The following is a 51,417-nucleotide window of genomic DNA, read 5'->3' as shown; positions in this document are numbered from 1 at the left end:
GGTCTAATTGATTTCCTGGCCAGCCATTTTGCGAAGCAGAGTTTGACACCTTTTGACGCCTATTTGTTGATGAAATATATGTTAGAAAGGTTTGTTGTGACTCATTTTTATTGCAAGATAAAACTCAGTACAGCTCACTTTATGTTTTCACTACAAGACCAGCAGATTATGAGCTGCGTGAAGGATTTTTCTTTTCTAATATTTTTATCGTGTTGCCAAGCCAGGCTGTTTGATTTGCAGCAATGTAATGCCACTGTAATGTGTCGCTTCCTTCGACGCGTGTTCTATTTTCTTGACTCAGCTGCGCCAAATATTCATGTGTCTTCTACGAAGCTATTTACTTTTTCGTTTAATTCGTAGAAAACAAGTAACAAGTTTAACGGCTTATGCAAACCTTCGACTATCAATTTGTTAGACCGGTCAGTTCTGGCACGATACCAACTGTAAATGTTTTCATGTCAGTTTGCGACATCGCATTTAATTTTTGAATTCGAGACGCCGCAAAGCTAATGCCCGGGATAATTGTGAGAGTATCTTATCTGAAAATCGGAGTTCATAGCTCCTGTTAATTTACCAAACCAAGTGCTTAGTGTGTCACTGATATGTACATAGCGCGCTCTCGCGCTCTAGCGCGCTCTCTTACTCACTCTCGGCCAAGAGAGATAAACGGCATATTTTTTTTCTTTCTGCAAGCCGTGAATAAAGTTAGGCCTAGGATGCTTAAATACTTGCATGATGTGGCGTAAACTGCGAGAGTATCTTATTTTAAAAGCGGAGTTCATAGCTAAGTTCTTTTAATTTATCAAAACCAAGTGCATAGTGTGGGCATAGCGCGCGACAGAAAAGCATTTAAAATGCAAGCGCTCGTCTCCGCTTTACTTATTCCTGTCCAAGAGAGGTCAATGGCATATTTTCTTCTTTCTGTAAGCTGTGAATTTCCGCTTAGTTAATAGAACCAAGCTTGTTTCATTCGAATTCGAGTTCTGTACACTTCGCTGTTCTAGATTTCGATCGACAGAGCAGGAATATTTTATGTCAACAGACCTCGCATCATGTGACTCCAAATTCGAGTAATGATTGGATAACTGTTTGTTTTGATCTGCGGTGTTAGGAAAGAAATTACGATGATTTTGTTTTATTTGTTTACAAGCTTAGCTGTTAAAAAACATAGAAAAGCCAACGTAGAAATATTGTTTTGGCAGGATAACGCTTTAGCTCATTAGCCAAACTAGTAGCTGCTCTTATTTTTATTGTCCGTGTAATCCTAACTATAGAAAAGTGTTTAATTACAACTTGTAGAAAACTGTAATCCACCTGCGCGGTTTTGTAAGTAATGAATGTTTCAAAGCTAGGATTAACGACAGCCAATAGATCTAAGGAAAGTTTGTTTATGTTTTCAAAAATAGCCTTCCTAGTTACTATATAAATAGAAGTGCCTTGTAAAATATTCTTTGGTTATGTTCTTTGAAGTAAAGTCTACTGTTGGAGCAAGTTTTGTCTGTTACGTCTCTGGATATTCCAAATACGGCAATAGATTCCGGCCTTCCCGTAGCAAGCGTGGTCCCCCAGAAGTTGAGTTTTCCCTCAGGTTTTTAAAAGGGCTTTCCCAGGCCAAAAACCTATTATCACAGTGGTTGGAGAAGCGTGGTAATTGCAGTGGAAATTATCTGGAGACATTTTGAAAAGTTCTGAACGGAATGTAACCCCTTGGTGCGTATAACAAAAGGACGCCCAAGTAAGTTAAATGAAAATATTGTCGAAAATTTATGCCGAAGTTATTTCGTAAAAAGAAGAAACCGTATAATTCAAGAAGCCAGAAGAAATTGTACGGAACCAGTAGGCCCAAGTTGAAGATTGACGTCAGTGTAGAGGGCGATTTACCCTTCGACGAAGAAGACATAGCCCCAGAATTGAGACGCGAACAGATCACAAGAGAAGAAGCCCGCCCCGATGACGCTGATCCAATAAACAAAACGAGCTTAGAGCCCGTGGATATTAGCGTTGAGCCCAGCCCAGAAGAAAACTGTACAAGTTTAAGCGACCCGCCCATACATTTCCAGAGAGACCATTGTTCGCGTGCAGAAGATAACATTGGTTTAGAAAATCAGGACACAAGCGAATCAGAAAGTGAACCTGACGAACCAAATACAAGAAAACCAGAAAAAGAAAACGAGAAGAGAGAAGAAAACACTGCTGAAAACGGTTTGGAAGCAGGTGGAAAACAAATACCTGTGACCACAACGCCTGGCAAAAGTTATACCAGTAACACTTTTTCAGCTGGTGGACAGCAGGTGCCAGTAATTACTTCACCTGCCGATTTTTATACATATTTTCCACAGAGGTTGAATTACAACGAAGATTTACCAGAGGAATTGAACTCTGAGGAACATTTAAATTTATCAGACAAGCCGGATACAAGCAGCGACACAGACTCGGACGATTTTCCACGAACGTTTGACAAAAAGAAATTCAGGGAGAGTGCAAATACAACAACAGGTACCATGCAGGCAGAGGCGTTAACACAGTTACAGAAGCAAATGGATTTGCTTCAGCAAGAATTAGTAAAACAGGAAGAAAGAAGCCGCGAGTTTCGTCAACAAACTATGAACGCTTTTGAACAAACTCCAATCCCGGATACAACCAGTTCCCACCGACCTCCTGCTTTTCATGGCTTTGACTCCGAAGATATTAATCGTTGGCTTGATAAAGTGGAAAACTATTTAAAGTTACGCCGGATAAATACAACCACTCCTACTGCTTTGGCAGAGCTTGTACTAAACCTTGCTGGACCAGCTGAAGATTTCTATTACTCACTGGCTGAAGATCGCAAGAATACTTTTAATAAGCTACGTGATGCCTTACGCGAAAGATACGCCAACGAGAACCAAAATTGGATTATCTGGCAGGCGATAACCACCCGCCAACAAGGACCTGTCGAATCCCTCGACACCTACTTGAATGATTTAACAAGCAAGTTTCGACGAATAAACATTTCAGATGCTGACAAGATGCGATACTTTGTTCAAGGATTAAGAGCTGACTTAAGAGAAACAGTTTTACTCAAGCAACCGAAAAGCTTTCAAGAAGCAGAGGACATGGCACGGTTTGCATCTGCAGTTAAAACTACGATGAATAATTCCAGTGAAACGATGGCTACACAGTTGACTAATCTGGCAAAAAGCCTGAACACTATGGCAACAGATACCAACAGCCCCACAAACACAAGTGAACTACAAGCTCTACAAACACAAATGGATGTTTTGACCAACAAATTGGATAGTCTTACGACCTTGTCACCAAAGAAAGAAACTGTTGCTGCCTATTCTACCCCGGAAAACGAAGAATTGCGGTCATTAAGAAAAATGGTACAAGAACTCACTGAAGCTATGACGACTCTAGATCGACGTGTAGATGCGCGAATTAATGGTGTGGTTCAACGTGAACGGGAGTACAGAGTGAATCCGCAAAGAACAAGGGATGGAAGACCTGTTTGTTTTAATTGTGGGACAACTGGCCACGTTCAATCTGCCTGTCCACAGCGCCGCCTACGTGAACAAAGGCCAGTACCAAGAAATGCACTTTCGCCTCCACCAAATATGGAACGTGATCGTTATCAACCCGATTTTCTGCCAAGACGCCCAGCCTTCGGCCCACCTGGTAACCAAAGTCGGATTGCTGCTTTGACTGAGAACTGGTACCACCAAGACAACTATATGGCCCCTACAGAGATGGGTGACGATTACGATGGCGAGTGGGATTATTACTACGACTATAAGTCAGATGACGAGTGGTATGAGCAGCCAAGAGACTGGGAATCACTGAATCAGGTTGAATTTGAATACTTTGATAACCAGCCGTGCATGGGTAGCTACCGCTACGTTAATAAGGACCAATCTGCTGTTATGACCCACCATTGGGAGGGGACGACACGTCCAACTGGAGATACACCGCTGAAACAAAAGCAGGCAAATCCCGTGAAAGAAGTCCGCGCTAAAGAGATTGTGCCCTTATTCAAAAAGAAAGTAGTGCCTGGTCGAGGACGCGGTCGAGGTCGTGACCAAGAACCAACAAATGCACGGAACAGAGAATTTCATCCAAAGATAGGCGCGGTTGTAAGACCAAGAAATGGCCGTCCGAAGAACAGAAGTTCTATGCCACAAAATAATCCTGTCGTCAATTTTGTACCGCCCCAAAATAATGCTCCAGCCCAAGAGAACCTAAGCCAATCAGCATGCATGCCAAAACCTGTTGTTGCCAACCAGTCAGATGTCAAATGCCCACAGCCAAACGAAGTTTTCTCGCAAAACCCGAGAGCAACGAGCAACTATGGTTCCGGTTTAGCTGTACGTACTAATCCACCTGGTTCTTTTGCGCCACGAGAGGAACCTTACGTGAATGCCTCTACGGACTGTGCAGAAAACAAACCGAAGCATAAGGTCCGTGATGTACATCGCCACGCACGAAAACAAAGAAAAAAGCACCAAGAGAGAACAAATTTACCAGGTCTAATAACGGAAGCGAGAAACGAGAAAATTACAGTCAGTGCTACTAAACCAAAAGAAGATCAGAAGCAGAAAGTTAATCGTCAAGAGAGGATCAGCCGCCAAGAGCAGTCTCAGCCAAAACACGTACCTGGAAAACATAATCGTGGCATCAAGAGCGATGTACACAAACCAACAGTGATGTCTGCCCCGTCAAAAAAGACGACTGCAAAACTGAACATCAGCGACTTTACATTAGTTGGTGATATCAAAGGTCAGTCAATTGAATTTCTTGTGGACACTGGAGCATGTGTCTCAGCAATAGATGAGCAAATTGTGAAGAAGATATATGGCCGACAGCCAGCAAAGATGACTGATGGGATCGTTCCGTCCGTCAAGACAATCGCTGGATCAAGAATGCCGGTCTTAGGCAAGATTGAAGTCCCAGTGAAGTTAAATGGTATCCTGTGCCAAACTCAGTTCCATGTGATGCAAAGCCTTACTAACGAAACCATACTTGGACTAGATTTCTTACAAGAAAACGGGGCTGTGATAGATTTGGAAAACAGCTGCTTGACATTAAGCCAAAGGCCCTTGAAACTAAAGAGAGCGCCTTCCTCAAGAAGTGATTGTGTGATGGGAGCCTTCGTCTTAGCCTCTTCAAAGAAAGCCACATTAGACGAGGACAGCTTGTTAAATGATGGCACGGAAAGTAAACTCAAAATTCATGCAAATAAAGAGAAGCACCACAAGGGCAAATATCCGTTTATGCCGTCACTTTGGAAGCCACCAGAACGGCATAGCAAAGGCGGATTGACCTGCCATACAACACAAAATCAAGTTCAAAGACAAGAGAAAGCTTCTGTGTCATCCCGTGTACATCACATGCATTGGTTTCCCAAGACATTCGCCCACAAATGGCACGACCCTTATAAAGTTGATGGCTATAAGCCTTATTTTGTGCATCTGGCGGACAATCCAAACCGTGCAGATGATCCGTGTGGCCACATTACAAGTGATGAATACAGACAAGCTTATTTGAAAAACTGGCAAGGACCATGTAAACGAAGATTTGAGCAACAAAAGGAACAAAAGTTGGCCCTCCAAGATATTTAGAATTATTATATTTAAAGGCAGCTATATTAAAGATGTTACTACGTTAAATTGTGAAGAAATGAACATGAGTAGTTCATGAGGTCATAAGTAAGTCAAGACAGATCAAAAAAGGATCTATGAAAGTAATTTTAGATTAAGCATTGAAGCTACCGAGAATTTGTTTTGCCGTATTACCCAAAAGAAAGACGAATTGTCAATTACCGAGAATTAATCAAAAGTTACTAAGACGAGAGAGGATTTAATGATAAAGCGTTCAGTTTATGGACCCCCGAGACCGCTATATTAGGTAGCTCGGTTTATGCCGCGGTCCAGGCACAGAAACCAAATACAAAAAATTAAAATTTCATAAAACAACAAAAACAATTTTTTTTTCTCTTGATAGCATTGCTTTTTACCATGGTTTTAAATGGAAGATTTTGATTACTTTTTAATTGCTTGACTCAGGAGAGTTTCAAGCTAAGGTCGGAGGAATGTTAGGAAAGAAATTACGATGATTTTGTTTTATTTGTTTACAAGCTTAGCTGTTAAAAAACATAGAAAAGCCAACGTAGAAATATTGTTTTGGCAGGATAACGTTTTAGCTCATTAGCCAAACTAGTAGCTGCTCTTATGTTTATTGTCCGTGTAATCCTAACTATAGAAAAGTGTTTAATTACAACTTGTAGAAAACTGTAATCCACCTGCGCGGTTTTGTAAGTAATGAATGTTTCAAAGCTAGGATTAACGACAGCCAATAGATCTAAGGAAAGTTTGTTTATGTTTTCAAAAATAGCCTTCCTAGTTACTATATAAATAGAAGTGCCTTGTAAAATATTCTTTGGTTATGTTCTTTTGAAGTAAAGTCTACTGTTGGAGCAAGTTTTGTCTGTTACGTCTCTGGATATTCCAAATACGGCAATAGATTCCGGCCTTCCCGTAGCAAGCGTGGTCCCCCAGAAGTTGAGTTTTCCCTCAGGTTTTTAAAAGGGCTTTCCCAGGCCAAAAACCTATTATCACAGCGGATCAAAACATTTCCAAAACTGGACATTCAACTGAACTGTTTACCAGATAGTGCCGGACTTGGGACTGGATAGCTGCAGAAGTGTAAAGGCGTCGAAGAAATGCTTAAGCTTGAAAGACAGCGGCCGAAACGGAGTTTAACATTTGCTTTTACAACACATCAGGTAACAGAAGCGAAGGATTCTTACGCGAACTGGGCCGAAATGAGATGCAGGGCTCTTTTTTATACTCGCTCTTGTAAGGGACTGGCGCGAATAGAGCCGCCTTTATCGAACCGCCATCTTGGATTTAACATTTTCTTAGAAAGTCACAAAATAACGGAAATTTGGAAAAAACCAAGCCAGAAATCTTATGCTCAACTTGTTTCAAACAACTGGAAAAAAATAAAGAAAAATGTTAAATATGACGATTTTTGGCAAGACCTGCTTGTATTTATGACGTTGCCATGGCAACATCAAATATCAGGGACACATGGTTGACATATCAAAATTTTTGCAATGGATGGATGACGACTACTTAAAGTTTTAGTATTGTAGAGTAAATCGTTTTTTAAATAGAAATGTTTTCATCATGGAAAGGTTGTCGTTAGTTGCCTTTAGTGGAAGTCAGGCCGGGTTTAACGTCTGTCGGATTCTTAACGTACACATCTCTTCTAAAATGTGAACGTCCTTGTTAGTGTACAGCTAATTCGAGAAAGGTTGTCGAAAAAAAAAACACATAAGTGCACGCGAAAAGACCGAAAGGTAGTATGGATATTAACTTGAATTTAGCATATTGGCCTAGAGGAAATGTACAAGTTTGTATTTTTGTACGTAAGATTTCTGTTTTCTGAGGAGGCCTTTTTCTTTAGCTTTACTTTAACTTTCGCATGTCTTTGAGTTTGGAAAATTCTTCTTAAATTCAGCGTGGCTTAAAGTACCTTGTTTCCACATGTCTGAAGAGAAAGAAACGTGCAAATTCGCGTTTGTCATGTCGCCATCTTCTTATTTTTTCAGCACGTGCAGTAGCTCTCTACTTCTACCCATGCTACCTTTCGGTCTTTTCACGTGCATTTTTGTGCTTTTTTCCGACAACCTTTCTCGAATTAGCTGTTTATTCGATTTGACACGAGTTTCTTCGTTAATGCATAAACACGATTTCATATTTCACTAGCTCTTCTAATTGGCATAGAAACATCACGCTTAGCTTGCTTACCTCACATTGTAAAATAAGATCAAACCTTAATCGATTGTGATTGGTAAAATGTGCGGGGTTGAGGGAAGACGTGTTTTTTGAGCAGCGTAACCTTCCCCGTCCTCAACGACCGAAAACGGGTCAGAAACAAAAACTTTAAATGTTAGAAAAGGTTTAAATGTCAGACAAAGCAAAAAAGAACAAGCGAGGCGACCGAGGATCCCTAGACGACGAAAACATCGAGCCAAAGCGCCAACAAACCGAAGAAGCGCTTAACGACATGGCGGCCAACACTGAGGCGACATGGGCAAGCGATAAAGAGCCAACTTTGACGGAAATCAAAGATATACTGGTGGGCCTTCAAAAATCAGTCTCCAAAATACTGATAGAAAACCAGTCCCTCAAAGAAGAACTGTCGCATCTAAGGGCATCAGTTAATTCACAGGGACGCGACTTCGATAAAGTTAAAGTCACCTTAGACCGCGTAACGAAAGAAAATCAATCGCTTAAAGTCCAGCTACACCACACTACGGAAAAATTAAACAAACAAGTGGAGGAAACAGATAAACTGTGGTTTTCTCTCGATGATCTCGAACAGTATTCGAGAAAAAATTCATTGGAAATCGACGGTATACCTGAAGAATGCTACACGTCCACGGAAGAAGTGGTTTTAAAAGTGGGAAATGCGCTCAACGTCGAAATATCACCTCAAGACATTGAGATTTCGCATAGAATAAATCGCCGTGGCAGCAAGCCGATCATAGTGAAGTTCATAAGCCACAAAGTGAAGACACGTTTGTTTTTCAGTTTAAAAACTGAAAAACGTTAACTTGAAAGATCTATTCCCGAGCTATGCCAGTGCGGCGAGAGGCGAGAGCACTAGAATCTTCATAAATGAAAATTTGACCAACTATAGACGATTCCTCGTCGGAACGGCGAACAAGATGAAACGTGATGGAATCTTTGTGAGTGTATGGACAATCGATGGTAAGATTTTTGCAAAAACTTCGCCGGATGGTAGCCCTATCAAAATCCGCTGCGAGGAGGACCTTGAGGCAATTTAATCTGTCTTCGTCATGGAAAACTTTCAAAATTAACTTGTGTTTACGAGTTTTTGAACTATTTAATATCAGTCAATTAGACACTGAACTTACTCGTTGTACATTCTAAAAAGGATGGGGACAGGCTTAGGTGAAGGAGGTAAGAGGCTCACAGTAGACTTTTTTTTATTACTCCATTTTCTATATAAGGTATATAGAAATAATTATTATTATTTTCCCCGTGTTTTTTATTGTCCTTGTGATCGGTTTTTGTTATTGTCGTTTTTGTAAACATGTGTAGCAAGCCAGTATGCAGAATCACTCCTTCAGTTAGTAAAAAAGCCACCTTTAAAAGGAAAACCAAAAAAGTGTTTGTACCAAGGTTTCAAAGGTTTAAAAAAAAATATATTGCGTTGCGAAAAAGATCTCGGCTGGAACTGTCAACAAAGATTGGGATGTCAGCCAGAAATTTGCAATGGAAATTTAAAACACAGAAATGTCACGTAAATTTAAAATCATTTCTCTAAATGTGAGAGGATTACGAAATCAGAACAAAAGAGGAGCGATATTTTCCTATTTGAAATCACAAAAGGCAACCTTGTATTGTCTTCAGGAAACTTACTCTCAATCTAATGATGAACAGGTGTGGTCCCTGGAGTGGGGTGGACAAATGATTTTTTCTCACGGGACTGCACACTCAAAAGGTGTGTGCATGTTACTAAATCCCAATTCAACCTTTCAGCTTTGCAATATCCAAACCGATCCTCAGGGGCGATATATAATTGCAAAAATTACAATCGACGAGCTGCCCTTTTTTGTCGTTAATATTTATGCTCCGAATGACTACCGCGAACAAGAAATGTTCATTCAAAATTTAACCGAATACATTATATCAAAGTCAGATACCTCTAGACTTATTGCCTCCGGCGATTGGAATGTTGCTCTTAATCAAACAGATAAACACGGTGGCCTACCATGGAAAGCAACAGCTTACAGAAATGCCGTTGTTGATCTTATGGACGAACTTAACCTAATTGACATATATCGACATTTACATCCGAATGCTAAAACATTTACATATGAATCAAAACCTTTAAAGTTAAAATAAAGAATCGATTTTTTCCTTGTCTCTCATGCGTTATCTCTCGATGTGCTCAAATCCGAAACCCGCACGTCCATTGCTCCCGACCATAAATCAATATTTCTATGCTTAGAAATCAAAAGTGATTTCAAAAGAGGACCCGGTTTGTGGAAATTTAACAACACTCTGTTAGAAGACGAAAGCTATAAAGTACTTATCGAATTTAAATATCCGCTGATACAAGCAAAATACTCTGAGCTTTCAGACAAGCAATTATTATGGGAACTAATAAAAATGGAGCTCCGCTCCACAACCATTAAATATTCAAAACAAAAAAGAAGTGAACTGAAGACCAAAGAGCAATCTCTTCAGAAAGAATTACAAGAACTTGACTTTAAAATTTGCAACGGCGATGTGCTAGATGAGGTCATACTTGACAGATACGAAACCGCTAAAGAAGAATTGAAAAAAATTCACGAATCCAGAGGAAAAGAGGCTATGTTTAGATCAAAAACAAAATGGTTGGAACATGGTGAAAAACCAACCAAATATTTTTATAATTTAGAGAAGACTAATTATGATAAAAAATGTATCCGCGAGATTAAATTAGAAAATGAGGAGATCACTTCGAATTTCACGATGATAAACAAGGAAATCGAAAACTTCTATAAAAATATGTATACTTCAAAGGTTGATAATATACAAACATCGCAGCCAAGTAAAGGTTTCAGTGATTACATCAAGGACATCAATACACCCCGACTGAGCAAGGAAGAACAAGAGTATCTGGATCAAAGTTTATCATGTCAAGAACTAAAAGATGCACTGAACTGTTTTGCTGAAAACAAAACTCCAGGTGAAGATGGCTTCACAAAAGAATTTTACGTCGCTTTCTTTGACCTTCTATGGGGCGACCTTCTTAATTCGTATAACGAAGCTTTCAGCAAAGGCATACTATCCATCTCCCAGAGAAGAGGGACAATAACACTCCTTCCTAAAGGTGATACTTACCTGACAGATCTGACAAACTGGCGACCTATATCTCTTCTAAACATCGACTACAAAATTCTGACTAAGATTCTGGCATTGAGACTAGAAAAATATTTACCCAAGTTGATTCATGGCGACCAAACGGGATTCGTTAAAGGGAGATACATAGGTCAAAATATAAGACTCATGAGTGACTTAATGGAAGACCTAGATCAAAAGAATCTATCTGGAATTTTTCTATTTATCGATTTTGAAAAGGCTTTCGACACTTTAGAATGGAGTTTTATTCTGGATACTCTTAAAGTTTTTAACTTCGGTTCAAACTTCATCAAATGGTTCTCTACTATTTATAATGGCTCTCAAAGCGCCGTATTGAATGGTGGCTACCTGACAAATTACTTTGAAATATCTAGGGGGGGTAAGACAGGGCTGTCCTCTTAGTCCTTTTCTTTTTATTCTTGCGGTTGAGTTACTAGGTTTAAAGATCCGTCAAGACCCAACTTGCACAGGCATACTACTTCCAAATAATACGGTTGCAAAAATTTCACAGTTTGCGGATGACACAACTATTATTGCCGACAATACGACTTCTCTTAAGTCTTGCTTACAAATTTTAAATTGGTTCGGGTCCCTCTCTGGACTTAAATTAAATAAAAAGAAAACTCAAGCAATGTGGCTAGGATCTATGAAACAAAGTAACTTAAAGATTCTTGATTTTAGAACTACCAAGGATCCGATTAAAGTTCTCGGAGCCTTTTTATCTTACAATCAAGGAAAGAACATTGAAGCTAATTTTTTCGCAAAAATCCGGAAAATGAAAACCAAATTGAACTTGTGGCTATCAAGAGATCTTACCCTTTATGGAAAGTCGCTTCTAGCTAAATCGCTAGGTGTCTCTCAACTTATATATGCAGCATCTATGCTTTCTGTCCCAGGGAACGTCATCAAAATGGTTCAGTCTCAGTTATTCTCTTTTTTGTGGAACAACAAAAAAGATAAAATCAAGAGAGCTGTCATGTACCAACCGCTTAAGCATGGAGGTGTAAATTTTGTCAACTTTGAAACTGTTGTTAAATCTTTACGCCTGGCCTGGATTAGCAGACTATTGAGTAACTCTGAAGATGTATGGAAAGCAATCCCAAATCACTACCTTTCACAATATGGGGGTTTGTCATTTCTTCTCCGGTGTAATTTTAATCCTGTCTCCATAGACAAAAAAATGCCTCTCTTTTACAGAGAACTTCTGTTTTACTTTCAGGAATTAAAACAAGGTAAAGGCCTTTTCCCGTATGGCGAATATATACTTTGGAATAACGAGACTATAACTATAGAAAATAAACCTTTATTTTGGAAAACCTGGTTTGACCAAGGGATTTACTTTGTACAAGACCTCTTAGACTCAAGCGGAAACTTCCTGTCTTTTAGCGAATTTCAAAATAAATTTCAGATTAAGACAAACTATTTACACTACTTTCAGTTAATTGCAGCAATTCCTTCAAATTTAAAAAAGAAAGCTAAAGACTATAAGCCATCCTCAGATAGTCTGTACTCGACCATCATAGCTCTTTCTCCAGCTGGGTCGGAAATAACTTTAGATTTAGCAAACATGCGCTGCAAACACTACTATAAACTCTTCAATGAAAACTGCAACATTGTACCTACCGGTATCAAAAAATGGAAAGATAAGTTCCCTGAAGACTTTTCTGAATGGAAGAACAAATTTTCCTTCATCTATAGATCTTCACGAGATAACAAGCTAAGGCAGTTTTCCTTCAAACTACTACATAGAATAATCGTTACAAAGAAAGAACTTAAAAACTATGGTCTAGCCGATAACGCAACATGCATTTTTTGTCAAAATCCCGATTCGATTGAACACGCTTTTTTAGATTGTAACATTACAACATCCTTTTTGTCGGACGCTTTTGCTTGGTTTAATCAAGCTCATAGCTCTGCTTTCTTTTTTTCGAGTAAACAGATAACTTTCAATGATATTACCGTTACTGCCGCATATCAGGTGTCTGATCCCCCAACAAAACACAGATTACACCTGTTCGTCATTTACCTTAAACAGTATTTATATAACTGTAAAAGGCTTGAAAGAAAACCCCATCTTCAAGAGTTCAGAAGAAAAATGTTGCTGCAATGGAAAATAGAAAAATGCGCTCCTCCTTAACGTCTTTCCAGTGTGTCTGTTAACATGTACTGAATAATCAATATCCGTCAGAAAACTTAAATGTAAAGTCAAATTGTAATTAACGTCCCTTTCTTTTCAACTGTAACTTTTATCTTGACCTAGCCTGTAAACCTTGCTGTAATTTCTTTTTATTTAAGTAAGTAGTATTAGTTTCTTGTTAATCATCAGTGGTCACTACTGACGGCTTTTGTTTCATATGACTTGTAACCTCACTAGTTATAAACAGTGTGTTATTATTAGTTTAATTTTTTTCTGTTTTCCCTTTTGCATGTAACCTTCTTTTCATTTTGTATTACATTGTTTGAATAAATGAATTAAAATTAAAAAAAAAAAAAAAAAAAAAAATCAAACCTTAATCATGTATTGAAAACTTAAATTTAGGAATTTGAACTGCCAAAAAAAAAACTGTGTTGTGATATATACTTAGGACAAGGCATCCCATTTTCTTTAAAAAATTAATGATATGCTATGTCTCTTTTGTAAAAATAAGTAAAAGCATTGTTTATGTTAAAGCGCTACTGCCATCTTATAAGTTGATGTTTTCTGTTTACACGTCACGTTTGCTCATCATGGCTCAGTTTTGAAAGTTCTTCACTTCTATGGGTAATATCCTAAAATAGACAGAAAAGGCAATCTCCACGAAGGACTCAATCTCAAAGACAAAGTGTATTGCATAACAGTCCATACTCTGTTTATGCCAAGGCCTTGCCACTTTGGCGTTTCTTCATACCAGTGATAATACATTTCCCCCACGCATAGATTATATGGAGATAAGTAAAGTCAACAGTGGAAATTGATCCAGCATCTCTGCGCAGTGTAATTTAGTGGGCAAATATCGCGGCGGACAGTTTTCAAGTAACTGAAATCGTTTAAACGTGGCATTTTTTTATACACTTTTGATGTTAAATTCTTGCTAGTAACTTGTTTTGTTTTGGCCTGTTCTTTTGTGGCAAAAAATGCATCTACCCGAGTCTGGCGTATAGCCGTATATTTATATACACAACTGAAACTACTAATTACAGTAGTCGCGTATTTGCCATACATTTATTTCGTTTATTTGGTCAGGTGCGCAGTTAGTGTTTTGTTTTTTATTTGCTGGCGGAAAGAAATAATTTCGCAAACTTAATATCTGTGTATTTCGTCGAGCACCTTATTGCTACAACACTAATGTAAACTGTCCGAAATAAGATGCCACAAATTTCGTATTCCGGCATATTTTTTGTGAAATATATCTTTATTATTATTTCACTGTTGAATCGATGTTTTCCAGAGGAGGTCGATCCGGTACCACCTAATAACATCTTTATAAATGGGGCGTTCATACATCTTCACGGATATGCCTCTAAAGGCCCGAAGCTTGGACGCCAAACTTGTTGGAGTTTGCTACGATGCGCACATCTCTGCTTGAAATATCCTAAATGCTCCTCCGTTAATTATCAAGTTTCAGAAGCTCGAAACGGATTATGTGAACTAAGTGAAGAGGGCATCGCTTCAAACGAGGAACGCATCAAGCTGAACAAGATGCCTGGTTTTGTCTTTGTGCAAATAATGAGAAAAGATCTGGTAAGGTTTCGTTTTGCTCCATTCACTCTTTCGTTTCCATAAATTTGCCTTTTTTAATCTTCTAATCTTACCTCTTTGGTATGCTTCAGCGGTATCTCAGGTGACATTGGTCGAGCAGCATAAACGAGCCTGATATGCCGCCGAAGCGTACAAAAAATAAGTTCGATAAGTTATTTACTATAACCAAATTCTGCCAAAAATCCGCAGTAAATCATGAAATTCCATAAGGCTTCTGATTGGCTAATGGGCACGGTAAAAGAGGTGAATCAAGCAAGGCGATCTGTAACGATCGACAGACACAATGATGAAAAAAGCTCACGATTTATGCTTTTAGCGCTTTTGAGAAAAATTGCAAGGAAAAGTTTACTTTATGCTAAATAATAAATAATAATAAAAACCAGAATCGGACAATGGAAACGCAAAGCGAAAAGGGTCGGTTTTTGAAAAGAAAATGTGACGACTTGTCAAGAATATTGACATAAGATTTCAATATTGCGAACAGCTGTTCCATTGCACGGACAATGACTTCCATGGATTGGTGTTTGACTCATGAAGAATGAATTAAATTACAGAAAACGACGACAAATACGAAAAAATAGACAATAATGGTTAAAAGCGAACATTACATATTCGGTAAAAATACAGAACAAAATGGCTTATCGCATACCGTTTTCATTAAAAAGGCTACAGGTCGGCCAAGTGCTGTGCCAGAATTAAACTATTAATAAAAACATTGTTTCAATAATGCTAAATAATACTAATTTTGGAAATCAAGCTCATATTGGTTCAAAAATCTCTTACCTATTCTAATACTTTATTCACAGAAGCCAAAAAGTTGTCTTGAGCAGTTGTGGACAGGAGCACGGTACTCGGGATATTACAGGATTTTTAACGACGAAGGACATTCATTTCCAGTGTATTGTGATCTAACATCCGATGCCAACGCAGCATGGACTCTTTTCATGTCTGAGAGAACACCGGGGTTAAACGTCTTTAAAGCGCTACCACTCTATGTTGACAAACCCACGAACGAAGATAATCCAAACTGGGATCTTTTCAGGGTGTCCCTCAACAACATGAAACAATTGCGCTCCCGTTCATCTCATTGGAGGGTGACCTGCAGCTTCCAAACAGATGGTGTCGTGTTCAGAGATTACGTTCGGGCAAAGATTGCTGATTTTGATCCCATCGATTTTGAAGGATTGAAAAGCTGCAAAAGGGTCGAGTATATAAATGTTCGAGGGCATACTTGCACTGACTGTGACGTGCCATGGTGGCAGGATAACCGACAAATGTTACATCATGATAGTTCTTCTGCAGGATGCGGATTTGACGCGAGTTCTGGAGCAGTAGGGTCTGAAGACAACTTTGGCTTTTATAATTCATTCAACACAAACTTTCGATGTACTCAGATGCCTGGCTCGACTACAAACTACTGGTTTGGTTCTTACTTGAAATAATCCATTGTGAACACGGACTTAGAGGCAAGAAAGACAAACTTATGAGAAAGAAACAAAACTACAAGGAAACCGTAGTCTGGAAAGACTGTAGTTCTCCGAAGGAGAAACATGTCGCCTTCGTACAAAGTCTACAAACTGTCCATCAAGTGAAAAGTAAATGCTAGTCATTTCAGTTCAGTCAAGTTTACTCGTTTACTCGTCCATGAGATATTTATACTGGTAGTTTCTGACTAGCTAGCTAGCTCTGTAACCAACCAACTTAATTCATGCAATGATCATTTATTTGTTTTAATTTATTTATCATTTAACGAAGGCTTTGTTAAATGATAAATAAATTAAAACAAAACAAATGAATGATCATTCCACGAATTAATACAAATACTTCAAGTACCTAATATACCTATAACGTAACTCAATGGTAACACGATTTCGAACATGCAAATTGCTTTCATCAAGTGACAAGTACATGCAATAAAGCAACCCTAACGATGGACACATGGAGGCAACTGTCACACCAAAAAGAACCTTAAGGAATAATCCACTATTACAATTCACATTTCGACCCAAGGTAATAAATTGTTGTTCTAATGCAAGACGATGCTGACTTCTCCGGGAAGCTTCCAGACGAATATATAATAACGACACATTCCGCAGACAGACCAAACCCATTTATTTTATCAGCAAAATCATTTACCTGATACCGTATAGTTTCGAGACTCCACGACGCGTCTGAATATTACAGATATGTCCAGGATTGAACGCTAATGAGATGCACGTTCCTCATGACAGGCATCACAAAGTGTCCTTATTAATAAAAATTCACCAAAACACACCAAATTTTGTCAAATATGAAGTAATATAGAAATGTCAAATAACACAGTCAAACATGAGGTACTCATTAAACAATACCTGCGTTCGTTGGCAACGAAAACTAATTCATTACATGTAATTGAAAAGTAGAAGGTTCCGTTTAAATGATGCAAAGATTCTAACACAAGACTGCAGTGAAACTAATTGTTTCAGACACATGGAGCTTCTTGCTTCACTGTCACAAGTTCTATCGCTTCGTCCTTCACTGTTGTTATTTTTCTTACAATATAGAAACCCCTTATAATGTTCATTAAACCTCGACGATATTTATCATTTTAAATAAAATAAAATAAATACATCGGTTTACTGAGCGTTTGAATATAGAATAAAATGGGCCGCAAAGACAACATTTTCAATGCCACAAGCATTTTTTAACTTTGTTTTTTAATAATGTTTACTGACATAACATTACATACGTTCTTTACATTTACATTCCTTTAGCTATTGACACAAAATTGTTAGTATATTTACTAAATTAAAGCAATTAACAATATATTTTTCTTATATTTTGAAAAGGAAATCACACAAGATAATATATCGGCAAAAAAAGAACACACCATGAAAAAAGTATTAAACTAGTAATACGTGACTCGCAGGGCCTCACGAAGCTCTGGTTTATTGTTGCCTAGTAACGGACAAAATACAGCAGACAGAATACAAACAGAAACTGAACAACAACGAACTGCACTACTACAGAGTACAAACCGCGGACAGAATACAAACAGAAACTGAACAGCAACGAACTGCACGATTACCAGTTCAGTTGAATGTCCAGTTTTGGAAATGTTTTGATCCGCAGATCAAAACAAACAATTATCCAATCATTGCTCGAATTTGGAGTCACATGATGCGAGGTCTGTTGACATAAAATATTCCTGCTCTGTCGATCGAAATCTAGAACAGCGAAGTGTACAGAACTCAAATTCGAATGAAACAAGCTTCGTTCTATTAACTAAGCGGAAATTCACAGCTTACAGAAAGAAGAAAATATGCCATTGACCTCTCTTGGACAGGAATAAGTAAAGCGGAGACGAGCGCTTGCATTTTAAATGTTTTTCTGTCGCGCGCTATGCACTTGGGTTTGGTAAATAAAAAAGAACTGAGCTATGAACTCCGCTTTTAAAATAAGATACTCTCGCAGTTTACGCCACATCATGCAAGTATTTAAGCATCCTGGGCCTAACTTTATTCACGGCTTGCAGAAAGAAAAAAATATGCCGTTTATCTCTCTTGGCCGAGAGTGAGTAAAGCGGAAACGAACGTTTTCCGTCGCGCGCTATGTACATATCAGTGACACACTTAGCACTTGGTTTGGTAAATTAACAGGAGCTATGAACTCCGATTTTCAAATAAGATACTCTTGGCGGCGTCTCGAATTCAAAAATTAAATGCGATGTCGCAAACTAACATGAAAACATTTACAGTTGGTATCGTGCCAGAACTGATCGGTCTAACAAACTGATAGTCGAAGGTTTGCATTAGCCGTTAAACTTATTACTTGTTTTCTACGAATTAAACGAAAAAGTAAATAGCTTCGTAGAAGCCACATGAATATTTGGCGCAACTGAGTCAAGAAAATAGAACACGCGTGGAAGGAAGCGACACATTACAGTGGCATTACATTGCTGCAAATTATTTACATAACGCTCCACACTGAGACGGGAGTAAAGACGCTGACAACGTTTGGGCCAGAAACGAAACAAAATTTATTGACAAGATAAATTGTCCCCTGGGAAGGGAGGGAGGGGACACGATTCGACTAACAGCGAACACGAGGAATATGACATCCGAGCCTACGGGGAATGAAATGATGCAACGCGACTAACAATAATTAACTAGTTTTAGCTAACGCCAACAACATTCAAATTATTTACATAACGCTCCACACTGAGACGGGAGTAAAGACGCTGACAACGTTTGGGCCAGAAACGAAACAAAATTTATTGACAAGATAAATTGTCCCCGAAAAGAGATTGAGGAGGCCCAAACGTTGTAAAAAAAAAATAAGTAGGAAATGAATTGAAAAAATGTAGAAATGAAAATATATATAAATATATATAAAAGGGATTAGCAAATTAAATAGAAACGCGACTCTATGGTAGAATGCTAGTAAATGATCAAAAAAGTCATGAAACCATAAGGCCAGCGGCCATTAAGTCCGCAACCACAGTTCGTTGGGTGAGGGAGAGTGACAAATAACGCCGATAGGCGTCTGAACGCCAGTCACCATGTCGCTGAATAAGGCGCTCTGGAACTCCCGCCTGAAATGCGAAGGTGGCGCCGCCCCGACGGAAGCTGTGAGGCGAGAAATTGGAGGGGGACAAACCAATTGACGATATGTGAGACTTGATTGCTTTGGAGAAGACATCGTGGGTTAAGGGACGCAAGGAGCCATGAGAAGGAATGCTGAAAAACGGCGCAGAATCTGGGGCCGGAACCAGGGTGAAATACTGCACGCTGGCGGAGACGGGGCAGAGAGCTGAGCCGGGGATACGTGGCAACGGAACAAGTAGGAGGCGGTCTTTGTGCTGTAGAGTCTTTGTCCACTTAATGCGGAGGACCGCGCCGTGTGACGTAAACTTGATGTCGTCGCGACAGAGATGGCGAGTAGGATCGAAACTGGAGGGTGAGGACACTGTGAGATTAGACTTCCGAAGAAAAGAGAAAAAGGCTACCGTGAAGAGGCACCAAATGGCTGCGTCAGCTGGAGTAGTGAGGTCGAGGTGTGACTTGAATTGAAGGAGAAGCGCGGGAGTGATGGGAGACTTCTGATGTGTTGCAAGGCCAAGAACACGTTTGAGCTCCTTTTTAGTTAATGAGACCTCGAAGGAGTCTAACGCAGTGCAAGGAGTGTTCTGTAGCAGGTGGAACAAGCGCACACCGTTTAACTTGTTGAGAATGGTTTGGTAAGATGAGGTAAAACATGCCAAGAAGACGGCGTAGGACGAGATTGTCTGAGGAGAGGCCGGCAGGGGAAGGAGCCCAAAGGTGGAACAAAAGGAGAGGTACGATTTCCATTGAGACCGCAGGTTTCGTAGCGTGCCAGGAGCGTACGCGTGAGCCTGGACGGAGGCGGTGAGGTCCGATAATGCTGGTAAAGAAACTGGAACGGCACTGGGGCTGAGTGAAAGCTGAGGAGGATCTGTAGAGAGTTGAAAACGAGTTAATAAGAGAAGAAAAGGTCACATCTGAATGTCAAATTTAAAAAGCTCTGGTGGGCAGTCCACTTGAGAAGTAACGATGTCAGCGGTCAAGGAAAGGAATTGGGCCTCGTGAGAAGGGGCGACATGCCAGCGGCTGAGGTGATCGGCGATGGTGTTGGCGCGACCGGGAATGTGCTCGGCACGGAATTCAAAATCGAAGAGAGCGGACAAAAACCAGATCTCCCGAAGACAAGCCTGCATGCCAGGTACTCGGGAGCGGCCAGAGTTGAGAGCCAGGACGCTGTTTGCGTTGTCACAATGTAGGAGGAAACGCTTTCCCCTAAGGCGATCTCCCCAGAGCTTGAGAGCTACCATGATAGCGAGGAGCTCGAGGATGTTAATGTCATGTCCAAAGGACGACAGGACAAAGTCAGGGAATGGTGTGTGGAAAAAATATCCCTCGAAGAAACCGCCGGCTCCGGTTAGGCAAGCGTCGGTGGACAAGAATAGAGGGTCAGTGATCCATGGGTCTATCTTGATGATTGAGACGCCGTTATACTGTGAAAGAAAAGTGCACCACCAGTGCAAGTCCGATTTGAGATCGTCAGAGATGTGGCAAGGGCGCGAGGTGTAGGAGCTACGCAAGGCGTTGAGAAGACCGTTCATGAAAATGCGGGCGGGCCGGACGCAGGCCGTGACGAAAGACATCACCCCAAGAAGAGATCGCAGGTTGGCTATGGTGATGGTCTGTTGAAGGAGGGTGGCTTGGCACTGAGAGAGCAAGTCCGAGAGGCGATCAGGGGTGACGCGCATGGACATGTCCAGTGTGTCGAAAAGAACACCAAGAAAGACCATTGAGGTGGCGGGAGGGCTGTCTTTGTCCGGGGAGGACTGGAGGCCAAGGTCGGACAACAAGGTGCCGAGGGTGTCGAAAGCGGCGGCGGATTTGGCGGAAATTTCTGCGCCCCCGAAAACATCGATGTAGTTGGTGCAGTTGAAGCCGAGAGCGCCGAACATGTAAGTGACCGCAGAGGTGGTGCGTTGGCACATCATCGCGGCGGAGCGGAGGCCGAAGGGGGGCGCGATGTCGAAGTAGAGAAAGCCATTGTGACGGAAACCAAGGTAGTTGTAGTCGCGGGGATCGACGCGAAGCTGTCTGTAGGCGCGGCTGAGGTCCCTTTTGAAGAGGTGACACCCGGGGCCTTTATCGTGGATAAGGGCTTGAAGAGCGTCGGTACCAGGGAGGCGAAGAGAAAATGGCGCGTCAAGGTAGGTGTCTTTTGGAATGCCACTATTGACTGACAGAAAAGGTGGGAAACTAAGGTCGACGACAACGCGCGGTTTCCCGGATCGGCTACTGGCGATCTGAAGTGGGGACACAACGAGTGGAAGCTGCAGGGGGTTGACTTCAAACGGGCCGCATGTAGCCCCCAGAGAACATTCCTTTTTAAGGAAAGAGTCAATGATGACAGGTTGAGCGAGGGCAGATCCGTGATTTTTGCTGGAGGACTGGGGCTAAGTAGATTTCGTGTACCCGATCGGCCAACCGAACTCCAAGAATTCGCAGAGTTCCTGATCGTGATACGAGGTGAGGCGTCGTCGCCACTCGGGAATGTTCAAACCAGAGGGCACGGGAAGGCGAAGTGAAAAGGCGTTGGGACGGGCGGATTGCTGGAGCAGGGCGTTGAGCTTAACGACTGTGCTGAGGAGGTCGGACTTGGATGGGAGGGGCCGAGTTCCGGCATGGTTGGACGGGTTGACGACAGGGAGGTGCGAAGATGCGTTGACTGAGGGCGGGGTTAGGACGGAAGCGGGAACAGTTTTCGGCTCAGTTAGTCAGCTTGATGGCGGCGAGGGGTCCTGGCGACGAGTAGGGATGTCGAACTTACGCTTAGGACAGTGTCTGGCTTGATGGTCGGGCCGCTTGCAGACGATGCAGATGTGTAGTTTAGCGCACGCCTCGTTGCTGCAGTCGTCATACCACGACCAGTCGTCGCAGATCTGGTGGCGTGAGGGCTGCTGGGAGGCAGGAGGGCGTTGGCTGGTTACACGGCGCGCTTTCTCGGACGCTTTCTCGGTGCTTGGCGAACCCACAGACGGAAGAAGGTTAGTGGGGAGAAAAAAGGGCTGTTTGAAACCGTCGAAGGAGTCGCCCCACTTCGCGAGACCCAGCTCCAAAGTGCGCAGAACTTTATAATGGAACGCGCGGACCGCTGACCATTGATAAGTACACGCGAGGCTCATTAAATCATGTAGGTGATGTAAAAAGAGAGATTTTTTCGTTGCGTCTGGGCATTTCTCGACGATGGCGAGGTAGCTGGCGGTGAACTCTGCGAGAGTTAATTCGTTATAAAGCTTGGGCTCACCTGGTGCCAGAATGTGCGGCCATTGTTGCGGGTAGAATTGTTCGCTGCGCGGCGCGAAGGTCTCCCAAAGATTTTGCTTGTTCGTGCGGTTTGCCTGGAGTGGATTCGTCAGGAGTCGTGGAAATCGATGAGGCCTGAATCCTGGCCAGCTCCAGTTGTAGCTTGAGCTTTTCGACCTAATCATCTGCGTCTCTTTGGCAAGCAAAAGACGACGAAAGTCTAGATCTTGCGGTGGATTTGGTGAGGCGGCTTGTGCTGCTTGTGCGAGGTTTTGCAACTCGACGTCGGGCACGGAATTTGTGTGCCGAGGCGGCGGCGGCGGAGAAGCTCCGTATTGGGGAACTGAGTCTTTAGAAGGCACCGACGAAGGAGAGGAACGACGACCTAACTCAGCCATATCGGCGGACATTCCGGCCAAATCGGCGCCAAGAGCGCCTAAAGATTCCCAAGTGTAGTCGTCGTCCAAAGGCCTGCGAGGAGGTCGGCTAATCCTGCTTGACTTTTTGTGTGACATAACGAAGACTTAGCTCCCGAGAAGGAAATCAAACTCAGACGAGAAGCGAGAGGATTTGACACGATTCGACTAACAGCGAGCACGAGGAATATGACATCCGAGCCTACGGGGAATGAAATGATGCAACGCGACTAACAATAATTAACCAGTTTTAGCTAACGCCAACAACATTCAAATCAAACAGCCTGGCTTGGCAACACAATAAAAATATGAGAAAAGAAAAATCCTTCACGCAGCTCATAATCTGCTGGTCTTGTAGTGAAAACATAAAGTGAGCTGTACTGAGTTTTATCTTGCAATAAAAATGAGTCACAACAAACCTTTCTAACATATATTTCATCAACAAATAGGCGTCAAAAGGTGTCAAACTCTGCTTCGCAAAATAGCTGGCCAGGAAATCAATTAGACCGATGACCTCAACTCGAAGGCTAGCTCAATCATTTGAAAACATCATGGCATTTGGAGTTCCTTATAAACATAACAACAAGACCGTCAGAACTCCTAGCTGGTTAGAATTAAGTTGACTACACTGAAATTAACGAACATACATTGACTGAAGTCTCCTTCGTCTTCCCTGGCATGGCGCAAACACGCAGCTCGCCAGGGTTCTCAGTCATTCCATGTTTTTCTAACTCCAGGTTATCAAGAAATTGAATCTAATCGAGAAAATAATTTCCTTTGCTTCAGGCGAGTCCGTGCTTGGTTCCTTTTGCCAGATACCCTTCCTTTTAATACATTTCAATGTGCTTTTGCGCTTTTCAGCCGCGCGTCGACCTTCGGTCCAAAGAAACCAGAAAGAAAACAAAGCTCGTTGTTGTGTCTTTAAACACGTCCAGTAGATAATCTGTGGCGATCCTGGATATATTTAAGATGTTCTTTGACGTCAATTATCCATCAAGTCATCGACTGAAGCGAACGAAAAGAAGCCCAAACAGATTAGTTGTAAGCAGTCCCACTTTGCGTAGAGGATGGCTTCCAGCAAAAATCGCGGCCCATCCATCCAAATTGCGGCCCATCGCTCAGATTTCGCACAGAGCAACTAGAATAACTGTAGAACATCCCTGAATTTTTTCAAGGCTCAGAAAATTTTTTCATAAGAGATACACTGAATTAAAGCTGAAGAAACGACCCGAAAGACAACCAAAACAAACATCGAAAGTAAATTCTAACCTACGCGCACAATCCGCCGTGATTTTACACAATTGTCACGCATAGCGCTTCTTCAATGCTTTCTTTGTGTTGTATTACCATCTGGCAGGAAACGCACCACGGGAGAACTTGAAAAACGGGAAATATAAAATTCGAGTCCACTCGGGAAGAATTGACAACCGCCATGTTGTTACGTCACGCTATTGTTTTCCACATTTCCAAAAGTGGACATTCTCCTGGAGTGATTACAGAGACTTCAACAAAATGCCGCGGATAGAATACAAACAGAAGCTGAAGACACAAGAATACAGAGATTACATTTACTGGAGATTACTGAGACAAAATTATACAGACAGACTTTTAATAGAATCAACTGAACAGCTACAGGATAGATTACAATGAAGAAGGGAAAGTGATGCAGCGCGCTTACAATACCCGATTCCCTCTATAGCGCGCGCCTGCAGGGAATCACGGTAGTTGTATTCATCAAACCATGCGCGAGACTCAGCAAAGTGCATCGTTGCTGAGTCTCGCGCATGGTTTGATGAATACAACTACCGTGATTCCCTGCAGGCGCGCGCTATAGAGGGAATCGGGTATTAGAATCGGAGAAGGAGAGAAATATTCGATTACAGTCTGCTCGAGAAAATAGTGCCACGCGTAGACAACAACAACAATTACAGCAACAGCAACAGGAACTAAACAGAGATGATTATCTTTCCAATGGATGGAGAAATCCCGATCAGCCTTTACATCAGCAACAATGGGTTCAGAACGAAATGGCAAATTTTCATACAACAATGAACAGTTTTCAACATCAGCAGTTTATAGCCTAAGTAGGCGTTGAGGGAGTATTATGTGGAAATCAGTGTTATTTTAATCCGAAAAGAAAAACGATAAAAATGAAAGGCTCAGGATTCGAACCCACAACAAAAAAAAAAAGGAAAAAAAAAAACCCTAGCCGGATTCGAACCCCCGCCCTCAGTCCCGAAGATCTGATTTTAAGTTCGACGCCTTACCACTTGGCCACCAGCGCGCGGCGGCCGTGTGACGTCATTTCCGCCACACACCAAGCTTACAAATAAATATATATGACCGTAAACTCCACACGAGATTTCATCCCGCCTGAGCCCTTTGAAGGACAAAATTATACACCCCGCTACGCTCGGCTTTCGGCCTCGCTTCGCGAGGAATTAAGGTAAAATTAAGATAATACAAAAAAAAGTGTACACTAATCGAACAGCAAACCATAATATATAAAATGTAGTGCGTTATTACAAAAACGAAAGCACTAACAAGACGTGTTAAAGGGCAGTTCTTAGCATTTTCGCACAAGAAGTTTTCTTTTAAGACTACTCTCAATAAATAGCTTTTGTTCCAATTTCGACGCAAATTCATTAACATCGCAGGCCTTATAGTACATTTTCTGGTGGTATAGGTGATGCCACAAGGCATGATCCAATCCGAAACGAAATAAAACAAAATTGCAAAAACGGACAAGCAGACAACGTTAACTTTGAAAACTGTTCCGCCGGACCATATTTCAAAAACCCATATCGCAATCCATTTCAATTCGACACTTTTGGCCATTCGTACCTTCTTCAAGCCCTCGCTTTCACTTAAGGCTAATAAACAGCGACTCTTCCATGACGAAAATATTGAATATTAAAGAGGCTGTGACAGTCTATTTTTCACGTTGCTTGAAAACTTTAATTTATGCAAAGGCAGGCGATCAACGATTTAAAAACAAAGAACGAGAGTAGATTAAAGTAAAGAAACATACAAGGGAAATAAAGAAGAAATTAGCATTCTCTTCCATTATTTTCTGTCAACAACACGCGATAATTTTAGATTTTATATCTATTGTCGTTATTTACTTGTCGACACCGCACTCAACTTAAAAATATATAACTGTCGGGATCTGCCTTTAGACTTGGCTAAATCTATATATTATTTTAATACTTCTTGTTCTTCATATTTCTTTTTGTTTTATCATTTAAGTCCGTCGCTCATTATACTTTTAAAACACCAACAAGGTGGATAAACTACGATTGCCTTTTTATGACACTTAAAGCGGCTTTTTTCCACACAAATGGTATGTAAATATACATAGTGTTCATAAAGCACTCTTTCAATGTTTGTCGCTGATTGGCTAAAAAAACAAAACTAAACAAACTAAAGCTTTGCAGCTCAATTACTCGATTTATTTTCAACATATCTGCCAAGAAAAATGCACTCCTCACCATGGTAGCATGCTAAACAGCCACACTTGCCTTTCATTTATCGCCATTCTTGTTTGTTTAACCAGACTTCGCTCCCTTTGAAGTGAAAGTGCATCAAACGATAAAAGTTTTCAAGCTCACCAGTGTTACAGGTTGTGACAAATTTCTCTTCCGTTTCTTCCAAGGGACAGCAAGCTTCAATATATCTAACATCCCTTGACGATATTTATCATTAAAAGCAAAATAAATGCACGGGTTGACAGACGCGTTGAAATAAAGCATAAAATGGGCTGCCGAACCGAACTTTTCAGTGTTGCAAGGTATTTGCCAGTCCCAAACAAAAAAGAATAAAATTGCATACACATTGATGGGGGCGATACAGACTACGAACGCAATCATTATGGCAATCAAGTTCTTGACAACCTTGCTGTCTTCCTTCAACCTACGCGCTGTCATAGTTTCTTGTTGGCTGGAATAAGCGTTGCATCGTGCAATTCCTCGTTTAATATTTATGACTATAACAGAATAGAGAACGGTTACAACACACACTGGAATAACAGTAACAAATACAAGTACAACCAGGTACTGAGTTTCGGTCGACTTTCTGTCATCGAACCTGGGAGCCCAGCTTGATACGCAATAAGTTCTACCATCCATTTCAGTAGTTCGAAACGTATAGAAATAAGAACCGTGCATAATCATTGACACGATCCATATCGATGGGATGATACATTTAAAGAGTTTCGTCTTCTTGATTTGTTTATGAAATGGGAATACTATTCCCCTGTACCTGTCAATGGCAATGACCAGAAGACTTAGAACTGACACAGCCGTTGAAATGTCTTGAAGAAAGGAGAAGCTCTTGCAGAGAGCTGAACCTAGTATTCCACCAACGAGCCATCGCCGAGGACCAACTAATATTTCTGTTATCCGCCGCGGTACAGCCAGCACTGTGATCAAGATATCTGAAACCGCCATGTTGACGATGAGGTAGTTAGTGATAGATTGCATACGCTTGTTTCTGGTAACAATAGCCAGCAACAAAGAGTTTCCCGAGATAGAAGACAACATCAGGAAAATGTAAAATGATATCTTCACGCCTTTGATTATTGCCGTATCGCTCCCGAATGGTTTACAACTGAATGCTTCAAGCACGGTAGAATTTGAATTATTCATGTTCCAAGATATGTGTTTAATTTTTTGGTGCTCGTTTTTCTTCTATTAGTTCACGACGCCAGCTGCCTTTTCCAAGGTTACCTTCTCTATCTTCGCTGCAGCACTTCTTTGAGGGCCTTGAGCTAATTGATCCTAAGACGATTTTGAGGCCAAGTTCATATTAAGAACAGCTATCTCGGATATTTGTGAATCTCGCGCGTAGCTATGAACTCGTGCACTTTTCCAAAAGGAGAATTTCTACTGTCGGGTAATTTACCATACTTACATAAATAAGCAAAATGCATTAAACTAAGGAGACTGCGCTAAACGTTCAACCACCTGCAACTTTTAGTTTTTTATAAGCGACAGTTGTATATACATGTCCGTGATTGTATTTACAGAGGTATATTTTGCGCACGTAAATAACACATCCCACCTTTCATTGTTTTTTTTATGAGTCACGTAACCAAAATTATAACTCTGCCCCAACGTTTATTCAATACTACTGTTAAAGTAAATGGTGTAAAAAATCAACGAGTTCTCTGTAGATTTTAGATACAGTTTATTCATAGGATATACCACAGGAGCAAAAAAACAAACATTAATGATGTGACCAAAATGTCTACTGGAAATCGCAAAAACGTGATGGTTGTCTGTCACAAAATGACAATTATAATAAGACAGGTTGCATAAATCATGCTTTTAAAGCACTCAAATATCTTGAATATAAATAAATGGAATATTACTAAGCTGTCTACCCGGAACCCCATTCGCTCTTATCTTTTATGGTTAATGCTTTTCTCAGGGTCAACATTTCTTTTATTTATTGTGGCACAAGGGCTTTTAAATGTTTTTTTCGAATAATAAACCTGCCTATCTACCTGTCTTCTTCGTGCCATGTGGCACATAAGGCCTCAATACAATTTCGCCAACCATCTCTGTCAGCCGCTGCAATTTGTACCTCGCTCCAGTTCTTCCATCCAGCTTTATCCCTTTCTCTCTCTGCTGTTTTCCTCCATGTTGTCTTTGGTCTGCCCCGTTTTGGCCGCCCTTCTGGGGTGCAGGTTAATGCAGTTCTGCAGTCGTTATTTGGTGCTTTCCTCATTATGTGGCCGATGAATTTCCATCTACTCTTGCGCACGTCCCAACTGAGGTTTTCCATCTCAGCCATCTTCAGGACTTCATTGTTTGTAATTCTCTCCTGCCAGCGTATTTTAATCCTTTGACTCCCAATTTTTCCCCCTAAAACGCGTTTTTTAGAATTTTGGTGCTATGGTCTTGAATTTATCTCAACTTTGCTTAAGAAGCACTTTTTACACTTCAGCAACATTTTGATAAAGATCCTGTGTAAAAATGTACAATATGTTACTTTGCTGCATGCGCATAAGCCAAAATTTGGACTTGTTTTTTTTTTTTTTTTTTGCTGAACCGTTCCAAACTTTTTTTTTGCCCCTTTTGCTTCCTTTTATCGGTTTTCTTATTCTCGTTAGTTTCTACTCTTCATATCCTATCTTTTGACGTTATCATTGGAAAACCCTGAAAAGGAGACCTTGACCAATTATAGCGGAGCTCCTCAGCGCGCGCCAGCGCGCGGAGCGGAGCACCATGGGTAATGCGGGTACGAGAGAATTTTTGTAAACCCAGGAGGCCGAAAAAATTTGGTGCGTACGCCCGACGACCGCGCGCGCGTACAGACTCTCGGGGAGGGGGAGGGGAGTCCCAAGGCAACCCAAGCAGAGGGGGGAGGGGAGACAATCTTCTGCCTCCTTCGTTAACCAGAAATGAGTGAGGTAATCGACTAAGATCTTTGATATTGGACATCCATTTTATGGTCAATTGACAGCTGTCAAAACAACGTATCCGCTGACCAGTATCACATGACCATATCGCGGGCTCAGGTTTAGAACTAGTCAAGGACGCGTGTTTTTTTGAAGTTGACCGCTGACCAAGTTATAGCATTGCTATTGGTCCGCGGGCGCAAGTACTTTTCCATGGTCAGTCCATTTAGATTTACATGAAGGACAAAGTGAACAACCCGGTCAGTTTGAAAGCTGAACGAAGCACAAGGAGAAACCGAGCAGGAAAAAGAAATGTCTACGTAAATATTTCTCGGTCTACCCCGTCTAAAGGCTTTACACATCATGGAAGTTATGACAAACGATAAGGGCTTACGGGGAGATCCGAAAAAATGGCACAGGTGGAGAGCGAGCGAGTTTCTACCGTTTCGGCGGCTGACCAGCTCTAGTAATTGAGCTAAACGCAATTAACTGAAGTGAAGGAAAAAAGAAGTGTCAATAGCTACACGGATGGAAAAGGCTGAAATAGACCTTCGCAGATAATTCAAAGGTCGGTGGTGCTGGAGTAAGTTATAATTTATAGCTTACACATATCATGTACTACGCGGTTGGATAATAATACGAAAAACTGCGGCCGCTTCGCCTCCGATTAATTCATGAGCTGGTTGAAAGCTTTGCCCTGCTGAATTGCTGTGAATTGACAAGCATTCTCCGACTTCAAATATGAGGTAACAAACTTTGACTTTACTGAATACACTAAGTCCATGTTTTTTGTGAAAATCTGTAATTATATGCTTACACATGTACTACGCGGTTGGATAATACGAAAAACTGCGGCCGCTTCGCCTCCGATTAATTCATGAGCTGTTAATGACTTAATGTTTTTATTTAAACTCCCAGCTAAACTTAGTGTTTTAGTTTTTTTAATTCATCTATTTATTCTTATTTACTCGCTGTTGGAATTCGTTTGAACGAACTATTTTAGGGTCGTGGACGAATACGCTAAGAGATCGTTACGTTGCGAATTTCTTGCGTTGACACGTTTTTACCACACCTTAGCAGAAACAAAAAAAAAACTCAGTTTATTTCGACATAAAACTATCTTAGTTAATTATTTTGAGTAATTTTATAAAACACAATTGTTCGCTCTACTTGTAATTCATGCCATTTTAGACACTGTATGCAGCTGTGTATGCAAACTTACATTGACTATCACCATGACAGTGTTGAATGTGTATCTTTGCAATGGCAATGTTTTTTCTATACAAGTAAGTTAACAAGAAATCTCCAAGTAGAAAAGCTAAATATCCCATTGTAGGAAGGAAGGGTCACTACACTGAGTGTATAAACGAAAGAGGCTAATATTATTATATTTGATGAGATCCATTAAATAAGACAGAATTTTTTATAAATTCTTTTTATAAACAGGGCCATTAATTAGAGCTAGTGTGGTGGTTTTTAATAGATTATTATGTCAATCCTTCTTTTAGGTAGTGTTATATTCTGCCATTAAGCCGCAATGAATGAAGAATACCTACTGGCTACAGTCAAGTTTTGTTGAACTTGGTATAGAATGCTCTGTGCAAAGTGGACAACAGCAAAGTAAATCAGGTATCTAGTTTATATTAGTTATAATTGAAATATGTTTTTATTCAGTTTCGTTCTTTTTTTACCCAGCTGCTTTAATCTGCATTTGGTTGCTGCTGATCTTCTTACTTTGTGAAATATTTGCATTCATTATTCAACTCCTCAATGGAGGTTGCCTATTCACCGAGTTAGGATTTCAAATTGGATTTCGAGTTAGGATTTTGAGTTGGATTTACAAGTTCGATTTTCCAGTTGGATTTCTAGTTGGATTTCGAGTTAAGATTTCGAGTTGGATTTTGGAGTTGGATTTCGAGTTAGATTTCGAGTTAGGATTTCGAGTTGGATTTTCAAGTTGCTTACCGTACTAAGCACTCCGGTTAGCCTACTATACACGCCAGTTAGCTTACTATGCACTCCGGTTAGCCTACTACACACTCCTGTTAGCCTACTATTCACTTTGGTTAGCCTACTATGCACTCCAGTTAGCCTGTTTATGGTTAGCTTTCAATAATTGTAATGGGTTTTGCTTTGTCAAAAAAAATCCAACTCGAAATCCTAACTCGAAAATCCAACTCGAAATCCTAACTCGAAAATCCAACTCGAAAATCCAACTCAAAATCCTTACTCGAAATCCAACTCGAAAATCCAACTAGTAATCCTAACTCAAAAATCCAACTCGAAAATCCAACTCGAAAATCCAACTTGTAATCCTAACTCAAAAATCCAACTCGAAAATCCAACTCAAAAATCCAACTTGAAATCCTAACTCGAAATCCTAACTCGGGAGTTAGTTTGTCTCTCTTCAATGACATTCAAAACAACTATACAATGTATTAGTAGACAATTTAAATAATTAATATTTCACTAAAAGTATGTTTTCATGAAATGCCTAGATCTTGTACCAGAAAATATCTATACCCTATCCTCACTGTGGAAGGTTAAATGGTTTGAATGTCACCTCCCCTCACAAACTCCTCACAAATTCCAATGTGTGGTTATGGCAGAAATCCATGGCCAGCTCATCCTCAGTGTATGAACCAGTGAAACAAGGCATCAAAGAGCCTCAAAACAACATGGAGCAGGAAAACAATAGCTTCAAAACAGACATTTTTCACAGGTTCTTATACCAAGGAAAACCCAAATATTCAGATCCATCCCATGTAAGGTCAATGGAAGTTCCAAAAGGGCTAGCGGGAGGGGGAGGGGGTTGATTAAAGGCCAAACCTTTTAATTACCGGTAAGAGGGGGTGTTAGGGTTTGCAGTGATGCTTTGAGTTTATTAAAATATTTAGTTGACTTTGCAGTTATCAGTAAAAAAAATAGTCTGTGCTGATCCATCTCTGTTAAATATCTAATGGATCCTTTTGCATCCAGTGGTTTGGCTTCAGTTAAACAAGCTCAAGTTAAGTGTTTTGTTTTATAAATTATTGATATTGATGACAATTAATCAATTTTAATTTAATATGTGGCATTTGACTTTTTTCAGGGTTAACATGAGTTGCAGAGTTTGCAGTGCCACAGACACAAAAACAGACAAGGACAAGGACATAAATAGAAAACAGGAAAGATTAAATCCAGCTCGATGTTTGGGTGTCGTCATGATGCTATTTTTAAGAGACTAGTAAATTACATGTAAATTAAAATCAAGAAAAGCTGCAAATAAGCAAAATTTAGATTTTAAATGTTAACCTATTTACAGTGTACTTCAGAAAACGACTTCTTGATTGACCTGTCACTTTCACATCTTGTTAGATGTAACAAGGGCATTATGAAGTGATCTTTTCAAAAATATGCAGCGAAAACAGTAACAGCAGAAGTGGTGGTAGTTTAAAATTGCTATTTTCAATGTTTTGACTGGTAAGAAACCACATGTGACCAAGCTAAAATCTGTTTGGCAAGTTAACATGACCTGCAAGTGTCCAAATGTTTTGAGCCCTCAACTACACAGGACTTACATGTAGTTGTCTAATTATATGATAAGATCTTTGGTTGACTTTGGGGGAGGTAGTGGAGTTACAAAGCAATGTAATTATTTGAATTTGGATTAGTTATGCTGAAACTGGTGGTACTGTAATTCTAAAGTATAGGTGAGTTTAAAACCGTTATTGCAAGCAATATACATTACCAATTTCATTCTTATGTATTGTATGCTGTGTACAATTTATAAGAACAGCTATATTTTTAAAATAAGTGAAATATTCTAAAGCCAGATAAAATTTGCAGTATCCATAAGGTACCATGTAGCAACCAAATTGTGACTCACTTGCTTACTTTGTGAACTCCATGACAAATGGGCAACATGACTCCATAAAGATGTGGACAATAATACAAACTTAAAAGAGTAGTCAAAGTATTGATGTTATATTTTTTCTTGCATAGTTTTATACACAAGCAGACATGATTCTATTTTTTTTCTGGGTAATCAAATAACAAAACTGAGTTTGAGACTCACAAACAATATTCTAGCTTCCCAGAATTTTTGCTTTTTTTCTGTAAGTGAAGTGGAACCCCTTAAGAGGAAGGGGAGTCAAAAGACATGTAAAAGTGAACAAGGTGCTATCTTCTTCTTTTCTTTTTTTTTTTTTTTTTTTTTTGGGGGGGGGGGGGGGTTGGGGATGGGGTGACCCTGTTCGGTGGAATGACAGAATGTCACTTCTTTGTTTCCGGAGTTAGGTTCACCCCTGTTTGCTCGCAGTTAGCTTTATTCATCTGGTTTGCTTGCGGTTAGCTTTCACTCTAGTTTGCTTGTGGTTAGCTTTCACTCCGGTTTGCTTGGAGTTAGCTTGGTTTGGGCAACATGCTGTAAACCATTAGCTATAACCTCTGCCATTTCCATTCAAAATTAAAATATAGGCAAATAGTGAAAATGAAAATGAATAAATGAGTGAATGAAAAAAATTAAAATCAACCTTATTATAAATGTAGATGTTTGTTATTTCCTTTATACTCTAAATGTAAAGTGATTTTTTCTTTCTTTTAAAGCTGGTAAAGCAACAACAAAAATGCCTAATTTGCCATGTGATATGCCTATCTACCCCGACATGCAGCCCTACTCCTCCCTCCTTTTTTGTACATGAAGGTAACATAATTGCCCGTTTTGCAACATAATTTCCCATCCAGACTTCTTTATGATAATGCTTTCGGTGGAATTATAACATTTTGATTGATTTTGTTTGTTCTCTTATTTGGTGTTGCTGTACACGGTACCCGGAGGGGGGGATGGTACTCCCATATAAGAGCTATACGGGTATGTGCCGCTCAACATGGTATGCTTTTTGTCTCTCTGACTCTGAAACAGGGTATACAAATCACCCTTTTGACTCTGGAACAGGGTTGATTGTTTTCCCAGAATCCTGATTAAACACTATCAAGTATATAGCTATGAAACTCCGCTCCTTTCATCGCTTTATCTCCAAGCCACAGACGAAGTCAAGTGAGAGCTTTGTGATGTACGGTAGTGTTTAATCTATCTTCATATATTTCCATTGTGGATATTGCTGGAACAGGGTACCTACTTTGCAGTGTTTGTCTGGAACAGGGTCGCAAATTGAACCTTTTGTCTCTGGAACAGGTCCAGAGTCTCAGCAACGCAACGGCACACCCCCATAGTAAATTTTAGGGAGTACCCACCCCCCACCCCGGACACGGTAAAAAAGAAATAAGGAAAAATATTAATTACCGTATTTTCTCGATTAAACGCCCCCGGCGTTTATTTCAAACTTGGCCCGATAGGGCCGGCGTTTATTTGAAATTAGGAGTTTTGTTAAGCCCTATGTTTCTAAGAAATGATTTTTATTCATTCTTTTTGACAGCTATATAATTAGACATTATTTTTAAAGCATATTAAACCGTTAATAATTGTGTAAGGGGTTTATTTTCAAATACAACTTGGAGACCCGGCGTTTATTCGGGGCCCGGCGTTTAATCGAGAAAATACGGTATTATTTATTAAAAAAATAAAACGAATATAAAATTCTTAGCCTTAAAGTTTTACAATGGCCAGAATTCAGAGTTCAATAAAGTGCAAAATAATTAACTGGGGAGCTCCGCTTTTAGGCTTGCCTAAATTTATATATTAGGTGTACTGGCCTGTTTAAGCAACGATTTTGCACCAAAAATGGATTTTGTTTTTCTTTGATTAGCTCTGTCAGAATTCAACTGATATTCAAATTGCCGTTCGTTTAGATTCTTAAATCAAAGTCAAAACAAAGGAAAGAAGAAAAACGAAAAACAATGTTTTGGACATAGCGGGCAATAAAGTTATTGGACAATTTTCAGGCAGACCAGTCATTACGTGCCCAATCTCACATAATGTTGTCCTTAAGACACTTAAATATCAGCAAGCCAGTTTCAGACGTGTTTTAAATATTGATTTACCACTTAACTTTATCGAAACTCGAGAGACATGTACAGTGCTCATTTGAAGCGACCGAATGACAACTGATCCAGTTTCGAACCGAGAGCTTTTTGTTGGTGACTGTCGATGAAGGAAGTTTATTTTTGACAAAATAAGCATATCAAATTAATATCCGCGGAAGATACGAAAACGCACTTTTCTCGGCTTTCCTTTTGTCAAGTGTTTGGTCGAAGCTAAATAAAATGCAATCAGTTTATGCTAAGTGAAAACCAACATTTTTAACATTCATCTTTAAAAGGTAGACCGTGAAAAGAAAGACTTCCCAAGAGCCAACACCCGACCGTATGGTAATTAAAATGTCTGAAACCGCGCGCCATGTTGGCCAAAAGGAAGTTGGTGGTAGTTTGTATTTCTGGTGATAATAGCAAGCAGAAAAGAATTTCCTGCGATATATAGAAAATAACACAGGAAAACTAAAATTAATCGCCCCCCAAATGTTTACAGCTAAACGCCCCAAGCAACGTAGAATTTACATTAGCCATTATTCAAGACATGTTTTTTTGGTAATATTTCTTTGTGGGCCTTGTGCTACTTGGTCTAAAGACGATTTGAAGCTTCTTTTTGAGAACTATCATGGATATTTCTCAATTTCGTGCAAAGCTTTTGATTTATGCACTTTCTTTAAAAGAGGAGTTTTCACTGTGTGGCATTAGTTTTACTTACAGAAATAAAAAAAGGGAACGTCTCGGCATGAAATACTGGCTTCTGCGTAAAAAAATTAACCAAACGCATTTTTTTTCAGAAGCGGCAGCTGTATATACATGATCTTTTAATGCTATTAGGTACATAAATTTTTGGGCACGTAAATTACTAAAAAGTGGCAATCCATTTAATATTCGCTCTTAATGAGTCACGTAGCCAGAATTTTAATTAATCGCGACGTAACGTTTATACTATACTTAGCATTCGTTCTTAATGAGTCACGAAGCCAATATCTAAATTAATCGTACTTCAGCGTTTATACAATACAACATTCCTAAAAAAATACAAACAGACTCGGTTCTTGTTTCAGCGTTTTTTATTCGTTTACTATTTAACAGTAACTACGAGCCCGATTTTTGTATGAGCAAATAGCCGACGGGGCATATTTGCGTGTTCATATTCGTCAGAAATAGCAATACTTGCCATTTGAAGAATGAGCATGAAAATGATTTATTTAGCGTCCACACTTTTTACAATAAAGCCATTTAGCATGTTTTCACCATACATTTTTATGTCAGCTTTAAACGATCTTTTAATTGCTTGACCACGTCAGTATCTCACTAAATCGTAATAATTATGTTTTGATAAATATACAATTTGACGTAAACACCTGCTCGGTCATTCAACATTCTCATCGAAATTTGAATGTCCTGTTGATTTGCTAACTGACAATTACCACTCTATTTATCTAAGATGATGTTTACATTGGCCAACAAACCCTGACGAGTGCTCGTCATTCAAATTTAAAAAAAACTGACTACACAAAGCATTTGAGTATTAAAATGAAATTGGATACGACACCTAATTCATTAAAGCCGAGGTTTTCGTTTCATGAAATAACGCACAGATCCCTTCGCAAAACAAGATTTCATGTTGTTTCGAGATTTCAGATACACGGAGCTTCTTGCTTCACTGTCACAAGTTCTGTTCCTTCATCATTCACAGATGACCTGTTTCTGACAATATGGAATTCTTTTAAAATATCCATTAAACCTCGACGATATTTCTCATTTAAAGTAAAATATATACATGGGTTCGCTGACGCGTTTGAATATAAAATGAAATGGGCTGCAAAGACAACGTTTTCAATGCCACAAGGCATGATCCAATCCCAGACGAAATAAAACAAAATACCAAAAACATTGATTGGGATCACACAGACCATGAAAGTAATAAGTATTGCGATAATGATTCTCACAACTTTCGTGTCCTCTCTTAACCTTCGGGATGTGACACAACTTGAAGGACCCTTGCGTCTTACAACTCCGCTCCTTTTCAGATTCAGGATAATTGCAGAGTACAATACTGTAACTACACACGCTGGAAGAGCGACCTCACAAACCAACACTATAATATAGTAGGTCTCCTGAGAACTTCTTTTATCAAACTCAGGGGCCCAGCTTAGTGTGCAGTATGTTTTGCCATCATGTGTTATTGTCCGGAAGATATAAAAGTACACTAAATGTAAACCCATTGAAATTATCCATATTAGGGGTATGATAATTTTGCAAACTTTAGTCGGCTTCATGACGTCTTTACGCAAAGGGAACACAATTGCTCTGTACCTGTCAATGGCTATGACTACAAGACTTATGATGGACACCGCAGTTGAGATGTCTTGAAAGAAGGAAAGGCTTTTGCAGAGAACAGAGCCCAACAGCCCATCAACTAACCACCTACGAGGTCCAAGCAATGTTTCCGTAATCTGTCGCGGTACAGCCAGCACTGTTATTAGTATATCTGAAACCGCCATGTTGATGATAAGATAGTTGGTAATTGTTTGCATTCGCTTGTTCTTCTTAATGATAGCAATGAGGAAAGAGTTTCCCAAGACTGCAAGCAGAAACAGGACACAGTAACAGAATATTTTCACTCCTTTGATTAGGTCTGTATCGCTTTCGTACGGTTTACAGCTGTATTCCTTGAGCCGCGGTGTAGCACTTGTACTACTCATATTTCCAAATGATTGCGCTGTCGATGATTGTGTAGTAGTATCCATAAGTTCTCTATTAAAATCGCAAACTGGACGGTTGTTTACCTTGTCTTGTGAGAGAAAAGACCGTTCTCCAAAGCGAATTACTGCTCGTCGTTGTTTAGTTTATAATGATGTTTTGTGAAGTCTTCAAATTGCAAGGAAACATTTTGCAATATCTGCGGTTTATACAGTTGAGTTCAGGCTTCCGTTAGTTAATTCGGGTATCTACAAAGATGTTATAAGAAACTCGGGAAAAATGCACAGAACGTATCTGCAGCAACCAATTTCAGTTTCCATCCGAGCGGGTTTTGTTTGTGTCTTGCTCCTTCTGATATCTCTATCCAAATGCAAATTTATTCCCGCATTGCACAATATCAATTTCAATTTGGTAATTTTATGTGACATCTCAACTACTATTCATACTCCCAAATAATTCCTGTAGCAGTATTCATTATTTATTATTTCTCAAGTCATAAGACAAACTTTGTGGCGGTTAACCTTGTGTTGGTCCGTACTCCAAACTAACAAGGTACTGTTCGTCGTTCTTATTTTACAATGATATCGGTTAAGTCTTGCAAGTGAAAGGCAACATCAACGGCTTACACAGTTGTACCTCTTCTCTTCCGTTTTGCTTAAAATTCGAGTATCGAAGAGGAAGTTAAGAAACTCAATAGAAATGTACAGAGCTTATCTGAAGCGAATGAATGACGACTGAACCTGTTTCCATCCGAGAGTGGTTTGATCGTGACTCCTTTTAAAATGTCTTTTCCAGCTGTAAATTTAACTGTCGACTCCCGTTGACTTTGGCGTTCAAGTTTCTCTTTGGACAAAAGAGGTATATAACACACCTGTAAAATCTATCAAATTAATATCCGTGGAAGATACGAAAACGCACTTTTCTCGGATTTTCTTTTGTCAAATGCTTGGCAAAAGCTAAATGAAAAGCAATCAGCCTATGCTAACTGCACGGAACCATTCATTTTAAACATTATTTTTGTTTTTTAATTTAACCGCGCAAAAGAAAGACCCCCCACAGCCAACTCCGTAATTACGATGTCTTAAGCCGCCATGTTGGTCATAAGGTAGTAAGTGATATATTGCATTTCTGGTAATAATAGCTAGCAGCAAAGAGTTTCCCAAAATAGAAAAGAACATCAGGAAAATGTACACGAATCTCCCGTGAATTGTTTGCAGCTAAATGGTCTAGCCACCGTGGAATTTGAATTAGCATTATTGAAAATATGTTTTTCGGTAGGGGTACCTTTGTAACTCAGGAAACAAGAAAACAATATTATAGTTAAACCACATACAACGCCAGCTGCCTTATCCAAGCTTACCTTTCATAAATTTGTTGCAGCATTTCTTTGATGGCCTAGTTGTGCTACTTGATCTGAACACGATTTGGAGGTCAGCTTTCTATTGAGAACTATCGTGGATACTTCTCAATTCCGTGCAAAGCTTTAGATTTGTGGACTTTTTTAAAAGAGGGTTTTTCACTGTGTGGTATTAGTTTTACTTGCCCAAATAAAAAAAGAAAGTTTCGGCATGAAATGCTGGCTTCTGCGTGAAAAATTAACGAAACGCATTTTTTTTCAGAAGCGGTAGCTGTATATACATGATATTTTATTGTTATAAGCTACATAAATTTTGCGCACGTAAATTACTAGACAAACCATTTAATATTCCATCACGTAGCCAAAACTCTAATTAATCGCAACGCAACGTTTAAACTATACTTAATATTCGTTCTTTACGTATCACGTAGCCAATATTTTAATTTATCGCATTTTAGCGTTTATACTATACAACTACCATAGCAAAATCGACAAAGTAAATGATGACGCAAAATTACACGAATAAAGGTACAATAAATCTCAAATGGTCTATTTTACGGATACACTGTAGGCTCCAAATGAATCGTTGCACGCGTAGCAGGTTGCTTAAGATGTCCGCTTGACACCCTTTTCCAAGTATTATGATATTTCTTTATAATTTACATAGACAAGTCCTTTCAAAACAACCAGGGATAAAACTATCTCCTCTCGATACAGGTAAAACGCCTTGAGAACTACGAGACTGACATCACAGTGATAATTGACCTACATTCCCATGTTCAGGCTTAGTACCATTCAAGCTAGGGAAATATAACTCTGAGATATATTGCAGATCACATTTAACTAAAAGCCTCAAGTAACTATTCAGGCTTAGAGTAAGTGAAGCTGGGGAACCAGTTGTCTGTCATTACATATCACATCCCAAAGTGAACACGCAGCCTTGGTGCAAAATTAAGCTGGGGAACTACACTCCGACGATACAGATCACATTTGACTTACATTCGTAACAAAATACAAACAGGCTCGTTTCACGAGGCCTGACATATTTTTGTATTTGCTTGTGGCCCAACAAGCCTCGTTAACCCGAGAATAAATAAAATTATGTATGTATGCGTGCTCATATGCGCCAGAAATAACAATGCTTGCCATTTACAGAATGAGCATTAAAATCATTTATTTAGCGTCCACACTTTTTTACAATATAGCCATCTAGCATGTTTTCATTATAAATATTTATGTTAGCCTTAATCAATTTTCTTTAATTACTTGGCCACACCAGTAATACCTCAGCAAATTTTGAATTTACAATTATAAACGTTGAAGCGTGAATCTCTCCCAAAACTTCCCACGCAGTGTACACAATTGGATGTCAGCATTAGTTTCTGACGAGTATTGAATATTCATTTATGACTTATTTTTGGCTTTAAACGGAAGTAGTTATCTGTTACATGAAAGTAAAATTTAAGCTACCTACTCACAACAAATCGCTACGAAGCTCGAAAAAAGGAATAAAATCTCCAAAACTCAATCTAACCACGTTACCATCTAGCTTTAGAGGGAAACAATAGGTTAACTTCGTTATCTTGTGTGGGCTTTAGTTACTACACTGACTGAAGAATATGATTAAGATAAAATGAGATGCGATTCAACAGATCGCCTCGAAAACAATTTCGTAATCACTTTGTTTTGATAAATATACAATATTAAGTAAACACCTGCACGGTCATCCAAAATTCTTATCGAAACAGGAAGGAAGAGTAACTGCTTGATATTTGAATGTCCAGTTGATTTGCTAACTGACAATTACCACTCTATTCATGTGAAGGTGATGTTTACAATGGTCAACAAACCCTGACGAGTGCTCGTCATTCAAATTTGAAATAAAAACACGGACCACACAAAGCATTTGAGTATTCAAATGAATTTGGATGCAACACCTGAAACACCTAATTCATTAAAGCCAAGGATTTCGTTTCATGAAATAACGCACGGATCCCTTCGCAAGACAAGATTACATTTTGTTTCAGGATTTCAGATACGTGAAGCTTCTTACTTCACTCTCACAAGTTCTGTTCCTTCATCCTTCACGGTTGACCTTTTTCTGACAATATGGAATTCTTTTAAAATATCCATTAAACCTCGACGATATTTCTCATTTAAAGCAAAATATATACATGGGTTCGCTGACGCGTTTGAATAGAGAATAAAATGGGCTGCAAAGACAACGTTTTCAATGCCACAAGGCATGGTCCAATCCCAAACGAAATAAAACAAAATACCAAAAACATTGATTGGGATCACACAGACCATAAAAGTAATAAGTATTGCGATAATGATTCTCACAACTTTCGTGTCCTCTCTTAACCTTCGGGATGTGACACAACTTGATGGACCCTTGCGTCTTACAACTCCGCTCCTTTTCAGATTCAGGATAATTGCAGAGTACAATACTGTAACTACACACGCTGGAAGAGCGACCTCACAAACCAACACTATAATATAGTAGGTCTCCTGAGAACTTCTTTCATCAAACTTAGGGGCCCAGCTTAGTGTGCAGTATGTTTTCCCATCATGTGTTACTGTCCGGAAGATATAAAAGTACACTAAATGAAAACTCATCGAAATTATCCATATTAGGGGTATGATAATTTTGCAAACTTTAGTCCCCTTAATGACGTATTTGCGCAAAGGAAACACAATTGCTCTGTACCTGTCAATGGCTATGACTACAAGACTTATGATGGACACCGCAGTTGAGATGTCTTAAAAGAAGGAAAGGCTTTTGCAGAGAACAGAGCCCAACAGCCCATCAACTAACCACCTACGAGGTCCAAGCAATGTTTCCGTAATCTGTCGCGGTACAGCCAGCACTGTTATTAGTATATCTGAAACCGCCATGTTGGTGATAAGATAGTTGGTAATTGTTTGCATTAGCTTGTTCTTCTTAATGATAGCAATGAGCAAAGAGTTTCCCAGGAGCGAAAGCAGCAGTAGGACACAGTAACAGAATATTTTCACTCCTCTGATTAGGTCTGTATTGCTTTCGTACGGTTTACAGCTGTATTCCTTGAGCCGCGGTGTAGCACTTGTACTACTCATATTTCCAAATGATTGCGCTGTCGATGATTGTGTAGTAATATTCATCACTTCTCAAGTTATATGACAAACTTTGGGGCAGTTTTCCTTGTGTTCTGGGTAAAAAAAAGTCCGTACTCCAAACCAACAAGGTACTTTTTGTCGTTCTTATTTTACAATAATATCGGTTAAGTCTTGCAATTGAGAGGCAACATCTACGGCTTACACAGTTGTACCCCTTCTCTTCCGTTTTGCTTAAATCCAAATATCGAAGAGGAAGTTAAGAACAAATGTACAGAGCTTATTTAAAGCGACCGAATGACGACTAAACAAGTTTCTATCCGAGAGTAGCTTGTTTGTGACTCCTTCTAAAATTTCTTTTCCAGCTGCAAATTTAGCTGTCAACTCCTGTTGAATTTGATGTTCAAGTTTCTTTTTTGACAAAAGAAGCAATTAACACACCTGTAAAATCTATCAAATTAATATCCGTGGAAGATTCGTAAACGCCCATTTCTCGGTTTTTCTTTTGTCAAATGTTAGGTAAAAGCTAAATGAAATGTAATCAGCCTATGCTAACTGCAGAACCATTCATTTTAAACACTATCTTTTTTTTGTTTTTTATCATACCGCGCAAAAAAAGACCCCCAACGGCCAGTTCCGTAATTACGATGTCTACAGCCGCGGTGTTGGCCATAAGGAACTTAGTGATATATTGCATTTCTGGTTATAATAGCCAGCAGCAAGAGTTTCCCAAAATAGAAAAGAACATCAGGAAAATGTACAAGAATCTCCCCTGAAATGTTCACAGTTAAATTCTCCAAGCACCGTAGAATTTGAATTATCATTATTCAAAATGTGTTTTTTTTTGTTTTTTTAGGGGTGCCTTTGTAACTCAGGAAACAAGAAAACAATATTATAGTTAAACCACACACAACGCCAGCTGCCTTATCCAAGCTTACCTTTCATAAATTGCAGCATTTCTTTGAGGGGTTTGTGCTACTTGATCTGAAAACGATTTGGAGGTCAGCTTTCTATTAAGAACTATCATGTATACTTCTCAATTTCGTGCCAAGCTATTGATTTGTGCACTTTATTCAAATGAAAGAGGATTTTCACCGTGTCGTTATCAATTTTATTGACATAAATAAAAAAGGGAAAACTTACGCATTTTTTTTTTTTTGAAACGCATTTAAGTACATAGATTTGCGCACGTAAATAACGCGACAGTGGCAATCCATTTTATATTCGTTTTTTATGAGTCACGTAGCCAAAATTTTGATTAATCATACCTCAACGTTTGTACTATACTTCTAGCTTGATTTAGTAAAAGGTGTCTTCTGAATTTTGACACAACACTATAGTTCTGAGCCTTTTTTTGGCATAGAGGGTCGAATGATTTTCATTTCCTATGCTTAAGCTTGGCTTAAATCCGTGACACGGTCTCTTTAAGAATCAGGCCTTACTTTCACTTAAGGCTACTAACAGCGAATCTTCCATGACGAAAATATGGAATATCAAAGAGGCCGTGACAGTCTATTTTCCACGTTGCTTGAAAATTTTAATTTATGCAAAGACCGGTGATCAACCGGTTAAAAAAATACAAAGAACAAGAGTAGATTAAAGTAAAGAAACATACAAGTGAAAATTATAAAGAAGAAATTAGCATTCTCTTCCATTATTTTCTGTCGACAACACGCGATAATTTTAGATTTTAAATTTATTGTCGTTATTTACTTGTCGACACCGCACTCAACTTAAATATATATAACTGTCGGGATCTCCCTCTAGACTTGGCTAAATCTATATATTATTTTAATGCTTCTTGTTCTTCGTATTTCTTTTTGTTTTATCATTTAAGTCCGTGGCTCATTATACTTTTAAATCACCAACAAGGTGGATAAACTACGATTGCCTTTTTATGACACTTAAAGCGGTTTTTTTCCACACAAATGGTATGTAAATATACATAGTGTTCATAAAGCACTCTTTCAATGTTTGTCGCTGATTGGCTAAAAAACAAAACTAAACAAATTAAAGCTTTGCAGCTCAGTTCCTGAATTTATTTTCAACATATCTGCCACGACAAATGCACTCCATGGTACAAAGTGCTAAATGGACGCACTCGCCTTTTACTTGTCGCCGTTCTTGTTTGTTTAACCGAACTGCGCTCCTTTTGAAGTGAAAGTGAATCAAACGATAAAAGTTTTCAAGCTCACCAGTGTTACAGGTTGTGACAAATTTCTCTTCCGTTTCTTCCAAGGGACAGCAAGCTTCAATATATGTAACATCCCTTGACGATATTTATTATTAAAAGCAAAAATAAATGCACGGGTTGACAGACGCGTTGAAATAAAGCATAAAATGGGCTGCCGAACCGAACTTTTCAGTGTTGCAAGGTATTTTCCAGTCCCAAACAAAAAAGAATAAAATTGCATACACATTGATGGGGGCGATACAGACCACGAACGCAATCATTATGGCAATCAAATTCTTGACAACCTCGTTGTCTTCCTTCAACCTACGCGCTGTCATAGTTTCTTGTTGGCTGGAATAAGCGTTGCATCGCGCTGGACTCCGGATCGAGTAGTCCGGGCTTAAGCCCTTGCTGGGGTCATCGAGTTGTGTTCTTGGGCAAGACACTTTACTCTCATGGTGCCTCTCTCCACCCAAGTGAGTAAGTGTGTACCAGCAGATTTAATTCCAGGGGGGGGGTACCCCTGTGATGGACTAGCATCCCATCCGGGGAGAGGGGGAGTAGAAATACTCCTAGTTGCTTCATGCTCCTGAAAGTGGGATAAGCTCCGGTCTGATGGGTCACTTGGCTCAAATGCAGACCTGACCTGTACTGTACCTACCATGTTAGCCGAGAATACCCACCAGAGCTCTTGCGGGTCCCAGTTCCTGTTGAAGGTGCTGCTGACTACATGTACATTGTATGCAGAGAAAATATAATCATTATTGTCCATACTCTCCGCATCATTTGGGGTAATGTTGAAACATACTGCCTCTTAATAAATTATAAAGTTCTAGCACTTATTTCAGTGCTGTTTTATTTCATTTTTTAACTTATTTTTCTTTCTTATGTGATACTAGGTGCAGCTGCTGCATGCTGACGAAAGTTTTCAAGAAAAACCAACACTATAAGATATCTCCATCAATAGGAAGAACATTTTAAACATTGCACACCTGTGTTTTGAAGTTTTCTGTAACCAATAACCACACTGTACTGCAGTACTAGTAACTGCTGCATGATCACTTTCTTCATAAAATTTTGCCTAGACATAAAATGGCAAATTATGTTCAAAAACTGGATCGAATTGTTGTTTGTTGCATCAATAATCCAGTCAATGGTTTAGCCCTGTATTTTTTTTTTTTTTTAATATTAACTTTTCAGCACAATACACTTGACAATACACGAAAAAAAAAATACAAAAGATAAATGAATAAAAAATACAGAGGTAACAATGCGATACACGTAACTATTGTAACTAAATTGTTAACTAAATTATTGTCAGTAAATGCTTCCATAAGTTCAAAAAATTTTCTTTTTGTCCTTTCGCATGTGCGATTGATCTTTGAATAAACATTTTTTCTTTTACTAACTCAAGAAAGAGAAGGAGATTAGGTAATTTGTGATCATATTTTTGTACAAAGACATGTCTTTTGCTAAGTAGAATATAATAATTAAAGATATAGGAGCCAGAACTTCCGGGATTATAGCCGTACATTATTCCTAATTCATCGAAATTGTAATTGTCGTTATTTTGACTATTCCACCGGAATAAGACTGAATTCCAAAAGTCGCGTATACGGGAGCAGTTAACTAGCATGTGCGACAGTGTTTCTAATTCGTTACAAAATTCGCAAAGGGGAGATTCCGATATGTTCATTTTATATAGGAGGTTTCTGCACGGTAAAATATTATGAATTATCTTAAACTGAAATATACTTAGTTTCGTTTCCCGTGTTATTCTAAATGGTAGTTTATAAATTGCGCTGATCTTCATCTCTTCTACACCTAACCTTTGTAGCCTAGAACTAGCTAAAGGTTCTTTAAATTTCTTTTGAATAAGAATATTCCGAGCTCTTTTACTGGTGAGTGTTTGACCAGGAGGAAAAGTCGATTTTCCTTCTTGTCGATTCCCACCATTAGTAGATTGTAATTCACGCTTCCACCCTAATGGTATTGCTGCTATTAAACCCCAGAGGTTGGTAAATGGCGTAGCAAGGCCAAACTTCCTAAGAAAATTGCCATATGAGAGGAATTTGCCGTCTTCTTCTAATAAATCTTTGATTCTGAGAATTCCAGCAACGTGCCAGTTTTCCCAGTATACAGATTTGCCTGCTATGGTTATGTTTTTATTATTCCAAATAATGGCTTCCTTAATGTCATGTTTATCTAGAGGGGCGGATTTAACATCATGAACTTCTGCCCATGTTTTTAAGATGTCAATGTAGAAAGGTGGCATATTTTTTAGTTCTAAAAGACTTAGATCATAGCTACAGTCGAAAATGAGAGGGCCTCCAACATTTTTCAGATACCAGGACGGAATTATCATCCAATCCTCATTTGCACCATCTTGCATTCTTTTTGCCCAGGCACATAGTAATGATTTTGTGATTATTTCATATTCTGGCAAATCTAAACCTCCTTTTTCTTTTGCTCCGATAAGCGTGTCTCTTTTTATTTTCGGTTTCTTACCGTTCCAAACGAAGTCTGCTATCAATTTGTTAACGGCGTCAATAACAGAAGGTGGGGTGTGAAGACAAGCGCTAGAAGAAATGAGTTTGGAGTTTGGTTTATAGAAACATGTAGATGTCAAATAATATTTAACAGAAGTATCGACATGTGGTTAATAAAGAACTTCTTGCAAGCAAACCTTTTTGTTTTCTACACCATAGTGCTTTTTAGGCTTTCGCCAGTGTTACTGTATACATGACAAATGATACAAAAGGTATACGATCGTGTTTATATCTCTCGAGCAGTTGATACATTATGAACACAAACGAAGTATTCAACAAACAGTTAAAATGTAAAGATTTTATTAAATAATAAAGTATACATGTATTTGTTCAAAGGGACATTGTTTTGCTTACAGTAGTTTGGTTTTTCTTTTGGGCGGATATTAGGAACCCGTGGAATTGACAAATAACCGCGTTCTAGGTCGTAAATCACAGAACACTCGAAGTGTTCAAGGGTACTCGAGCTGCAATACCCTTGCCACCCCACGTATGCGTCAGTATTCAATTATGAACACTTTTCATACTTCGCGTGAGTCTCGTGTTCCAGTCGTATATTTCAGAACATGCGACGTTTCTGACTAGCATTGGATAGTGTTAGGGCTGTACATGTACGTCCGTTCTTCACAACACGACAGCTGGCTATATTGCTGCGAAAATTGTAAGAACTTACTAGACATATCGTAGTATACGATTCCCGAAAATTAGAGCATACTTGACATGTTCTTTAGTATTCAAAGACGTTCACGTCAGAAGTATTGCCGTGTGTCGCGTGTTCTAGTCGCATACCCTAGAACAGCTAGGAGTATCCAAAAATGTTCGAGTCACAAAGTATCACGGAATGTTCGCGAGAAACCAAAAGAAACATTTTTCAAACGAAATGTTGGTCGTATACCTCTCGAACACTTTGAGTCATTCAGGAGTATTCAATTTGAATTCGGAAAAACAGTCCGGATTCTTATAGGATATTCCAGGTGTATTTCGAGTCAGGCGTAGTCGAATACGTCGGAACATTACTGCATACGCGGCGTTAGCCTATCCGTATTCCGACGAATTCGGGCCCGAATACTTGGCTTTTTGCGCAGTGGAAATAAAACAAAATTGCAAAAACGGACAAGCAGACAACGTTAACTTTGAAAACTGTTCCGCTGGGCCATATTTCAAAAACCCATATCGCAATCCATTTCAATTTTTGCCACTTTTGCCACTTTTGGCCATCCGTACCTTCTTTTGCATTTGGTGTGTTATTAAAATATTCCTTGTTTCTTATTCCTTATTTTAAAAGTATTTAAACGAGTTTGATATTCATTTCCTACGCTTAAACTTGGCTAAAATCCATGACACGATCTCTTTAAGAATTAGACGTTCAACAAGCCCTCACTTTCACTTAAGGCTACTAACAGCGACTCTTCCATGACGAAAATATTGAATATTAAAGAGGCCGTGACACTCCATTTTTCACGTTGCTTGAAAACTTTAATTTATGCAAAGGCAGGCGATCAACGAGTTAAAAACAAAGAACGAGAGTAGATTAAAGTAAAGAAACATACAAGTGAAATAAAGAAGAAATAAGCATTCTCGTCCATTATTTTCTGTCAACAACACGCGATAATTTTAGATTTTAAACCTATTGTCGTTATTAACATGTCGACACCGCACTCAACTTAAATATATATAACTGTCGGGATCTCCCTCTAGACTTGGCTAAATCTATATATTATTTTAATGCTTCTTGTTCTTCGTATTTCTTTTTGTTTTATCATTTAAATTCGTGGCTCATTATACTTTTAAATCACCAACAAGGTGGATAAACTACGATTGCCTTTTTATGTCACTTAAAGCGGATTTATTTCCACGCAAATGGTATGTAAATATACATAGTGTTCATAAAGCACTCTTTCAATGTTTGTCGCTGATTGGCTAAAAAACAAACCTAAACAAACTAAAGCTTTGCAGCTCAATTACTCGATTTATTTTCAACATATCTGCCACGACAAATGCACTCCTGACCATGGTAGCATGCTAAACAGCCACACTTGCCTTTTATTTCATTTATCGCCATTCTTGTTTGTTTATCCAGACTTCGCTCTTTTTGAAGTGAAAGTGAATCAAACGATAAAAGTTTTCAAGCTCACCAGTGTTACAGGTTGTGACAAATTTCTCTTCCGTTTCTTCCAAGGGACAGCAAGCTTCAATATATGTAACATCCCTTGACGAAATTTATCGTTAAAAGCAAAATATATGCACGGGTTGACAGAAGCGTTGAAATACAGCATAAAATGGGCTGCCGAACCGAAATTTTCAGTGTTGCAAGGTATTGTCCAATCCCAAACAAAAAAGAATAGAATTGCATACACATTTATCGGGGCGATACAGACCACGAACGTGATCATTATAGCAATCAAGTTCTTGACAACCTTGCTGTCTTCCTTTAACCTACGCGCTCTCATAGTTCTTTGACTTGAATAAGCGTTGCATCGTGCAATCCCTCGTTTAAGATTTATGACGATAACAGAATAGAGAACGGTTACAACACACACTGGAATAACAGTAACAAATACAAATACAACCAGGTACTGAGTTTCGCTCGACTTTCTGTCATCGAACCTGGGAGCCCAACTTGATACGCAATAAGTTCTACCATCCATTTCAGTAGTTCGAAACGTATAGAAATAAGAACCGTGCATGATCATAGACACGATCCATATCGATGGGATGATACATTTAAAGAGTTTCGTCTTCTTGATTTGTTTATGAAATGGGAATACTATTCCCCTGTACCTGTCAATGGCAATGACCAGAAGACTTAGAACTGACACAGCCGTTGAAATGTCTTGAAGAAAGGAGAAGCTCTTGCAGAGAGCTGAACCTAATATTCCACCAACGAGCCATCGCCGAGGACCAACTAATATTTCTGTTATCCGCCGCGGTACAGACAGCACTGTGATCAAGATATCTGAAACCGCCATGTTGACGATGAGGTAGTTAGTGATTGATTGCATACGCTTGTTTCTGGTAACAATAGCCAGCAACAAAGAGTTTCCCGAGATAGAAGACAACATCAGGAAAATGTAAAATGATATCTTTACTCCTTTGATTGTTGCCGTGTCACTCCCGAATGGTTTACAACTGAATGCTTCAAGTACGGTAGAATTTGAATTATTCATTTTCCAAGATATGTGTTTTACCTTTGTTGCTTTAATTTCTTCTACAGGCCCACGACGCCAGCTGCTTTTCCAAGCTTACCTTCTATAGCTTCGCTGCAGCACTTCTTTGAGGGCCTTGAGCTAATTGATCCTAAGACGATTTTGAGGCCAAGTTCATATTAAGAACAGCTATCTCGGATATTTGTGAATCTCGCGCGTAGCTATGAACTCGTGCACTTTTCCAAAAGGAGAATTTCTACTGTCGGGTAATTTACCATACTTACATAAATAAGCAAAATGCACTAAACTAAGGAGACTGCGCAAAACGTTCAACCACCTGCAACTTTTAGTTTTTTATAAGCGACAGTTGTATATACATGTCCGTGATTGTATTTACAGAGGTATATTTTGCGCACGTAAATAACACATCCCACCTTACATTGTTGTTTTTTTATGAGTCACGTAACCAAAATTATAACTCTGCCCCAACGTTTATTCAATACTACTGTCAAAGTAAATGGTGTAAAAATCAACGAGTTCTCTGAAGTTCTTAGAGACAGTTTATTCATGGGATATACCACAGGATCTAAATGAATTGTTGCACGAGCAGTTGGCTTCAGAAGTCACTTATACTTAATATTATCTTTGATCGTCGGTTGGTAAATGAGCGTCAGGACTATTCATTGAGCGTCCACATATTTTCACAATATACCTATCGGCTAACAAGTAATCATCGTAATTTTTTGTGACAGTTTTTAATAAGCAATTTGTTTATTATGCCGCGACCGCATCAGTTTCTAGCCATAGTTATAATTTCCCTTCAATTTAAAACGTAAAAAAAAAACATTTTCGCACAACATCCCACGCAATGTGAACTCTGCTCAGTACTTGAACCCTTTTATTTGAAAACTTGAATATATTTTTAAAGACATTTCTTTTATAATTGTTAGCTTTCCTTGATATCCACATATTCCATCGATTATTTTTTACTACACTCGCTGTAAACCTGGTTGAAGAAACGTTGACCAATGCAATAAAAAGCATAAAACCATTAACGATGTGACCAAAATGTCTACTGGGAAATCGCAAAAACGTAATGGTTGTCTGTCACAAAATGACAATTATA

General features: G+C 39.3%; 4 protein-coding genes, 1 long non-coding RNA gene and 1 pseudogene across 6 annotated transcripts; 2 read left to right on the top strand and 4 right to left on the bottom strand.

Moving 5' to 3' along the window:
• The first annotated feature begins 14,215 nt into the window (after positions 1-14,215).
• Positions 14,216-17,011, top strand: LOC144655593 (uncharacterized). The gene is made up of 2 exons (XM_078515880.1): positions 14,216-14,640; positions 15,465-17,011. Exons 1-2 carry the CDS (start codon positions 14,266-14,268, stop codon positions 16,098-16,100), a joined length of 1,011 nt encoding a protein of 336 aa, XP_078372006.1. The 5' UTR covers positions 14,216-14,265; the 3' UTR covers positions 16,101-17,011.
• Positions 17,012-26,062: 9,051 nt separating this feature from the next.
• Positions 26,063-27,843, bottom strand: LOC144655592 (substance-K receptor-like). The gene has a single exon (XM_078515879.1). It carries the CDS (start codon positions 27,538-27,540, stop codon positions 26,479-26,481), a length of 1,062 nt encoding a protein of 353 aa, XP_078372005.1. The 5' UTR covers positions 27,541-27,843; the 3' UTR covers positions 26,063-26,478.
• A 1,629-nt stretch (positions 27,844-29,472) lies between these two features.
• LOC144655598 (uncharacterized) lies at positions 29,473-33,229 on the top strand. The gene is made up of 3 exons (XR_013571148.1): positions 29,473-30,043; positions 30,806-30,926; positions 32,389-33,229. It is a non-coding gene; the product is annotated as an uncharacterized LOC144655598 (long non-coding RNA).
• A 3,105-nt stretch (positions 33,230-36,334) lies between these two features.
• On the bottom strand, positions 36,335-42,474 carry LOC144655572 (neuropeptide Y receptor type 6-like; annotated as a pseudogene). The gene is made up of 2 exons (XR_013571146.1): positions 41,138-42,474; positions 36,335-36,699 (listed from the first exon to the last, which is right to left on the bottom strand). The product of XR_013571146.1 is annotated as a neuropeptide Y receptor type 6-like (transcript).
• Positions 36,689-38,320, bottom strand: LOC144655571 (substance-K receptor-like). The gene has a single exon (XM_078515823.1). It carries the CDS (start codon positions 38,018-38,020, stop codon positions 36,908-36,910), a length of 1,113 nt encoding a protein of 370 aa, XP_078371949.1. The 5' UTR covers positions 38,021-38,320; the 3' UTR covers positions 36,689-36,907.
• A 6,447-nt stretch (positions 42,475-48,921) lies between the features above and the next one.
• LOC144654844 (substance-K receptor-like) lies at positions 48,922-50,809 on the bottom strand. Its single transcript, XM_078515065.1, has one exon. It carries the CDS (start codon positions 50,310-50,312, stop codon positions 49,254-49,256), a length of 1,059 nt encoding a protein of 352 aa, XP_078371191.1. The 5' UTR covers positions 50,313-50,809; the 3' UTR covers positions 48,922-49,253.
• Between the last annotated feature and the right edge of the window lie 608 nt (positions 50,810-51,417).

This window comes from Oculina patagonica, chromosome 5 (genome assembly GCF_052425735.1).
Source record: "Oculina patagonica isolate OP01 chromosome 5, crgOcupat, whole genome shotgun sequence".
NCBI classification, from domain to species: Eukaryota; Metazoa; Cnidaria; class Anthozoa; order Scleractinia; family Oculinidae; genus Oculina; species Oculina patagonica.
The sequence above is the reverse complement of the archived record's forward strand: the minus strand, read 5'-3'. Positions and strand labels throughout refer to the sequence as shown.

What these genes read in the sequence shown, in the direction of transcription:
- LOC144655593 (XM_078515880.1), top strand. Translation starts at nt 14,266, where the DNA reads ATGCCACAAATTTCGTATTCCGGCATATTTTTTGTGAAATATATCTTT. An exon ending in AAATAATGAGAAAAGATCTG is followed by an intron (nt 14,641 to 15,464) that starts GTAAGGTTTCGT and finishes CTTTATTCACAG; the next exon opens with AAGCCAAAAAGTTGTCTTGA.
- LOC144655592 (XM_078515879.1), bottom strand. Translation starts at nt 27,540, where the DNA reads ATGAATAATTCAAATTCTACCGTGCTTGAAGCATTCAGTTGTAAACCA.
- LOC144655571 (XM_078515823.1), bottom strand. Translation starts at nt 38,020, where the DNA reads ATGGATACTACTACACAATCATCGACAGCGCAATCATTTGGAAATATG.
- LOC144654844 (XM_078515065.1), bottom strand. Translation starts at nt 50,312, where the DNA reads ATGAATAATTCAAATTCTACCGTACTTGAAGCATTCAGTTGTAAACCA.